The following is a 72,089-nucleotide window of genomic DNA, read 5'->3' as shown; positions in this document are numbered from 1 at the left end:
TGAGGCTAAGCCTGTTACTCACGTTGTGAAGCACTAGCTGTATTTCCCTCCATCCAAATCCCAAAGCACAATGAAAATGGATAATGATTGTCACCATACCAGAAGGGGGTGGAGTAAGTGTTTATTTGTCCAACAAGGTTTGAGACATCCTCACGCACTAACAATCTCCTACTGAATTTGCATGACATGGTATTTGTTACGCACATTGGAAATAAAGTCTCCTATGTCAATGGCCATAAGACCATAAGAGCATAAGACATAGGAGCGGAAGTAAGGCCATTCGGCCCATCGACTCCACTCCGCCATTCAATCATGGCTGATGGGCATTTCAATTCCACTTACCCGCATTCTCCCCGTAGCCCTTAATTCCTTGTGGCATCAAGAATTTATCAATTTCTGCCTTGAAGACATTTAGCGTTCCAGCCTCCACTGCACTCTGTGGCAATGAATTCCACAGGCCCACCACTCTCTGGCTGAAGAAATGTCTCCGCATTTCTGTTCTGAATTTACCCCCTCTAATTCTAAGGCTGTGTCCATGGGTCCTAGTCTCCTTGCCTAACGGAAACAATTTCCTAGCGTCCACCCTCTCCAAGCCATGTATTATCTTGTAAGTTTCTATTAGATCTCCCCTTAATCTTCTAAACTCCAATGAATACAATCCCAGGATCCTCAGCCATTCCCCATATGTTAGACCTACCATTCTAGGGATCATCCGTGTGAATCTCCGCTGGACACGCTCCAGTGCCAGTATGTCCTTCCTGAGGTGTGGGGACCAAAACTGGACACAGTACTCCAAATGGGGCCTAACCAGAGCTTTATAAAGTCTCAGTAGCACAACAGTGCTTTTATATTCCAACCCTCTTGAGATAATTGACAACATTCGCTTTCTTAATCACGGATTCAACCTGCATGTTTACCTTTAGAGAATCCTCAACTAGCACTCCCAGATCCCTCTGTACTTTGGCTTTACGAATTTTCTCACCGTTTAGAAAGTAGTCCATGCTTGTATTCTGGTGGAATGAGTGGAGACTGTCAAGCTCCTGGAAGTGGTCATCCACAACAAGATTTCTTGGACTTTTCATGTGGATGCACTAGTTACAAAGGCCCAACAATATCTCTTCTTCCTCAGGCAGCTGAGGAAATTTGGCATGATGGCAAATAATCCTTGCCATCAAGAGCCTTCTGTCTGGATGTACTACTACCTGGTACGGCAACTATACCATTCAAGATCGGAGACGGTTACAGAGAGTGGTGAACTCGGCCCGGACAATCACAAAGGCCAACCTCCCATCTATAGAATCCATCTACCAGGCCCACTGTCAAGGAAAGGCCGCCAGCATTCTCAAAGATCCATCCCACCCTGGTAATGTTTTTCTACAACCTCTACCAGAAGCCTGAACACACACACCAGCCGGTTTCAAAACAGTTTTTACCCTATTATTGTTAGACTCACAAACTCTTAACATTCACCTGCACCTGTGTTTTTGTTTTTGCCGGTGTTTACCTACTACTTACTTATCTATGCTACTTCACTCTGGGATCTGCCTGTATTGCTCACAAGACAAAGCTTTTCACTGTGCCTCGGTACATGTGACAATAAATTCAATTCAGTTCAGCTTCCCTGTCTCCTCAACACGACCTGTCCTCCACCTATCTTTGTGTCATTTGCAAACTTAGCAACACTGCCCTCAGTTCTTTTGTCTAGATCATTAATATATAAGATGAATAGTTGTCCAAACACTGACCCTTGCAGAACCATTAGTTACTGGCTCCAATCCCTTTATCCCCACTCTTTGCCTTGTGCCAGTCAGCCAAACCTTTATCCATGCAAGTGCCTTTGCCCCTAACACTTAGCTTATTCAGCAACTTCTGTGTCACACGTTGTCAAAATCCTTCTGGAAATCCAAATAGATCACTCAGTTTCTCTCCTTTGTCTAACTTGCTTGTAGCCTTCTCAAAGAATTCTAACAGACTTGTTAGGTCTGACCTTCCCGTGATGAAGCCATGCTGACATATTTTACCATGATCAGATCAAATTGTGTTGGTCTGAATGTAGTCCGGAGTCCATGAGGGATCAACTGGTTGCGCAGGCAGGCACTGATGAAGGAGATTTGGATGTGATAGCAAGTCTGCTTCAGGACGTGGCTAAAGAGCTTCAGGGCTGGGGAGCTGACCGGGGGGGGGGAGCAGTAAGAGAGAGACTCATTGAGATCGTTGGAGGGAGAGGAGGAGAACTTCTTCAAGGTAGGCATTCTTGGAAAAGGTTTTGCAGTAAGGTTAAAATAACTAGGAGTATGTGAGACCTGCAGATGCTGGAGATGAGAGTCGAGAATATGATGTTGGAAAAGCACAGCAGGTCAGGCAGCATCCGAGGAGTAGGAGAATCAACGTTTCGGGTGTAGCCCTTCAAAAGGAATTCTCCAAATTTTACCATGGACTTCCAACTACTCCACAATCTCATCCTTAATAATGGATTTTAAAATCTTAGCAACAAGCAAGGTCAGGTTAACTGGCCTGTAGTTTCCTGTCTTCTTAAACAGGGGTGTTACATTAAACATTTTCCTGTCCTCAGTGACCCTCCATGACTCCACTGATTTTGGAAAGATCACCAACAAAACATTTATTATCTCCTCAGCTATCTCCTTTAGAACTCTGGAGTGCAAGTCTGGGTGATTTATCTACCTTCGGATTTTTCAGCTTCCCCAGCGCCTTCTCTTTAGTGAGGCCACTACACGTGCCTCTGTCCCCTGACTCCGTTGAAGTTCTGGTATGATGCTGGTGTCTTCCAATGTGAAAACTGATGCAAAGTACATATTCCGTTCCACCACAACTTCTTTGTTCCCCAGTCAAGAAAATTCTTGCCCGCTTAATGATAAAGAGAATTAGACCACTGGCAGTCCTGAACATCTCAACTCAACAGGAGGGGAAAGAGGGACTGTCATCAGTCAGGCTGCCCACTACAGTCAGTCAGAGCAGAGTCTGATCTTAGACTGGAGCATTAGCATGGTCAGTTGCTTTGACCAGTCAGGGTCAGGGGTTCCATATGTTTACAGCCACAAATAGTCCTGCAGGTTCAGTGCAACCAGTCAGAGGAATAGCCGTGAGTCATTCTGCGAGTTGCACTGAGTTCAGGCAAGGGTCTGGTCACACATCAGTGGTGGCTGTCTTTCCAAGTGTGACAGTGGTGAGCCATGATCAGTCCAGGGAGCTTGTTCACTGAAAGTCAAGGGATAGATTATTAAAACGATGGGAAGCTGAGGAAGTCATATATGGAGATCGCTGGGATGCAGAGGGGACTATAATTGTAAAAGGGATTAATTCGCTGGAGATAAAGAGTGCCATAATATTCCTCAGCTCCGTCAGGTTCACATAGTGGTATGATTGTGGGGTTGTTCCAGTGTGGTATAGGCAGGGGACACGTGCTTAATCATTAGTTTTTATACTCCTGACAAATACAGAATGCAACAAAACAATGGGAACAATGAGGATCTCTGGGATCCCCAGCTTTGTACTGAGTAAGAAAATGGGGACATTCTTCAGACAGAATAGCACCTTCAGCTCTTTACAAATGAAGCAGCACTGGCCAAAGAAAAACAGAGAGGACTTCATTGTGAACCACATTCAATGGAACGGAGTTGCACGGTGTCATCTTTCACTGACTCCAAATGTTTTGTTATTATTGAGATCAGCAACCCCTGTATAATACCAACTGTAAATGCCACTTAACGCTTGGATCTTTCTATGCATTTTTGTTGTTAAATAAAAGTTAAGGCTACAAACATGTGGGACCTTTACAATGTCCAATGCTCTTTCATTCAGTCATGACAAAGTTTCATGCTAGAATGGGTATTATGGACAGTGTTAGAACATTGTGTCATTGTAAGGATGGATAATCTCTCTACTTTCATTTTTGTTATTTTGGCTACAGTGACAATCACTTGCAGAGCTGGTGATGTAAAAATTTGTTTAAAAATGTAACGATATGTTTAAAATGAAGTGTCACCCATGCCACCTGTGTGCCCTCAAAAGATTTTCCTTTCCCTCCCATTATGCTAAGATGCAGTCCCAGGGTCCACAGCTAGAATTGAGCGAGCCTGTTGGCTTTGGAGATTTAGGAGAGAGTGAGGACTGCAGATGCTGAGATCAGAGTCGGAAATATGGCTCTGGAAAAGCACAGCAGGTCAGGCAGCATCCACTCGAGCAGGAGAATCAATGTTTCGGGCCTAAGGCCTTCCATCAGAAATTTGGGGAGAGGGGAAGAGGGCTGGGAGATAAATAGGAGAGGTGGGGCCTGGGGGAAAGTAGCTGGGAAGGCAATAGGTAGATGCAGGTGGGGGGGTTGATGGTGATGGTCGGAGTGGAGGGTGGAGTGGATAGGTGGGAGGAAGATGGACAGGTAGGACAGTACAATGAATTGGAGGGTTGAATCTGGGATGAGGTGGGGGGAGAGAAGATGAGGAAACCATTGATGGTGTGTGCTGGGAGGGTCCCAAGGCAGAACATGAGGCGTTTTTCCTCCAGGCATTGGGTGGCTTGGTTTTGACAGTGGAGGAGGCCCAGGACTTGCATGTCCTTGGCGGAGTGAGAGGGGAAGTTGAAGTGGTTGGCCACAATGTGATGGGGTTGTTTAGTGCATGTGTCCCAGAGGTGTTCTCTGAAACGTTCTGAGTTGGCGTCTTTTCTTTCTACATAGAGGAGACCATATCAAGAGCAATGGAATCAGTAAATGAGGTTTAGGTCAACATGCCACAGATTTGGGATGGCCAGATGCTTCCATGGAGGTCTCTGATGCCAAGGAGGTGACTCTGGTGGAATTGGTCATTTCACCATGGAGGTGGTAGACATCCCACAGGTGGTACTTGCAAGGCACACGAGACGGAAGGTAGGCTCACAGCAAGTGGGCATCAATAGCAAGTGAATGGTCTGGAGATGCAGCTTGGTCTACTCCATGAACTTGGTGCATGTCCTGACTGCAGTGTAGCCTTGCTACATCATTACAATGATAGTTGCCATTGCAACAGAGTTGCAGCACTAAAATGCAGCAGTGTATTGAATTAGATCAGAGTTGTGCCGTGTGACCTCCTAGATGGTGGTGCACGTCAGGTGTCAATGTCCATGGACATAGGGCTCATGGCTGGTGCTTATAGAGTCTTCCTGAAATGTTGGTGCCTGGTGTCCAATATAGAGCTCACTGGAGCAAATGGTGAGTTGGAGTTGCCAAGTACCTGCCCTGTCTCCCTGGTCAAGAATTGTCAGCATCTCAGCAAACAGTGGGTGGTAAGATAGCAAGCTGCAAATTAGTGAGATGTGATGTGTAGTTAATAGTATCACTAACAAGCAAAGATCCCCTTATAGGCAACTGAACACCACCTAGCAAGAATCTTGGCTGAATACCAGGAACTTAGTTAAATGGTAAAGATAGGCTTCACTGGAGTTCTTGCTGCCATATTTCTCACTGTAGCTCATGTCGTTCAGGCCCCATGAGGTTCCCTGAAGTCACTACATTGACTTTATTGAACCCCTTCAAAACTGTAAAGATCTCTTTTAAGTTATCCCTTGACTTCCTCTTTTCTGGAGAAAAATGCCTGCGTCTGTTTACTCTTTCCTCATTGTTATAATCTCTATATTTTGGAATCACTCTTGTAAATCTATTTTGCAGCTTCTGCTAAACCATTGTAACCTATTGGTATTTTGAAGACCGTTATGTTCTAAGTGTGGTCTCGAAATAAGGTGAATATAACTTCTTTGCTTTTTATCATATTTCTCTAAAAAATAAACTCAGGTATTTATTGACAGTTTGCATCCCTATTAACACCCAATGCTATTGCAATATTAATTCACAAAGAAAGATGTCATATTTTTATTCTTCCTACCAAAATGCACAAGCTCATAAGAATATGCATTGAAATTTAGAAGCAAAGGTTTTCAACACTTGTAAGGCAAATGTGTTTACATTGCCCCTGAAAAGATTTGAGTGAAACTGTAATATATTGGCACAAAGACAGGGAAATAAAATGTTTCGTATTTTTGACAACTTTTTAAGCATCAGAATAATCAAATTCAGCACTTTAAATTTGGTTGATTGTAACCATGAAAATTTGTAATTTGTGATATATATTATTCAGATTTCACAGTTACAGCTGGCCTATTTTCAGCATTGTAGTGTCTTGATCAATTATTTGCTGAAAAAAATTGTGGGATTACATGTACCTAAAGAATGCTTTCCTATACAACTATTGTTTTGTATTTAATATTAAGAATGGATTATACAATAACTTTGCTCTTGGACTTGTCTGAATCTGTACTGGTGTTTTCACTGACATACTTGACCTGTAGTGCTTTTGTAAGGTATTCTTTCAAACAATTAATAGTTTTTGTAAGCTTGAGAAATAAGTTCTAAAATCCAAAATGAGTGAAGTTTGGCACGTAGTCACATACTAGAGCTTTGTTTAAGCCTACAACGCCTCAATCACTTTCCCCAGAGTCTGCCATGCTTCCTGTCGTACTGGCCACTCACAATCAGCTTCCATTGAACCATTAAACACCTGACATTTTTCAGACTTATTCAGCTTATTAGATAATATTCCATTTGAGTTTGCTTAAAGAAAGCACAGAAAACAAGACACAGCATGGCATGTGAAACAAATGCAAGTGGGTTGTGAATGGCTCCATCTGTTTTGAATTCAATTACAGCCCGACTGCTGACCAGTTTGGGATGGCACGGTGGCTCAGTGGTTAACACTGCTTCCTCACAGAGCCAGGGGCCCAGATCTGATTCTATCCTCGGGTGATCATCTGTATAGAGTTTGCACATTCTCCACATGCATGCGTGGGTTTTCCCTGGATGCTCCGGTTTCCTCCAACAGGCCAAATTTTGCAGGTTGGGTGAATTGGTCATGCTAAATTATCCCGTAGAGTCCAGGGATGTGTGGGCCAGGTGACTCTATCCTGTGTGCTCTACCTTCAAACGGACAGGTCACCCAGAGCTGTAATCAAGGCCCTTCTGAGGCAGCAGTGTTTGCCGCTGTGCCACCTTAAAGCTGAGGCAGTGCAAATCTGGGGAAGATGTTATATTAGTGTGCCTGCTTACTTCACAGTGTGGGCTGCGGCTCATAATGAAAATTACTGCCAATATCCTCTTTAACTGTGGGAAACTTGCTCCATCCAGCATCAGAAAGGAAGACACTTCTTGTTTTAACTGGAATAGTCTCCCTTGTAGTGAACAAGATGTAATTCATTATACTTTAGCGGCTACTTATAGGATACTTTGATGTGATAGACATTGTCACAGACTCTGAAACGGACTTTGAGAATTTCAAGTATTTCTATCTCTTTCTTTTTTTTTCAATTTCCACCACCAGGAAGATAGGTATTTCTATCTCTTTAGTACCTTACCTCAACTCACTGATAGGGTGTGTCCCATTCTCCCACAGACTGAATAGAAATTAATTGAGGTGAAAGTCAGAGTGGGTATCTAACGCCTCCTGCTCATTGCTTGCTCTGTTGGGCTCCACCTTGGCCAGCAATCCCCAATATCTCAGAGTATACTCCATGGCTGTACATAGCTTCAGTGCACTGTTCTTCATTCCACAGGAGTTTTACAATATTTATTTAAGATATGGTTTTGCATTTAGATTCGGCCCATACACATCATTAGTATGAGAACGCATGTACCTTCTTTCAATTCTTTCACTAACCTACTCCGTTAAATCTTAAATTAAGGAAGAAGATCAGTTTAAGATGATAAAAATTGTTTCCAAAGCAATTTCAAATCAAAATAACAGAAAGAGAAATATGATTTGATATATGAGTTGGTAAAACAATTCTCTGTTAGATTAAAGACAGCAACAACTTGAGTTATATAGAATTGTAATTAATATATTAATCATAAAATACAAAACCATAATGTGAGATAGTTGTCACTAATTTGAAGTTTAAGCATTTTTAATATTGCACGCTTATTATCCAAGTATTTCTGTTTCTCTGAATTATAACATCCAAATCTTTGTAATGTCTGTGTGGCACCATTTTTATCTAACATTTCTGTCAAAGTGCTTTGATTACTCAAGGAACGGAGTGATGATTATGAGGATATAAGATTGAAACTCTGTTTCGATAGACTGTCACGTATAATTAATCCATTTCCCAATATTTCAGTAGTTCTTGATAAGATACTAGATACTTCACAGTGTAATTGCAGTGATGGAAATGTAACAGACTTGTTACTTAAAAATGCTGAGTAAAAAATGTCTGCTGGATGATAGCCCTGTTGATGACATCTCCCATTACCTCACAAATGATCGGGAGTAGACTGATGGGGCAGTAATTGGCCAGGTTGGATTTGTCCTGCTTTTTGTGCACAGGACATAACTGGGCAATTTTCACATGGTCAGGTAGATGCCTGTGTTGTATCTGTACTGGAAGAGTTTGACGAGTGACAAGTTCTAGAGCACAGGTCTTTAGTACTATTGCTGGAATATTGTCAGGGCCCATAGCTTTTGCAGTATCCAGTGCCTCCAACCATTTCTTGATATCATGTGGAACGAATCAAATTCGCTGGAGACTGGGATGTTGATCTGTGATGCAGTGGCCACTGGAGGAGGCTGAGATTGATCATCACTTGCCACATCTGGCTGAATATTACTTCAGCCTTACCTTTTGCCCTGATGTGTTGGGCTGTTTCATCATTGAAGTTGGAGATATTGTGCAGTCTCTTCCTCCGGTGAGTCTTTTAATTGTCCACCACCATTCACGACTGGATGTTGCAGGACTGCAGAGCTTAGATCAGATCTGTTGGTTATGGGATCACTTAACTGTCTATCACTTGCTGCTTATGCTGTTGGCTTGCAAATAATCATGTTTTGTTGTTTCACCGGGTTGCTACCTCATCTTCAGGTATGCCTGGTGCTGCTCCTGGCATGCCCTCCTGCACTCCCCATTAAACCAGGGTTGATCCCCTGGTTTGGTGGTAATGGTTAAGTGGGGATATGCCAGGCCACAAGGTTACAGATTGTACTGGAGTACAGTTCTGCTGCTCTTGTTGGCCCATAGTGCCTCCTGAATGCCCAATCTTGAGTTACTAGATCTGTTCAAAGTCTGTCCCATTTAGCCCGGTGATAGTGCCACACAACATGATGGAGGTTATTTTCATTGCGAAAGCAGGATTGTGTCTCCACAGGGAATGTGTGGTGGTCACTGTACTGACACTGTCATGGACAGATATATCTGCAGCTTTTCATGCATCTAACCCAGCTACCGAGATACTTAACTCCGCCAAACTTCAAAATGTTTAGCTGGGAATTCTTCATACAAGAATTGCACCAAGCTAGTTTCCTAGAGAATGCTTTGTAAGTAATCACGGAGCCTATCAATCTGCACTTTGGCCTCTGTGTATACCAGTACACCTTTGGCAGTGTCAGTGTTGCACCCTTAATATAGATACCCCCAAAAAAGGAAAAAAAAAACAATGTAGATACCAATATAACTGCAAAGAAGTGAATGAGGCATAATTGAAAAAAACTGTTTTTATTTTCTGTAAGATAAATGGTGTAAAAAATATAGCAAGTGAAGTATTAGGAAAAAGCAGTGGGATTATACAAGTCCCATGATACATGCTGTGATGAGATTGGACAATAGGAATACACTTCTTTGGGCTAAATTGTTACTCCATTAATTACAAGGCTGTAACCTTTCAAAGTAGAACTTAAATAGTAGGAGGGCCACACATGCCACTCTCTCAGATGTTAAGGGACCATGTTGTGTGCGAAAATTGTTGGATTGGTTTAAAAGGGAGTGATTAATGTGAGAGAGAATTAGAAAACTACACAGAACCCAAGGGACATGCATAGTAATCAAATACTCAATGGGCAATATGTTCAATTTCGACAGAGATGGAAAGTGGTGGATCAACTACCCATTATATATTCCACAGGATTTCTTTTTGTGTAAGGTTTGCTATTGTTCATTTACTGCCAATGTTACAAGTGAAGATTACCCTCTGAGACTTTCACAATTTGTTAAATAAGCTTTCAGTTTCCATCAAATGTGCACAAGCACCTCATAGGCATTCTGATAATATTGCATACAACAGGATATTCCCCACTTGCCTGAGTGAGTACAGATGTATGTTAATAACTCGCCAAGGCACCTCTGACAGTACCTTCCAAATTACAAACTCTACCACTTAGAAAGACAAGAACAGCAAATGCACAGGGAGACCATCCATTTGCAAATTCCCTGCCAACTGTACACCATCCTGATTTGGAACCATGTGTTGAACTTTACCAAAAATCAGCCAAGAGTCAATTCTAGGAGGTTTTATGGAGGGTTTTTCTCTGCGGGCTCCAACAGGTTCCTTTACACAATTGTTCCATTATCTATTGGAATTGTGTATCATTTAATTCCTGTGTGGTTTGTTATTGCCAATATGCTCTTCAACATCCATCACATCGCAACATTTCCTGATCCAATTGTGCAGAGCGCAAATGCTGGGATTATGTGGCACACTGTGCCTGGAGTGTAGTCCATGGCCATCAACCACCACCTTCCAACCCCCAACCAACGATTGATCCAAAACTTCAGAACCTTGTCCTTAGGAAGCCTATTGCCTGCCCTATGACAGTCATGATGAAAGACTGGGCTGCATCATATCAACACTCAGCCTCAGTCGAGTCATCAGCCACAATAGCAGAGGGTAGCCCTTGTTTCTTAGCAGCCATCCTTGTCAGGTATCCAGCTTTTGAAATGAAGCAGGAACCTGAGAGTTATCGAAGATATAAAGATCATGGCAACTTCTGGAGTATCCGGTGCAAATCTGGAAGACCTACTGCCAGTGATCACTGATAACCCATTCACTGACTAAATGGAAGCCTGACTACATGCAGAGGCTGCTGTGGCCCCAGGCTCACTGGAGAATTTGTTCCTCCTCAATTTCTCCGTGCCTTCATTTTGCCAAACCAACAGTGACCATAACCCCTGCTGTAGCTGGATCCATTGGCCATGGTTCCAATGGACTTGTGTGGGGAATGCCAGTAAGGAAACAGCTCCTCGGTGATGTAACCAGTCAACCTTCACATCACACACAAATGAGAGTTTACCTTTGTCCCTCATTCATTGGGACTTGGAGGACTCTGACAAAGACACCATGAAGTGTCTGCTAGTCGAGGATTCTCTAAAGGTAAACATGCAGGTTGAATCCGTGATTAAGAAACCGAATGCAATGTTGTCAATTATCTCAAGAGGGTTGGAATATAAAAGCACTGGTGTGCTACTGAGACTTTATAAAGCTCTGGTTAGGCCCCATTTGGAGTACTGTGTCCAGTTTTGGTCCCCACACCTCAGGAAGGACATACTGGCACTGGAGCGTGTCCAGCGGAGATTCACATGGATGATCCCTAGAATGGTAGGTCTAACATATGAGGAACGGCTGAGGATCCTGGGATTGTATTCATTGGAGTTTAGAAGATTAAGGGGAGATCTAATAGAAACTTACAAGATAATACATGGCTTGGAGAGGGTGGACGCTAGGAAATTGCTTCCGTTAGGCGAGGAGACTAGGACCCGTGGACACAGCCTTAGAATTAGAGGGGGTAAATTCAGAACAGAAATGCAGAGACATTTCTTCAGCCAGAGAGTGGTGGGCCTGTGGAATTCATTGCCACAGAGTGCAGTGAAGGCTGGGAGGCTAAATGTCTTCAAGGCAGAAATTGATAAATTCTTGATGTCACAAGGAATTAAGGGCTACAGGGAGAATGCGGGTAAGTGGAATTGAAATGCCCATCAGCCATGATTGAATGGCGGAGTGGAGTCGATGGGCCGAATGGCCTTACTTCCGCTCCTATGTCTTATGCTCTTATGCTTATGCTCTTTGTGTTCTTAATATGTCGGGCGGCGTGAGTAGCATCCTGCCGAAAGTCAGTTCCGCCTGGAGAAGGATTGGACACGTTGGGAGAGAGGGCAAAGAAATGATAAATAGAATATAATGTGGAAAAGTGTGAGGTTATGCACTTTGGTAAGAAAAATAGAGCGCAGACTATTTTCTAAAAGGGGAAAGGCTTTGGAAATCTGAAGCACAAAGGGACTTGGGGTACTATTTCAGAGTTCTTTTAAGGTTAATATGCAGGTTCAGTTGGCAGTTAGGAAGACAAATGCAATATTAGCATTTACTTCAAGGAGGCTAGAATACAAGAGCAGGGGTGTACCTCTGGTCAGATTGCATTTGGACTATTGTGAGCAGTTTTGTCCCACGTATCTAAGGAAAGATGTGCTGACATTGGAAGGGATCAAACAAAGTTTACAAGAATGATCCTGGGGATGAAGGATTTGTAATATGAAGAGCTTTTGAGGGCTCTGGGCCTGTATTTGATAGATTTTAGAAGGATATTGGGAGATCTCCTTGAAACTTGCCAAATACTAAGAGGCCTGGATAGAATGGACATGAAGAAGATGCTTCCGCCAATAGGAGAGATTAGACTCCAGGGCACAGCCTCAGAGTGAAGGGACAACCCTTTAGAACTGAGATGAGGAGGAAGTTCTTCAATCAGAGGGTAGTAAATCTTTGGAACTCATTGCCACAGAGGACTGTGGAGGCCAAGTCATTGAGTGCATTTAAGATTGGTATGGGTACAAGGGTTACATGGAGAAGGCAGGGAAATGGGGTTGGAAACATATCAGATATGATCAAGTGGCAGAGCAGTCTCAATGGCAAAAAGTCCAAATTCTGCTCCAATGTCTTATGGTTTTATGGTCTGATGTAGTTATTTTTAAAACCCTTCAGCAAGTAGCCAATCTATTATTTCTCTAATTTAAAATCCAAGAACGAAAGTGTTTTGAATCACACATCTCTCATCACAAGATGGTAGATTTCAGTTATGTGGCTATCTTAGAAATGCTGGGGATATTCTTCTGAGAGAAGAAAAGTTCAAAAGGCAATTAGATAGAGATTTCCAAAATCATGAGGGATACTAGACTGAGTATGTCTGAGACTAAGAAACTGTTTGCAGTATAGAAGGGTTGAGAACCAGAAGCCAACAATTTAAAGTGATTGACAAATGAACCAAAGATGGCATGAAGAATAACTTCTTTATACAGCAAGTGGTTCGCATTGGGGAAACACTACCTAAAGGTGAGGCAAATTCAATCACGGTTTTCAATTACACACTTCAAGTATGGATTTCTTTGAAGGAGAATTAAATTGCATGACTGCTGGGAAAGGGTGGGTTCAAGTGGGGTGATGGTGGTGGTGGTGGTGATGGAGATGGTTGAAACTCATTACGTTTTGATTCTAAATATCCATGCAAAGTTGACACATACATATAAATATTTGAATTACCTATCATGAGGTATACTCTCGGATTTAATGGTAAAATCATTACCTTTCCAAAGAGAACCTACCCCTTGCTGAGATCCCATGTGATGGTTTTAAAAGCACTTATCATTGCAATCTTGTAAAAGAGTAACACAGAGTAATGGCAGTAACATACAATGATCCCTGATGAACATGTCTAATCTCTGCGCAGTTGCAAATTGTGATGTCCTATCTTACTTTCAATGAATGTGCACCCTTCTGTTCATCTAACTATTTCAAATATTAGGCACTTGTTCATGAGGAATAAAAAAGCATATTATTCTGCTTTCTCCAAAAAGGGTGATTTTTAAAAATTGAAATGTGTCACAATTAAAAAGAAATTGCAGGAAAGTGACATTTTCATCAGTAGTAACAGAAACAAAACAATCAAGCTGAAATTACAATTACAATCCTTTAATATGTCTCAAGCAGTAAAAAATCTGATTAAGCTAGTGTAATTGTTGAAAATTTTTCTAATGTCAATATGAAGGATCCAATATATCTGTGGAATAACACAATGAAGATTGAAGATAAGTACAATTGAGTAATTAAAAATAAGTGTGTTGTGTTTACCACTGTAATGGAATTATGTACAGGCCTTGCTGGGACATCCACTGAACCAATTACTTGATTAATTTAGATAAATGGCATTTCGGAAAATGACTTCCGACGGTGGAAATCTCTCAACAGGCAGATGTAGTGACAGTACCTCGGATTTCCATTGGGTGGCAGCATTCACTACCAAACTCACAGCGAACATCTTTGCTGCGAATAGGAATAAGTTTTCATTACAGGTTCAGTTTTTCTAAACAAAAAATCATAACAATATAAAACAACCTGGCACAAGACATTCAGAACCGAAATAGATAGTTCACTGGAGATAGTACTTTGACATGACAAAATGTGTTGGTTTCTGATTACCATTCACACTGACTTGTTGACTGTTTTCAAAAAGCCACTTCCTCTTAAGTCAGTTCTCCAATAGAAAAAATGTTCACAAGTGCATGAAAAAAATTACATGCAATGTTTCCCATGTTGGTTTCTCACAAACATCTCACAGATAGCCATCTGCATCTGCGTTAGAAATTGCAAGGGACAAACAAATGCCTTGTTTTAAGGTGAATCAAAAATGTCTATTGTCATCAAATATAGAACTAGTCATTAAAGTCAGTGAATATGAAACAAATGAATATTTGCACTTATGAATCGGCCAATCTAATGCAGCAGCCAATTACGTGACCACAACCAAGGCGGAAACAACAGTCAGAATGTTTGTACTTGGCTATGAATAACATCAAGGAGGAGAAAGTGAGGACTGCAGGTGCTGGAGATCAGAGCTTAAAAATGTGTTGCTGGAAGAGCGCAGCAGGTCAGGGAGCATCCAAGGAGCAGGAGAATCGACGTTTTGGGCATAAGCCCTTCTTCAGGAATGAGGAGGGTGTGCCAAGCAGGCTAAGATAAAAGGTAGGGAGGAGGGACTTGGGGGAGGGGCATCGGAAATGCGATAGGTGGAAGGAGGTTAAGGTGAGGGTGATAGGCCGGAGAGGGGGGTGGGGGCGGAGAGGTCAGGAAGAAGATTGCAGGTCAAGAAGGCAGTGCTGAGTCCAAGGACTGAGAAAAGGTGGGGGCAGGGGAAATGAGAAAGCTGGAGAAATCTGCATTCATCCCTTGTGGTTGGAGGGTTCCTAGGCGGAAGATGAGGCGCTCTTCCTCCAGGTGTTGTGTGGTCAGGGTCTGGAGATGGAGGAGGCCATGGACCTGCATGTCCTTGGCGGAGTGGGAGGGGAAGTTAAAGTGTTCAGCCACGGGGTGGTTGGGTTGGTTGGTGCGGGTGTCCCAGAGGTGTTCTCTGAAATGTTCCGCAAGTAGGCGGCCTGTCTCCCCAATGTAGAGGAGGCCACATCGGGTGCAGCGGATACAGTAAATGATGTGTGTGGAGGTGCAGGTGAATTTCTGATGGATATGGAAGGAAATCTTGGGGCCTTGGAGGGAAGTGAGGGTGGAGGTGTGGACGCAAGTTTTGCATTTCTTGCGGTTGCAGGGGAAGGTGCCGGGAGTGGAGGTTGGGTTGGTGGGGGGTGTGGATCTGACAAGGGAGTCGCAGAGGGAGTGGTCTTTCCAGAACGCTGATAGGGGTGGGGAGGGAAATATATCCTTGGTGGTGGGGTCTGTTTGGAGGTGGCAGAAATGACGAAGAATGATACGATGTATCTGGAGGTTGGTGAGGTGGTAGGGAGGATCAGTGGGGTTCTGTCCTGGTGGCGATTGGAGAGGCGGGGTTCAAGGGCGGAGGAGCGAGAAGTGGATGAGATGCGGTGGAGAGCATCATCAACCACGTCTGAGGGGAAATTGCGGTCTTTGAAGAAGGAGGCCATCTGGGTTGTTCGGTATTGGAAACAGTCCTCCTGGGAGCAGATGCGGCGAAGGCAAAGGAATTGGGAATATGGGATGACGTTTTTACAGGGGGCAGGGTGGGAAGAGGTGTAATCTAGGTAGCTGTGCGAATCAGTCGGTTTATAGTAAACGTCCGTGTTGAGTTGGTCGTCCGAGATAGAAATGGAGAGGTCTAGGAAGGGGAGGGAGGAGTCTGAGACGGTCCAGGTAAATTTAAGGTCGGGGTGGAAGGTGTTAGTAAAGTGGATGAACTGTTCAACCTCCTCGTGGGAGCACGAGGTAGCACCGATACAGTCATCGATGAAGCGGAGGAAAAGGTGGGGTGTGGTGCCAGTGTAGCTGTGGAAGGTGGACTGTTCCACAGATCCAACGAAGAGGCAGGCATAGCTGGGGCCCATGCGGGTGCCCATGGTAACTCCCTTGGTTTGGAGGAAGTGGGAGGATTGGAAAGAGAAGTTGTTCAGAGTGAGGACCAGTTCAGTCAGTCGAAGGAGGGTGTCAGTGGAAGGGTACTGGTTGGTTCGGCGGGAAAGGAAGAAGCGGAGGGCTTTGAGGCCTTTGTGATGGGGGATGGAGGTGTATAGGGACTGGATGTCCATGGTGAAGATAAGGCGTTGGGGGCCAGGGAAGCGAAAATCATGGAGGAGCTGGAGGGTGTGGGTGGTGTCCTGAACATAGGGAGGGAGTTCTTGGACCTCCACTCCCAGCACCTTCCCCTGCAACCGCAAGAAATGCAAAACGTGCACCCACACCTCCCCCCTTACTTCCACACACATCATTTACTGCATCCACTACACCCGATGTGGCCTCCTATACTTTGGGGAGACAGGCCGCCTACTTGCGGAACATTTCAGAGAACTCCTCTGGGACACCAGCACCAACGAACCCAACCGCCCCGTGGCTGAAAACTTTAACTCCCCCGCCTCATCTTCTGCCTAGGAGCCCTCCAACCACAAGGGATGAATGCAGATTTCTCCAGCTTCCTCATTTCCCGTCCCCCCCACCTTTTCTCAGTCCCAACCCTCAGACTCAGCACCGTCTTCTTGACCTGCAATCTTCTTCCCGACCTCTCCGCCCCCACCTCCCTCTCCGGCCTACCACCCTCACCTTAACCTCCTTGCATCTATCGTATTCCCAACGCCCCTCCCCCAAGTCCCTCCTCCCTACCTTTTATCTTAGCCTGCTTGGCACACCTTCCTCATTCCTAAAGAAGGGCTTATGCCCAAAACGTCGATTCTACTGTTCCTTGAATGCTGCCTGACCTGCTGCATTTTTCCAGCAGCACATTTTTCAGCTATGAATAACATCAGCATATCTCCCTCAGCAAAAGAAAATAAAGCTTTCACCAACATTGATAAAATTTACATCAATACATTCCGGTGCTTTGAATTGGTAGGAAGTCACAGATGGAGTAAAGGGAAGGCCTTTTAGAACGGAGAAAAAGAGGAACGTCTTTAACCAGGGAGTGGTGAATCTATGGAATTGATTGCCACAGAAGGCTGTGGAGGCCAGGCCATTGCGTATATTTAAGATGGATATAGATAGGTTCTTGATTGTCAAGAGGATCAAGGATTATAGGGAGAAAGCGGGAGAATTGTGTTGAGAAACGTATCAGCCATGTTTGAACGACAGAGCAGATTCGATACGTTGAATGGCCTAATTTCTGCCCCGATGTCTTATGGTCATATGGTTTTATAGATAAAGTATATTGTTCAATGGTTTTCCCACTTCTCTATTACACTTTGTTATTACTAAATCAGACTTGCTATTTGTAGGCATTTTGGAATTCATTCTTAAATGGGAGCACCACACAAAATATTTTCTCCTTTTACTTTTTCATGCGATGTGGGTGTCACTGGCTTGGCAAACATTTAATGCCAATTTGTAATTGTCAGACAGCAGTTCAGCTTTAACCACATTGCTGTGGGTTCAATAAAATTCAACAAAATCTGCAATGGAAAAATAAGTCAGTCTAATGGTGACTATGTAATCATTGTCGAGAGTAGGGTGCTGGAAAAGCACAGCAGCTCAGGCAGCATCTGAGGAACAGGAGAATCGACTTTTCAGGCTGTTGCCTGACCTGCTGTGCTTTTCCAGCACTCCACTCTCAACTCTGATCTCCAGCATCTGCAGTCCTCACTTTCTCCTACTATATAATCATTGTCAATTATTATGAAATTCATCTGGTTCACTAATGCCCTTTTGTGAACATGATCTACTGGCCTGACCTTCACGTGATTCTGCAGCAGAATGATTTTTTAAAATTGCAGACTTTTATTAAATTTAAATTCCACCAGTTTCCATGGTAAAATTTGAACCAATGTTTCCAGAACATTAAAATGAATGTTCTGAAGAAGAGTCATTGGATCCAAAATGTTACATCTGATTTCTCTCCCTAGACGCTGCCAGGCCTGATGAGCTTTTCCAGCAACTTCTGTTTTTGTTTGTGACATTAAAATGAGGCTTTGGATTACTGGTCCAGTGATATTAGCACAATGTCATTGCCTCCCTGCCCTTGAGAATGTGGTGCATATCACAAAATATTTACGGGCAATTTGTGAATGAACTATGTAAGATTTTATCACTGCAATCAGAATTGAAGGACAAAGATTTGCATGTGCCCTTATGTAACTTCAAGTTTTCCAATAATTAAAACAAATGGGTAGAAAAGCAGGCATACTGCAAACTGAACAGATTTATTCCTGCAATGTGTTCCCATTGAAAAATCTATGTAATAGGAATCAAGTCTTACAAAAGGGACCTGTGGTGCATGTGGAGGAGGAGGGAGCTGAACTTTGAGCAAGGGCTGGGCAGAGGCCAAAAGAAAACTTGCTTTGTACCAATTTGGGGGCAGAAGTTTCTATTTTCCACAACTGCTCACCTGTTAGATAGGGTTTGTGGGGCTATCTACTTAGTTTCCTGTCTGAAGTCTTGTTTCCAAAGCACTCCCCCACCACCCCTACCTCATGTTTCCCACTCACACACACACACACACCTTTGTTCTGTCTCACTTCTGAAATATTATGAACATATTTATCTAACTAGGACAGAATGGTGTGACTGAATCAAATGCAAATACACTATTTATTGATGATGGATTAAAATTAAATCAAACCAATAACAAGTAAGCATCAGATTTGGGTGATTAATGTCTTTTTTAATTCCTACAGTAATAGTCTTTTACAGTCTGATAAAAGATGACCTCCAGAGCTGGAACTGAATACTATGCAAGTTGAACTACAAAGTTTGGCATGCCTAAGTGACACTTTAAAATACAGTATATGATCTGTAATCCAGTAAGAATGCTAATATGATCTTTCCCACATCATTCTTCCATTATTTAGCTGTGATTCCCAGTGAACCTTTGTCCCCTAAGCTTAGATTGTAGGAAAACAGAAATAAATCATTTGCTTTCAAAAAGAACACTGCAGTACATTTTAAGCAAATTTGACTAGCCTATCCACGTTCCTTATGGAAATATATTTTACAGATGAAATATCATTTAATGAAAACCTCATGGAAAAACTAAAATGTAATAGCTTAGGTTTTGTGGTGAGCAGCGAAATGATGGTGTTCCCCACTGAACTGACTGAAAAGTGTCAACAAGATTCTCGTGACCTCTGTGGGACGGACATTAATTTTATTCTTATATACGCAATAGCAATTTTTCTGCATCCAAAAACAATGATGTGTTCAACAACATTAAGCAACCAGTCACATTGAAGGAATCTAATAGACAGCAAACCAGGAAGCATTATATTTTACGTATACACGTAGGAAGAAGCTGAAATAACATGAAATAATTAAAGAAAGATGAAAAATCTATGCAATTTTGATCAAAATGCAGGAATTTAGCATTCCACAAACACCCAATCAGTTTTTGCAGAGCCATAGTGCTTATTCTGAAGTAATTATAGCTTTGAATGCTGAAAAATACAATGTTACACTTTAATGATTTTGACAGTGATACTGAAAATATAAAAAGTAGGAGTTCTCCAAAACTTGAGTGTAGTTTTTTTAACAATGCACTCTGTGGTAGGGCAAGGAATCACTGCCATTAAACTTTGGGTTTCTCCATATAACTGCACGTGGATGACCGATAGAAGTTGCTGTCAGTTGGACAGTTGCAATGAAAACAAATGGCTGACAGTTTTTCAATGATTACAAAGCAAAATCTGAAATCTGGAAAATGAAATTTCTTTCTCACCTCATTTAATTTCCTCCCACAGTCCCACATTCCTAAAGACTAAATAAATATTGGCAGAGAATGACCACATGGGATGCAAATGAACACTTGGATTTAGCTGAAACTTGTATTCACAGGCAAGGATCTGCCAACTAGTTAAATGTGAGTGTTGTCAACCACATCACTTGCTCAAAATAGAGTTTGTTTAGAGAGAGAGAGAGAGGGGAGGAATAAGTGGGAAGAGATATTAATGTAATGAGCTCCTTTAGACAAATTGCGTAGAATTGACTATCATTTTTTTCATGACTTTAGCACTTAAAAGGAGGACTCTTCTATTTCTTGAAATGCCAAAAACCGTGAACAATATGGTTTAATGGGTTTATAATTTGAGACAATAAGACAAAGTCCAAATAGGGTAGATCTTATTTTTCCAATGCTCATTTTTTCTCACATTACATGGTTTTAGGCTTCCTCTCTTTGTTATTCGTAGCTTTCTTTCTGAAATACATCTTGCTTTCGGCTGACAAAAGTAATCCACTTTACCTTTGAATCACTGAATAAATGCAATACTATAGTTCTTTTTTTTGAGAAGGAAAATCTGTTATTTAGGTCAATTACATTCCACAGAATTGGCTAATCTCAATTCTCGCCCGTTCAGATTATTTGATGGTTTTGCCAAAAGTTGCAACACATTTTCAGTTAGGCCAGGAAATTGTTGTCTATCACTTGATGCCCAGTTCCATAAATCTAACCACAAGAAAAAAGTTTAATTCCTTGTAGAATTGTAAATCTCTCGAGTTGTGTATAATCATATCCAGCAGTTCTGCAAGTCAAGGCAACTATTTGTCTCGTATGGTCTTAAGAACTTGTTAGGCTGGTTATCATACCTCCGTCAGTGAGCACAGGGTTAGAACAAAAATGCACTACACCTGTTCATCAGATATACCTTGGGCCACTGTTTGATGCTTTTTATAAAGTTACAATAATCCCTGCTTGTGTGTAAAGCATTATGGACTAGACTTTGACACCTCGAGGAGCCAATCTTTGGCACAGTTATCCTGTTATTTGGCAGGAAAAAATCCATTGCAGACACCTTTATTTTTCCAAATGACACTGTTTTAATAACTGCTACAGTATGTGGAAAATACTAAAGGAAAGAAAATAAATGACTCTACTCACTGAGACCTTGATAAAAAATCTTTGATTGTAATTATTTGACAGCAATTGGATGAAAGTTGAACATGTCCTTTTAAGAGTGAGCAATCAGCCCTGGAATATTATTGTCCAGGTGATAAACTTGAGAAGTATGCATATCATTTGAAGCATAAGTGTAAAAGCTTTGTTACTCATGTTTAGGTATTTAATCTTTACCATACTCTGACTTTTGTAGCTCTCAGAAATTGGTTAATGTTTTCTGTACTATGCATTCTAACACACCTCCTTTCTTAACAAACTAAAATTAGCAGGAAACATGTACTTGCCTTTATTATATCGAGGCTTGAATTCTAACTCTGTTCAAATTGACATATTCCTTTCAAGCAAATAAAATCAAATTACTTAAGACATTTGAGCTGAATAAAATGGAGCTGTTCAAATGAATTAGCCTTCAAGTGCCAAGAACAAGAAATAAATCCTATAATCCTTTCATAGCTATTTTGTAATATTTCTTTAATTATATTTTAGATCTGACAATCTTCTCATGTTCTTTGTTTACTTTCCAGGTCCTGTCTCTGGCCTTTATTTGCAAGACAAAATTGGATGGAAAATTATGTGAATAACTACAGAGAAAAGGGAAGTTTCCAAAATAAATTTTTAAGTATCTGTTAAAGTTTAAAAAAATCTTTTGAATAGATGTATCGCTTAGTGTGAATAATTTAAAGATACTTGAAGGGCAACTGAAGCCTAATTGTGTTTGAAGTTACAAAGAATATTTCCATGGTTAGAAACAGTTTGAAATTTACCTGCAGTTTAAGAGCCTAGCATAATAACAGCACATTCACTTCTGAGAAGGTCATTTGCTTTTGACAGACTTATTAAAGTAGAATTCCCTGGTAACATTATTGGTAATACTTCTTGCCAATTTCCACATATCTTGAAGCTGTGCTATTTTAATTAAAACAGTACTTCACTTTTTTTAAAAGGAAAGCAAAATTTCTGGTATTTCTTGAAGAAATATTTTTGTCTCAGTTTGTGTCTCTTCTCTCTGCCAGTGAGGGAGGATGGTCAAGGGGTCACAAGCTTCTTTCAGTTCTCCTCAGTATTGATTTTCTAACACCAGGAGAGATTCTCAAAGGGAAAGTCATAGAGAGTTTTTTTTTTCCATTCTGCCTTTTCATTGGCTTACCTGAAAACTAGTGTAAGCTCTATGACTGAATGTTTCAATACTAAAGAGCTTGGAGATTAAGGGTCAGATCTTGGCATGGTATCAAGCAGGAGGAAATTTGATAACTGGAGTATGGATTTAACATCCTGCTCCCAATTCTCCCTTTCACTACCTTCAGCAGAGCAAGAAAGGTGGAAGTTTGGGAACCCCATTCCCTCCTATAAGAAAGTTGCCAGTGCCATTCTGGAAGCAGAGATTTCAGAACTTTGACAATTTTCAGCGAGGTCACCATATTTTAGAGGCTTTCATAACTTACATCTGATGAATGGAAATGTTAGGGATGAGAATTGGAAAGAGTCTGAAAGATAAGTCAAAAAAGTGTTTCCCATTTTACAATTCATCATGAAATACAGTAGCCAGGGTTATATCTCTGTTTGGTAAAGCAAGTGATGACAGGACCATGGCTGGCAAAGGCAAGTGACCATTAAGTAATGAGGTTGTCAGACTGTTCCAAGTGACAACTGACAAGATGTCTGTGAAAGGACAGCATTGTAAGAGTAGCAAAATCTTTGGATGCATTACGATAGATCATCCACTGAATTAAGTACTATTTCACAAAGTGCAATGTGGAAAACATAGCTGAATATGAGATCAATGGTTACGTTCTAACACAGTACCCATGGTTTTACAAAACAATTTTGTTTGCTGTTTGAAAACGTAGAAAGATATTTGAGGTATTAGCTGTCTTCAAATGTGCTAATGGATTGTGAATGCATGGCTTGTTTATGTAGCTGTCCTGGGGAGTGTACAGTTGTTTATTTTGAAAAGTTTATAATTCCTAAGAAGATGCTCATTTTTCTAATGCCTGAGGAAGTGATGGTTTTCATTTTGACAGATTTATTGGCATTCATATGTCATAATAGGTTCATGAGTTATGTTTATAAAGTGGATATTGGATGAATGGTCTCAGGTAAGGGGGTTTGGAGTTGGAGGGGTTAAGGGGTGTTGAAAGGTGATGAAACAGGGAAAACGGTTGAGGAGTGAGAGGCTGAAAGGGGATATGAGAATCTGTGCAAGGTGAGGAGGAGTGAAGGATTTGAGGCACTTGGGGAGGTGAGGGCATGAAAGGATGGAGCAAACAGATGGAGGCTTAAGGGAGTGAGTGGATTTGAAGTGAGAATGACCATAGTAAGGGGCCATGACGTGATGGGATTTGATACTGATCTGTACAAACTGGGTTGATATTTCTTCAGATGAAGTGGGAGTCTTGCAGATCTGATTCCAGGTTATATTTGTAACTTGTGGGTAAAAATACCACCAGCCAGCAAGATCATGAAGTCAGGAAATTTCTAAACTTCCAATTCCACCTTCTGATGACAAGCATGCCCTAAAGTCCAGTACTATAACCCATTCTGACTTTTGTTGAAAGACAAGAATAGCAAATGCAGGGGAATGCCAGCATCTCCAAATTCCTCTCTGACTTGGAATATAATGAAGCTCCTTCACTGTCACTGGGTCACAATCCTGGAATGAGCACTATACATCCCAAAGACTGCAGCAGTTTAAGAAAACACTCAAGTCCACCTTACTCAGGACAAACAGGGATGGATAATGAATGCTGGCTAGGCAGACAGCATATTCCATACAAATACCTTTGGAAAATATTGGTCTCTCATTTTGTGATATCAAAGCAAAAGGGGATAAATACCTTTATTTGAACATTATATATATGCAGTGCATTACATTGTAATAGTATTGCACTGTATGTCTGATATTGTAATCTCTAAAGTGCAAAGCAGAGCTGCTAAAGTTTGCATTGTATTGTGGACTGTGACTTGGAGCTCATCCGCCAGAAAAAAAATGAAAACATGTATGTAGTTGCAGCACGCACAAAGTTTCACTCCCCCAGCAACAGTTTAGGCTATCAGCCCAGACTAGAAAGCACCAACTAACTTCTAAAAATTATTGGGAGCTATCTTTCTGAAAGGGTTGAGCATATTTTACCATCTGGCTTTTCACTGAACTTGAATTTAGAAGAGTGAGGAGTGATATATGTGACCCTGAATCATCTTGACAAGATGGATGCAGAAAAGACCAATCCTTTTGTGGGTTTGTCCAGTACTAGGGAACACTGTTTTAAAATGAAGAATCACATTTTTAGAATAGAACTGCAGACAAATATTTTTGCTGAGGATTGTGAAACTTTGGAACTCTGCCTCAGAATGTAATGCACGCAGGACCATTGAAATTTTTAAGGCAGAAGTAGATAGATTATTGTTAGGCAATGGAATCAATAGGTTTTGTAGGTAACTGGGAATATGAAATTTGAAAGACAACCACACCAGCCATATTCTAACTGAATGGCAAAGTTGGCTATAGGAGTTGAATAATCCACTTCTGTTCCTATTTCATGTGCTCACATATGCACATCCTAAGATACCTTTTACATTGTCTGCAAAGTGAAGATAGCTGCACACCACCTACAGATTCATTTTCAGGCCAATGCTCACTACTGAAATGGCCCCTGTTGCTGCGGATCTTGTGTCTCTGCAGGCTGGACCACAGCCTGTTCCTGCTGTTGTTGCGCTTGCTGCTGCCTTCTTCTGTACTGGGTCTTCCACAAGTACAAGAGAGTCAGGTGAAAGGCAAGGTGCTGTTTGCCACTGTGCTTTCAGTTTCAGGAGATTTGTGAAGACAGTTCATTGATGCATACAGTCATCATTCTCTTTGAGGTTTGCCAATCCAACCTTCCTCACGAGCTCTTGGTAGGTTCCTCATCTGGCCTCCTCCTGAAACAGCATGCTCACCATGGTAAGACGCAGTCTGCTCAGTGCCAGTGGACAGCACTTTGCAACTAAACATTTATTTGCATGAAGTTGTTACACATTTATCATACATGGAAAGCACGTCAATATACCTTCTGGTGCACAATCGACAGCTGCTCTTCAGGGAGGTTGCAACAGGACAGTTTTAAGCTGGCATAATAAAGTTGCTAACAACGAAGATGGTGTGATTTACGTAAGTTGTTCAAACAGATGTACTTGACTCCCCTTGTCACCTACCAAGATCCTACCATTCTTTTATTTCCAGATTCCCTGTTGTCCTGTTTATCTTTAAACATTCCCCAGCCAGCACCCACACTTTCTGCCAATCCCATAGATGTTTATGTTGGCTTTCCACCTTTGCCCCTGGAAACCCAATCATCCAGGTCTTAGTGTCACTCCTTACCCAGAACTTTGCATCCTCAAAACTGCCTGCACCATGACCTATCTTAAAGTCCCAACCCCCACCTATGAAACTGTACTCTTCTCAACCATGATCTCCTATCTCTCACCCTACCACAGCCCATTCTGACTGTCAGCATACCCTCTGTGACCTAGAACCACCAGCAACATCCCCAGACGTGAGCCATGCCCTAGACACCAACTCCCTGTGTCTTTTTTGTCAGGAGTCACCCTACAATTATTCAAGGTCCATTTTTTTCACCCTCTGGGTGGACTGTGCTCCGTTCTTTCCCCACAGAACCTCCTTCCCTTTTGCTACTTTTCAGATAGTTTATAAAGACAATGTGTTACAAGGATGGATGTGTTGGCTGACTAATGGCTGGAGTGTGGGGGCAAATCATCATGATCTCTCCAAGAATACATTTAGTCATAGCTGGCAACCCTATTCTGGTGTAAATAGTCTTAGCATCTTCTCCAGTGTCTCTGTATCCTTTGTCTGATATGAGCAGAACTATGCACAATGCTCTAAATGTCTACTTTGTTTCTCTTCAATCACTTTTTTGTTATCATTTCTTGATGCTTAAATATCTTGTGATTTCATCTTCCAATTTAATCACTACACGTTGAGTATTCAGGACTAACAGATTCCAATACCATAATAGCCATCTGAAATCCCACTCCAAATGTGGAAGGACATAACACCCGTGTTTCAGATGCAACTTTGATTTGGGGTTGCAAAAGGCAGCAGATACATGCAGCATCGCATAATTGTTCTACCCACGTAATTTGTTCTATTACAAGGTTACATTGTGGCAATGCAAATTTGAGGGATTTAATCAGTTCTTCCAATGTTACAATATGTTGTGGCTACATTGTGCAATTCATAACATATTTTGTCAAAATGACATCATCAAAATGTGTGCAACCTTACATTGATACTGTTCAAAGGGAATGTCCGTTCATTCACAGCTGCTTTCATTGGCCATGAATGCTACGCAGTAGCTTAAATAAAACAGTACAAAGCAGGTTCAATATGATTCACCTCCTCCGGTACACCTCATTAAACCATAGGATATTTTATCATTGAACAGGGTAGTTTTGACCACTTCTCCATGTTAGCTGTCTGCTCTAGAAAGCTAAGAGAAACATTACTTAAATTAAACATTGGCCCATTGAGAAATACTACCCTTTTTTTACCATTCTCCTTTCAAAATGATATTGTATTTGTGTTCTTATTGTTTCAAATAAGGTAGCCTCTTAGAATGTTTGCAGCTAATCCAGCAATCTTGCTCCATTTTAATTTTGATCATGAAATTGGCCATGTAGTGTATATGAGGAGCCCTCCTGAAGAAGGGCTCATGCCCGAATCGTCAATTTCCTGAAGAAGGGCTCATGCCCAAAACGTCGATTTTCCTGCTCCTTGGATGCTGCCTGACCTGCTGCGCCTTTCCAGCAACACATTTTCAGCCATGTAGTGTATATGATCTGTTTTCAATTTTTTTTTGACTTATGTAAATCTGGGCTGAAAGCAATTAGTTTTAGCTTGCATAAATCAAGGTTATGAAATGCATTTCTCATGCTGAAACCTTCAGTTCCTGAACTGAAAAATTGAAAAAGTGGAAAGTTGTTCGCAAAAATGATAGTCCGTGCCATAAAATTAATATCAAGCCACAGTATCTACTGTTATTTATTAATTTATTTTTAAAACAGAATACTGATAGCTTGTTTTTGTTGCAAGTGTTAGATAAATAAATTGATATAAATTATTCATCAACCAATAAATGACACGCTTTTCATGATATAAACAATCTGACCAAGAGAAAGGAACTGAAAGTGTTTCTATTTAAAAAAATAATGTCCAAATAGAAACAAAATTACAGCTGCTCTTTAAAACCTCCAACATTTATTTAAGGTTCAGTTAAGCCTTTGGCAAAACTACAATACAAACTACAGCTGTGACAGTAAGTGAGATTCACTATTAATTCTATTAAACTCCTGCATCGTTTATTCTGGAAACTACAAACACAAAATGTTTTGTTTGCTTGCAGCCAGAACAAAATAGAAAAAAAAATGATTGGAGTTGTATAAACATTTGTATTTCCACACTAATAATAAATACCGTGTCAAGAGTTACAGGGATAAGGCAGGAAAATGGGATTGCGAAACTTATCAGCCAGGATTGAGTGGCAAAGCTGACTCAATGGGGAAAAATCCTCTAATTCTGCTCCTACATCTTATCGTCTTAGAGTCTAATGGTCTAAATAGCCCTCAAAAGAAGAAAGCCACATCTGAGAAATTCTTTAGTGCTGCATCTATTTCACAGACATGAACTCAATTCCCAAGTATTGAGTATGGTAGTTGACAGTCATGTATAATATGCTTGAAGTGAATGTTTCATCTTCTGGTTGGTGCAGTAGGGACTTTTGTTGTCTGTCAAATGTTTAGGTACATTTTAATAACAACTGCTTATTTACATACTAACATTGTATACAGTTATTGATCTACACTAGCTCAGAGTCTCTCCTCCATGAGATCTTTCCCTCTTAGGAGAAAGTGAGGTCTGCAGATGCTGGAGATCAGAACAACACATTTCCAGCATCTTTCCCTCTTAGTCATATAATGTTACATCATCATTACACCACAATTTCATAGGCTCATGCTGTTAAACCATGTTAGACCACACTACATTTCACCCTTCCCCATTCTTATTTCTTGTTATTTTCAATATGGTCCCAGAAGATTCAAAGAGACAGTTTAATAGCTTTCACCAATCTGATTTATATTGGCATCTGAGGTTCATGGTCTGTTGCACTCCTCCTTAACTCTGTTTGAGTGGCTCTTCCTTGGGCTTGCGTGGAGCTTTCAGAGATTCCTCTGTCTTCTTCAGGATCAAAGTAGTTTGACCCTGTTTGTACTGTTCTCTCTTAGGACAGTTTCTCCTTACATCATCTGATGATGATTTCATCAATGATCTTGGCTATTCCATCTCCTTAACAGCAATTCCTTATTTGCCGTAGGTCTTGGATTCTACTGCTTTTCTGGCTGAAGAATTGATACTTCTCTTGCTTGACGGCAATGATGGAAGTTCCTGGTGTTTCACTCTTTGAACTTCTTCTTGTCTCACTTTATCATGGCCTTCCTCGGTAATATGAGGTTTTGATTTCTTGGACAATGTTCCAAACTGCACTTGTGGACTTCTCCCCATTAATAATTCTTCTGGCAATAATTGATCTTGCAATGGTGACAATCTATGACTCAATAGAGCCAATTATTCTTCTTCAGAAATTTTACTATGGGTCTGACTCCTCCTTTTGCTTCACCATTTGGTTGTGGGTAATTTGCTGAAATTATTATGTGCCTGCATCTATGTTCCCACGGAAATTCTGTAAATAGCTCATTTGTGAATTGTTGTTCATTGTCAGATACCCCCATGTCAGGACTATTGTGAGTCACTCACTCACCAGACCAGAAATGAAGAAAAGTCAACTCCAAGGGTGAGTCAACAGAATTTTATTACCAACTACACCAAAAAAAATTGTAGGATGTTAAAATAAATATACATCAGTCATAAGTAAGGAACTTACAAAAGGAGGGGTGGGATGAAGATGTTTTGGGTAAAGACAGGAAGACAATTATTTTTGCACTGGAGTAGACAAAGTTAAAAATTATACAACACCAGGTTATAGTCCAACAGGTTTATTTGAAAATACTATATTTGGAGCGCTGCTCCTTTATCAGGTAGTTGTGGTGCAGGATCATAAGACACAGAATTTATAGCAAAAGATCACAGTGTCCTGCATGCAACCGATCCGATACATTGAACAAACCTAGATTTCTGTTAAGTCTTTCAACTTTTAGAATGGGTTGCAGGTTTCAGCTCATTAATATGTAAATCCCAGAACTTCTTTCAAATTACATTCTCAAGATAACTTAAGGTTTTATATATAAAAAAAGACACCTTAGCTCAGACAATGCATTAAAAGTGTGATGTTAGAGTCTGTCTGCATCTCAAACTTGAGTTAGACTGGTTCTGTTTCCAAAATAGGAATTTATAAAATGTTACATGGATTAACTGCCTACATTGACTGCCTACAGATTGTATGCTTTTTGTAATTGCAGATACATTCTATTTTGTTCAAAAAGCACACAATCTGCAGGCAGTTAATCCATGTAACATTTTATAAATTCCTACTTTGAAAATAGAACCAGTCTGACTCAAGATTGAGTATTGACTCAAGATGTAGATGATGCATTCAGTCCTATTATTGTTGGTAATGGTGGGCTGTAATGTGCTAGTATCTTTGAGGAAGTTAAAACATAGTTAATGTTTTCAAAATAATTTATTCGATCAACTTTCCAGCACCACTGTTGGGCTTGTCTCAACAGCTCATTGATTGCTGGGGGTGGGGGAAGAATTAATTTTGCTGCTTGATTGATCATTCCTGACAATCTTTGCATCTCTGCCATTTTCTTTGTTTGAGGAGATTCTCTGATCACATTCATTTTCCATGTATCAAACCTTATGCTTATAGTTTACAATATATGATCTAATAATTTAATTATGTGTTTCACAAATTCACACTTGTCATTTAGTATTGAGCCTGTTTTCTCTAATGTTTTCAGAACGTCTCTAACTCTAAAATTGTGTTTTTGCTGAACCATGTATGAGGAGATCATCCATATGGCACACTATTCCTTCCTACCTTGGATTGTATTAGACTTGCTCTTCTGAGTATATTAGGTGCTGTTGCTATTCCAAATGGCAGTGAAATAAAACAATACCTCCTGAATAATGTTATAAGAGTGGTTAACAATCTTGACTTCTGGTCTAATGATTCTTGTTAGAATTCATGGCTTGTATCTGATTTGGTGAACAGTATGCTCTTTGTCAATGTTGCTAAGCTGAAGTTGTAAGAAGATCTGTGCAGATTCAGACATTCCTATTTGGCTGAGGAACAGTGACCATACCTGAGAACAACTTAGTGTGTACTGCGATTGCTGAAATTACCATTTGTTGCTGTACTCTTTCAATTCCTTCACATAATCCACTTGTAGATATGGCTGCCACGTAATGTGGTACTAATTTTTCAGATTATTCAGTCCTGAAAGTAAATGAGGAAATTATTTTTTAAACTCTGTATTGCTATCACCTTTAGCAACTCAGTCTTTTCAATGATCACCCTTAATCTTGAGCATGCTGATGGGCGAGAAGTGAATCTTTAGGATTCTGTAAAATATAAATTCTGATTCTGAGGTGATTCTGTTATTTTTGTGCATTTACACTTTAATCTTGCCATGAGTTCACTTTTGACTTTCAAACTTGTTCTTCCTGCAACTTGCTACTTGATTGAAGAAAGTTTAACTTGATCTGTTTTAACCATTTCAACTGATCAGATAAGGTACCACACCTTGCACAGTGTCTAATTTATATCAAGACTTTTTTTTTTCTTTAATAACTCCGTGGGGAGGTATGGTGGCTCAGTGGTTAGCACTGCTGCCTCACAGTGCCAGGAACCCAGGTTCAATTCCAGCCTTGGGTGACCATCTGTGTGGAGTTTGCACATTCTCTCTCTGTCTACATGGGTTTCCTCCAACAGTCCAAAGATATGCAGGTCAGGTGAATTGATCATTCTAAAATTGCCCATAGTGTTGGGTGCATTAGTCAGAGGGAAATGGGTCTGGGTGGGTTACTCTTTGGAGGGTTGGTGTGGACTTGTTGGGCCGAAGGGCCCACTTCCATACTGTAGGGAATCTAAAAAAAATTTACTGTCTGAGTCATTGATCTCTCCCAGGATGTCCAATGTTTCTTGTTTTGATTCTCCTACTTGTTGGAACTTATTTTAAATTTGGCTATTGTTTATTTTTGTCACTTGCAGATTTAGAATGATAGCATCTCTTAAAATGACCACATTTATCTGAATTGTGGCATTCAGTTCACTCTTCTGTTGTGTAGGAGGAGAAAGTGAGGTCTGCAGATGCTGGAGATCAAAGTTGAAACTTTATTGCTGGAACAGCACAGCAGGTCAGGCAGCATCCAGGGAACAGGAGATTTGACGTTTCGGGCACAGGCCCTTCTGTTGTGTCTCAGTTCTGCTTTCTTCCCACAGGTGCTGCCAGACCTGCTGAGTTTTGCCAGCCGTTTCTGTTTTTGGTTCAGGTCTCCAGCATCTGCAGTTCCTTGTTTTAATTTTATGTAAAGCTTGAAGTTAGGTTGTATTGTCAAAGCAGATGAAAGGATTTGCTTTCTTCTGTAACTAATTAAGATGCTAACAGAATGCAATAAAACGTGAAAATTAATATCTTACTTAGCAATTCTATGTTATAAACACCAAAGTCATTTTAAAAAAGCATTAAACATTTTGGAATAAAAATAGATGCCACATTTAGTGTAGTATTCACAAATAGCAATGTGTCGCCTCAATATCCAGTCTCCTTTTCAGTCGAAATGGGAGGATGATTACACTTTTATCTCAGGTGGAATTTGAACTCAGTGCTGCAGCAAGCAATGGTATGTACAAGATGGAAGTATTTTCTATGCCAGCCACAAAGGCCGCTGAAGAATTATGTGCAGGAATGCTTTGTTCAGATTTAATGGTTCAGCCAGTGCTTCACATGCCGTCTTTATGTTGCAAAGTTGATGCTGGGTTTACAGACGTAAATTTATAATGTAAAAGCAGAAGAACACATTGTCTGTTGTGAATAGCTCTTAATGAGTTATTAGTCACTCTTAAACCTTTACTGTTGTGGAGGTTGAAATGCTAACAAATTCAGGGCATTGAACCTTTCAAGGATGCAGCATTAGTTTGTAACAATTGCAAATATGACTAAAACGGGGAACTGCATCACTATGCTCCTGAGAAGATAAACAGGGCTGATATGTGCGAGCGGTGCTGAGGAAGGGTTGATGTGCCATCTCCTGGAGAGTCAAAGTCATTTGGCAGAATGCCTCATCACCAGAACTTTCAATAAAGCACTAAGACATGGCTTGGCTGGTGGTGAGAAGAGCTCTGCCGGTGAGATCCTTTCCGCATGCCCGGACTCTCAGCTCCACAGCACGCTGCCCTCGAAGCAGCTATGGAGGGGATGAGAGTGTCACACACCTCCTTCTGGAATGTGCCTATGCAAAAAAAAGCCTGGAGAAGTGTTTGTCAAGGTTCATCCGAGCAGCTCTGTGACGCGGGACTCCGTGCTCTACAGTCTGTTCCCTGGGACGCACACCGAGACGAATATCAACTGTGCCTGGAGGATCATCAACTTGGTGAAAGATGGTCTTTGGTCTGTCCGAAACCTGTTGATCTTCCAGCTGAAGGAGTTGACCCCGATTGAGTGTTACGGACTGGCACATTCCAAGGTGCAGGACGATGTGCTGAGGGACAAGCTGAAGCTTGGGGCAACTGCCGCCAAGACACGGTGGGGAAAGACCACCGTGTAACGTCTACCTGCCTAGGAAGAACAGGGGGCCCACCCAGTAGTTGGGCTCCACTGACGCCTCAGCAGAATATCTGGATAGTCAATGTACAGACTTGTATACACAAATGATTAATTCCGATCTCTGTATGTAAAGAAATGGAATGTATATGTATGTATGACTTCACCAATTGTATAGATATAAAAATAATTTTTATGAATGAAGTATATTTTTGAAATATAAAAAAAATCTCTTGAGAGAGTTGTTAGACTGAGGCCTTGACTGTCTGATCAGCTGGGCATAAAAGATCTTGTGCTTTCTTCAAAGTATATGCTTGTCTCAACCATCACAACCAAAAAATAGTCTACTGCTCAACCACACTGTTTGCTCTTTGTTGGGCCTCACTTTCTGTAAAAGTGGCTGTCACTATTACTAATACAAAATGATAAACTCCTTGGCTGTGAAGTGTTTTGGGACATCTTGACAACAATATGCTACTGCAAAATTCCAGTTCTTCTTCCAGAAAAATTCTATACATGCCTGAGAGCAAGGCTCCTCTTCTGTCACAGGCTGAGACAGATTCTCTTCATCATTTGTTTGATAACACAGAACTCATTGCAGGGTAAGGCTACATATGACAAGCAGCAGATACTTACATTATTTTACACAGCTGTTATTTCTTCAGAACCTAGCAGTAGAGTCTGGAATGCCTAATCACATAACCCCAATGCATAAATGACACTTGGGATGCATCTATAAGAGGTTGTGCACAGCTTTCTGTGCAGAAACTCAACAGCACTTTGAAAGAAATGTTGAAATAACTGACTCGACATTTGTTTGATGAATTACAATGCAGGAGCCAGGATCAACATAGCTGAATAGTCCAATAACCCAGCGCCCTTATTTACTGCTACAGCCAAGTTCAAAAGGAAGGAATTAAATCCTTTTCCCTCCACCATGAGGTCGGTTACAAACAGTTTGACTTCTGTTATAAAAAGATAGGACTTTTTCCGATTCATTATGAACTAGACGATGCAAAGCTATGATGAAACAAGTCAGCCATATCTTAGAATAACAAAAATGAGGAGTTATTTTTAATTGTAAAACCCTACTCATGTAAATTATTAGGATTATTAGAAAGATAAAACAAATCCCACATCCATGATATGCACATACATGCTAGCATGCAAAACCAGAACACGTTAGAAGCAGGAGCTAGGAAAATAAAGGGTAAAGTTCACAGGTAAAAAGAATTATATGTTTTGATTAATTCAGAGACGTTAAAGTTCTGGTGGTGTTGTGGTGTGTGCCATGGAGTTAATGGTTAGCACTGCTGCCTCACAGCACTAGGGACCCGGGTTCCATTCCACTCTTGGATGACTGTCCGTGTGGAGTTTACACATTCTCCCTGTGTCTGCGTGGGTTTCCTCTGGGTATTCCAGTTTCCTCCCACAGTCCAAAGATGTGTAGGTTAGGTCATGCTAAATTTCCCATAATGTCTAGAGATGCATAGGACGTGCTTGGTTAGCCAAGGGGCAGGGTAGACTGGTGGGTTTGGGTGCGATAGTCCTTGGAGTATCTGTGTAGATTTGAAGGGCCAAATAGCATGTTTCTACACTATGGGGATTCTATGAAAAGAAAAGTAAGGAGTTTTTCTGAAACTGCACTCGATCCCTTTTCATCTTGGATACCATGGCACTCAAAGTTTCTATCCTTCCAAAATGCAATAGAGATAGGGTATCAGACTTGATTTCCAGAATGAAAGAGAGATGTTGTTATATTATCTGCAGTCACTCCTAGATGTTCCTATCTAAAAAACAGCTTTCCTGTTGTTTTCAAAATTTGTCAGAAAAGTGACTTTCGTCATGTGATTGGCATGCAAACTGAATGGTAGAAGTTCCATCAGGTAGTAGGAGTCTCAGTTACCTGTTGTTAGAAGCTCTACAGTTAAACGGTTGTCTTCACCAGTGACAGTCAATGAATCCCTTGTGTCCAGTGACCTGTCGTGACAGCCAAAGGTGATTGATTATTAGTGTTTCAGTCCTTTAATGATCTGTCCTCCATCAAGGCAGGAAGAGATTATGCACACCTCGAGAAGGTTATTAACTAAACTCAGTGCTTTGACAGAGTATCTTCAGCCCTATTAGCAATGTTCTTTTTACTTCCATTTTGCAATTCCCTGTGGAATTGAGTCAATTTACAGGTTAGGTGGCTTCCGCTGCCATTTTGAAACAAAGGCTCCTTGCTATATAAGGTTGTTTTCTTTCAAATGGAAGTCCCAGGCATTAAGTTAGTCTATGCAATTATCATGACATGGACCAGAATCTTCCAGTGCATCTGTACATATTGAATTTTCAATTATAATGTGGGCATTATATAAAGAAATATAGAAACTAGGAATGGGAGGGAGTTATTAGGACCTTTGAGCCTGTTCTACCTTTCAATGTGCTCAGGGTTGACCTCTATCTCCATGTCATATCCCCATTTTCTCTACTGAATGCTTTTGATTTCTAAAACAAAAAATCTCCTTCTTCAATATAATCAGTTAATTCTGCCTTTTGTGGCAGCAAATTCCACAGATTGATCACTCCGAGTGAAGAAATGCTTTCACTTTCTGTTCTAAATGATTTTGCACATATCTTGAGACTGTGGCCCCTGGTTCAAGACTCTGTCTTAGTTTCTAGTCTGTCCTGCCCAGTTAGGATTTTATATATTTCAGTTGGATCCCCTCTCATCCTTCTAAGCTTTACTGAATACAGGCCTGATTGAACGAATCTTCCGTTTTAGGACGATGCTGCCAATTCTGGTATTAGCCTAGTGAACATTCACTGCACTCACTCTATAGCAAGTTTATCACCAATTAGATACTCCAAGTCTGATCTTATCAAAGCCTTGTATAACTGCAGTAAGTCATCTGTACATCTGAACTGAAATCTTCATACATTGAAGGCCAACAAACCATTTGCGTTCTTAATTAGTGGTTGCACCTATCTGTCAACTTTCGCTGATTAGCATACAATGACATCCAAATCCTTTTGTATTCCACATTTCCCAATACAGTACTACTTAAATGATACTCTGTCTTTCTCTTTTTCACATTGAAGTGTATAACTTCACATTTATCAACACAAATTGCATTTGCCATGTGTTTGCCCACATATTTAATTTGTCTAGATTGCCCTAAAATGCATCCTCCTCATAACTCTCAATCCCACCTAGTTTTGTGGCATCAGCAAACTTCCAAACATTGCATTTGGTTCCCTCATCCAAATCACATTATAGATATTGTAAATAGTCAGGCTCAGTACTCCACTAGTCACTGCCTCTCATCTGGTATTTATTCCTATTCTGTTTCTATACGTCACTGCTTGAGGACATACAGCCAAAAGATGACAGTGGATATAAATTCAATGGATATAGAACAGTACAGCACAGTATTGGCCCTTTGGCCCTTGATATCTGAAGAAGAATCCTTGATATCTGAAGAGACCCAAGGAACTTCAAACAGCAACCTTTCAAAGTGAAAGGAACAAGTCAAAAGTGACCTGGACTGTGATCTCCTGTGACTGTAATGTTAATAAGGTGCTGACTACCTCCCCTTAATTCAACAGAAAACTGTCTGCTGCAGACATGTTGTGTTTTGTCTTTCCTGGAATATATGAAACAGTAGTTAATAACCAACTGTAATCCTTCATTTATTTGCATGAGTGGATTGAAGTGCTGTGAAGGACACTGTTTGAGGATAGCCATTAAACGTCTCTAATCTGCAGGTATAAAAGAAAAGACATGCTTCTACTCTGACTGCAGCAAAATCTTTCCATTTACTTTTCACAAAACTGAGACACAGACTTTTATATATTTTTAAAACATTCACCTTCATTTCTAACTCATTTCTAGTTTCTAATGTATGCACAATGTCTTATTATATCTTCTCATGTTTAGAAACTAGTAAACTCATTCATTTGTTGACCCAAGAAAGCCTAATTACATTGGCTCATTTTAAAACGTAAATTAATTTGCTCTTGTTGTGACCAACCAAGGGACAGATCAACAAAGATGGGAAGGCAGTTCATCTGTGCTCACCTGGGATAATAACAATTTGGAATATCATGTCTGGAACTGGAATATACTGAGGAATCCAATTGGGGATTGGTCATAACAGAATTAAATACTCCAGATGTTACAACATCTTGGATTCCAAAGATTCTGGCACTATATTGTGGGACAAGGATCTCATTAACATTCATATACTTAACAAACATAAGATATGCTTTGTGCAGCAGGGCATAAATCCTTCCTCACCAATACCATGCAACTCATTCATGACCAATCTCAGACCTGCTGATGTGGAATGCCCATGCCACTATGTATAAGCATGATGGACACTGAATACTTACCATTGGCCCCGAATAGTGTAATCCCAAACTCAGCCAGAGCTCTTGCACTTCCCCTACTTTGAAATTACAAGCTGCTGAATTGTAACCACAAGGAATGGTAGAGAAACTCAGCAGAATTGGCAGCATCTGTGGAGAGAGAAACAGAATTAACTTTTTGAGATTTATATGACCGTTTTTCAGAACCATACCATTGAGAGTCAAACAGGTATACCATTGATTCTTTGAGCACAGATGTTTTCACCAGCAGTCTCTCTGCTGGTCTCAGGTTTCCAGCAATCACAGTATTTTGCCTTTATTGAATTGTAACCACATTCATTTCAACTAAGGAACTTTGTTGACAGTAGAGTAAAAAGGAAGTATAGCCTGGCATCAAATTCAGATTCCTGAGCACTGGAATATGGGATCAGGAGATAGCCTTTCAGTCCCTCAATTGTTTTTATGTATATTTAATGAGTAAATGATCTATATCCCACCCCTATTTATTGCCTTAGGTTTCAAGAAGACTTAATATGTTTTCTGACAAAAATCTATCAATGTCAATTGTAAAATTTTCAAGGTGGTATCAGAAAGAACATGGGTATTGGCAGTAATAATGGAAATGGACCAGGATTTCAGGAGAGAACAGATACTCCTCCATTCAGAGACAGAAGGCAGTCTGGTGATTCACACTGGAGGCAACATTGTTTTTGTTTGAACAGTTTACAGGTTCTCCTTCTTTAAGAATAACCTTGCTCTGCAGAACTCTAAAATTTCTGTACAGATATTGATGATGTTTCTGCTTCTTTCATATCCTAAGGGAATGATCAACATCCCATAAAAATGTATTACACATTTGTTGGACAATAATATTATAATTCACACCAGAAACAGGTACCTTAGAAATTAATATTACCAAAATCTCCCTTTCAGTCTTTTTGGAATGGTATTTAAATAGCTTTTTAAAAAAAAGTTATAATCATAATGGGTAGAGAAAATACTTGGTCCAAACAGCAGGGAACAGTACAGTTTTTTAACCCCATTAGCATGCAGGATGCCAGGTTAATGAGGTTGTCAGTCAAAATGAGGCAAAGTAATTAGCAAGGCCAAAATAATGTACCTGTTGTTCGAGAAGTCATGAGCAATTGGTATCCCTTCAGAATTACGGCACCAAACTCGTATCTATTCATCTCAGGCAAGGGAAAAAATGTCATGCAAAAAATAGAGAAAGAGTGATATCATTGTTTGCTGTTTTCCTTAAAGAAATCAAATAATGGTGTGTACGATAGAACAGACTATGGATACCAAATCAATTTTAGTTGTGCAAACATTTTCAAGTTTTGTTGAAATAATTTATGCCAGTAACAGTAAGTTTGCTCCCTAGGGAGTGACAAAAACACATCTCCGAAATCTCATTCCCCTTCTTGCTATTCAGTATACAAACCCTCAGTCCCCCATCCCCCTCAAAAAACCTGGTTAGTCATACCTTCACATGCAGTAGTCTTATGTGGCAATTTTCTGTATGAACCTGTGAATACTCTAAACTGATGTCTGAGTCAGGATTGGGTGTAATTTTTCTTCCTGCCTGGGCATAAACATTGGCTTTTCATACCAAAGCAACCCTCCTAGAGCAAAATGAGTTGGTATTAATGCAGTTAAATGCTGTTGTTCTTCAAAGGTTGGCTTCTTTGTAGACCTGCTGAAGATAATGCAAAACTGTTCAGAACAAGATCTTAAATAAGGATTTGATCTGATGTGGAAATGTTTTAATATTTTATTTCTTATTGCACCATGGGCAATTTAAGGATCTGTTGTATCTTTAAAAAGCCAAAGAGTTGACATGTAGGCACTTAAAGTATTAAAACTGGTATTTTAACCTTCGAAAGATAATTAACCTATATTAAATTTTGTATAATCTTGTTCAATCATACATTCTCTCTATATAGAGCAGTGTCAACATCACCATGAGACATTCTATCACAATAATGTTGTGATAAAAATTGAAGTTGCTGACTAAAAAAGTTGGTTGTGTCACCTAAAAATGTGATGTTTGCTGATAAAACTTGGTTTAATTTTTCACATAGAAGTGTACTCAAGAATTTAAGCTGAAATCTCATGGAATGAGTGAATTATGAATTGATATAGACTCACTGTCCTCTCTCCACCAACTTATATGTTAAGTGTTTTCATAAATGCTGCATCTAAAATGATGGAATTTGCAATCATCGAGATAGAAAGCTCTTACTATGTTTGTTTAAGGATCCCAATGTATATTCACAATCCTTTTCCAAGGTGATGATGGAAGAACCTAATTACAGGATTTTCCAACAAAAGCTACAAAATGGATCCTAGTAATCTGTTGTATCCGAGAAGTGAATTTGAGAAAGGAGTGTCAAATAATATGCCACCTACAAATGAGGAAGAAGAACGTGGATATTGCAAAGACAGAAACAGATGTTTCTCAAATAGCAAGGCCAGGAATCAATACTCTATTGGGTCTGTCAAGAGATATTGGCAGCAAACAGCTTCATGGCATCCTCTAAATATGTCTTAAATAAACTTCCCTTTGTGGTTGGAGGATCAAGTGTTGCATTGCAGTTCTAACATCACAACTGAGATCTTCCCAAACCTTGGAATAGGAGCCTAGAGGGCAGAAGGATTAAATATTAAATTATTTTCAACACCATTGACTCCTGCGGCAGTTCCAGTCATTTACACATTTGGCAGCTAGAGGGCAGAATAGGAAAGCCAATAAAAGTCTACTTCACCCACATACTGGAGATCTATGCTATACCAGATAGACTGTTCTCAGGTAGATTACAAGTCATTCAGTCAAGTTGGCTGTTTGACTTGTGATTTGTACACAATGCTAGGTTTGCAAGAGTGACTGTATCTGAAATACCGCAAAATACACACTGCATATTTTAAAAACAAAATCAAATTCTCAAGTTTCCTCAATATTCACAATAGCCACAAGTCAGAAGAACATAAATGTGACTAACAATAATCCTTGGCATAGACTTTCTCTCAGTCTCAAATTTTCAATCACTGCCTGACAAGCAAGGTCTATTTAAATCAATTTATCACCCCTTTCCTCATCAGCTGCCTTCTTTACTTATCTTCCTTAAATTAATTTTAATTGATCAAGTAATCCCTAATTTTTAAGTTCTCAGCTCAATTTCCATTTTGGTCTCCCAATTTTGGGAGACAGTTGCCTTGTGATCTTGCCGCATTGTTTTTGTTCCCTCTGAATACTTCATGGGTATAGGAATATTATGCCGTTATTACACTGTGAGATGAAGAGCTCTCAACCTCACTGACAGCTGACTGTAATTTTTCCTGGATGCAAACAATTTCATTAATTTGACACAGCAGTGATATATAGTTTGATGAAGCAATGACTGTTTTCTAATGAGTTCCTTCAGGCCTTTTAGAAATTAATCCTTTTCCCTTAATTAAATCAATCGAAATATTAGGATTGATGCTTTGCTCTCATGCTAAAGAAGTTAAACTTGTGCAGCTGGACCTAATTAGCTATTTACACCAAAATTTTAATTATTTCTCTCTCAGAGGATATCAGGGTCCTAATTATACTACAGCAAGTCTTTGAATAAATAGTAGCCCCCTTCATCTGACTGGCACTTGTTGCATTGTATTGTCTTTTACTGTGCTTGTGACGTGACTTAATGCAGCAATGAGTGAGGGAGAAGGGGTGGTCATCAATGATGTTCAGTCCAGCACAGCTGTTGATGTTTTGCTGTTGGAAGCTGCAATTTCGAATACAATACCAGAAGGTCTCATCATGGTGACAGCAAATATTTTAAGTTTTCCAGCTGAGTAAGCGAGGAAATGGGACTAAGTGAGGTACAGCTGCTAAGTGTGACCAATAGGTCAACTATCTTAATGAGATAGATCATTTCTAATTCTTATATAAAACACAAGCAGCTATTAAAAAGCTCTCCCAAGGAAAGTGATTGATTTTAGTCTTAATATTTGTTTAGACAAGGATTCTCTTGGTCCAGAAAAGAGCTCAGACTACTTCATATTATCTTGGAAGGGTATCTCAATAGTTTGAGTAACAGGTAAGCAGATGCTTCATGTTATGCTGTTGTATCAACATGAGGATTTTTGCTACTAACAATTGTTGCTGACAAGCCAAAAAGCCAATTTTGGTGGAATCTTACAGTGGGCCAAATTGAGATTTGTGCCAGAACTAGGTGAGAAGTCCTGTGAGGCTTATCTCAATGTTGGGACAAACTTGCTGCAACTGAGACCATTCCAGGCAGTATGATGAGATTCTTGTGAAAGTGGTGAGTTGCATATTTTGTGTGTGGAATTACAGTATGTGAATAATCTTATTAGGTACACATCTCACCACCAAAATATAGCTTCCCGTTCTGCAACCCAGCATGAGCAACCTTGATACTGATGCTCTCAGCATGGAAGCCAGAGTGATCTCCTAATAACTTCAACTTGTAGGCTGTTGGATGGTTACTGGCAGTGACTATGACTGGTCTCCAAGGGGAGCACAGAGAGAGGGGAGGACAGTTGGAGAGAACTTTCAATGTTATGGGGCCCCACTTGGGGAGGGATAGAGGAGTGGTGGAAATACACTTTCCGGGTAGTATCAGTTGAAAAGGGTCATTAGGGGATCTCTTGGCAACCAGGTGGAGCTCAGTCAGTGCTGAAGGTGCCCACCACGAACTACATTTCCTGCCATCACTTGCCATTCACTAGATGCTGACTGCAACTGGAAAACATCTGGGCCAATGCCTAGAGTGGGCAGAGTCAGTGTCCACTTGATGGTGAAAGTGCAGATTCCTTCTTTACTGGATGTTGAAGGGGTAAATACGTGAAGCATGCATTTGCAATGTGCAGCTACATTTAATTTGCAATCCCTTCTTCATCCATTTGCAATGCAGACAGAGGCAATTAATACCATGCTATTGGTCCCTGCAAATCGACCGTTGGTGTATCAATGACATTAAACTTGAAAGTAATGACTTATAAAGAGGCCAATAATGGCCAAAGACAACTTTCCAGAGTGCAGAGGGAGGTGGAGACCATCATGTTATCCTCTGTCATTAATTATTTAAATGAACTCCACTGAATGCAATGAAAGGTTAAACAATTGATGTGGGTCCGGGAATGGAAGGAAGCTAAAGTGCAGACATTCCCTTTTTTTAAATGTAATGTGTTGGTTAGTTAGCTGGTACTGCACCTTCACCACTTAATGTACATGCTGAGACTCAGCTGAATGAAGGATAGTGACACTGCCTGAGGTTTCGGAGTACTGTATGTCTCACTACGTGTATAAAGTTAAAAATCACACCACACCAGATTATATTCTGACAGGTTTAATTGGAAGCACTAGCTTTCAAAGCGCCTGATGAAGGAGCATCCATTTAAACATTTGCTTCCAATTAAACCTGTTGGACTGTAACCTGGTGTTGTGATTTTTAACTTTCTACACTCCAGTCCAACACTGGCATCTCCAAATCATCACTGTGTAGCCCTCACTGGCAAGAATTGCCACCATTGCCTGCTCTTGCAGCAAAGAATCTGTTCTGCTCCTTATGTTGCCAACAGTGCTCACTTTCAGCAAGGGTCCTGCACCCAGCTGCTCATGGAATGTTAATTGCTGTGGCAGCCTTCCTGAGAAGACTAAAGCAGTTGTAGGAGAGCAAGGCTGATGGCAATCCCAGGAGCAGCAGCAGAGGCTGAGGATCACCCTATTTAGGGAGAAATCACAGCCTCAGGGGCCCCTTTGGGCATGTCAGTCCGTGGGAGGATCAGAGGTCTTTGCTCCGACTCCATTCCCTGAGGATGAGAATGGGGTGGGACAGTGTAGGCACAGGCTCCATATGACCCAAGACACTGTGACCAAGCTGTGCCAAATGTGTGAGAATGACCTGAGGGCTACAGGAATGGGAGGCCATCCTCTCCTGTTGGCTGTGTAGGTGGAAACCACTTTGGACTTCAATGAGACTGGCTCATTCCAGGGAGTGGCAGGACCTATGTGAGATCTCTCAGTTGGGCAGTCACAATGCATGAGGACAGTGATAAACACCATGTGGGCAAGGCCACACTGGTTCATTTTGTGCCCTGAGAGAAGGTCAGTGCTGATGTCCAGGCAGTAGGTTCCTGGAACATAGCTGGGTTCCCCAGGCATAAGGTGCCATTGACTTCACACACTTCAGTGAGAGGTTTGTATCACAACACTACAGAATTCATCAACAACAAGGGGTTCATTTGATTTAATGTTGAAATGATCTATGATCACCTGCTACCATTACCTATGTGTCCATTGTGCCCAATACCCTGGCAGTTACTATAACTCCTATATCCTGAAGCACTCATGGACCTTGCAATGCTGACTACTGGGAAATAAGGATTACCCACAGTGACCAACAACTGAGGACATATTGCACAACCCCCTAACGTATGCGGAGAGCAGAAGTTGTCTGTTCTTCAATGAGGAATATGTTGGAGCAGCTGCTGAAGATGCATTTCTATTGTTTTGGATCAGTCTTGGTGGGGGTGGGGGGAGCCTGCAGAATTTGCTACATCATCCTGTATTGCCCTCTGTACAACTGAAGCTGGCAACAAGGCCATGTGATAGGCACTGAGGACGGGCGAGTGGGAGCAGACTTCTGAGGAAGAGAATGAGAATGTTGGGGAGTAGGAAGCTCTCCTTGTGTATGACAGAGTCAAGTGCATCAAGCACTACGAGGCAAACAGGACCTAACAAACAGCCGTTTCCAGAGGACAAGAGCTGGGTGCAATGGACCATCATGGAATGTTAAATAGCACTTGGTCATAATGTCACCAACTGGTTGACATTGTCAGAGTGAATTTCAGCTTTTACTTATTTTGTTTGCATCCACTTGTGCTGTCTGAATAAAAGCTCACCTTGGATGTATCTAATTAGTTGTCTGAATATAACATTCCCCATTGGATGCTGACAAGCTGCAGGTCCCCATTGGACATTGGGGAATTTGTAGTGCTAACTTGGAGAGGGTACCCAGACTGGATAGACCATAAGATGTAGGAACAGAATTAGACCATTTGACTTGTCAAGTCTGCTCTATTCTCCTGCCTTTTCCCTATAACCCTTGATACCCTTACTAATCAAGAACCTCTCTCTTTGTCTTAAATACACTCAATGACTTGGCCATCTTATGGCTGAAGAGATTCCTCCTTATCTCAGTTCTAAAGTATCGTCCCTTGCCTCTGGGGCTGTGCCCTCTGGTTCTAACCTCTAATATTAGAGGAAACATGATTTGGACATGCCGGTGTTGGACTGGGATGTACAAAAGTAAAAATCACACAATACCATGTCCTCAACCACCTGATGAAGGAGCAGCACTCTGAAAGCTAGTGCTTGCAATTAAACCTGTTGGACTCTAACCTGGCATTGTGATTTTTAACTAGAGGAAACATGTTCCCCATGTCCATTCTATCTGGCCTCTCTGTATTCTAAGTTTCAATCTGCTTCCCCACCCCCACCCCCCCATCCTCCTTAACTCTAAGTACAGATGCAAAGTCCTCAACCATTCCTCATTTGCCAAGTCCTTAATTCCCAGGATCATTCTTGTAAAATTCTTTGGACTCTTTCCAACACCAGCACATATTTTGCTATGGGGAACATAAATGCTCACGATGTTCCAAATGCAGTCTGACCAGAGCCTTCTACATTTCAGCAGTACACCCCTATTCTTGTATTCTAGTCCACTTGAAATTAATACAAAAATTGCATTTGCCTTCCTCTCTGACAACTACATCTGCATGTTAACCTGAACAGAACCCTAAACTAGGACTAAGTCCTTTTGTGCTTCAGATTTCCAAAGCCTTTCCCTGTTTATGAAATAGCCTTCACCTCTAATCTTCTGACCAAAGTGCATCACCTCACACTTTCCCACATTGTATCCCATCTGCTGCCACTTTGCCCACTCTTCTAACCTGTCACAAATCCTTCTCAGCCTCTCTACTTCTACACTACCTGCCCCACCATCTATTTTTATATAATTTGCAATCTGAGCAACAAGGATCACTGGAGAACTCCATTAGTCACTGGCTGCCATCAGGAAGAAGGCCCCTTTATCCCACTCTCTGCCTTCTGCCAGTCAGCCAATCCTCTCTCCATGCCAATACCTGACCCTATCACCATGGTCTTGCTAATATTATTTAGCTGCCTGTGTGGCACCTTGTCAAAGACTTTCTGGCTCTCCTTTGTCTAACTTGTTTATTACCACCTCAAAGAATTTTGACAGATTTGTCAAACCTCCCCTTGATAAAGCCGTATGCTGACTCAGCCCTATTTTACCATGCATTTCCAAATACTCTACAATCTAATCCTCAATGGACTCTAAAATCTTACAAATGATTGAGGTCAGGCTAATCAGACTATAGTTTCCAGTCTTCTGCCTCCCTCCCTTGTTAAAAACAGAGATCAGCCATTTTCCAGTCCTCTGGAATTCTCCCTGACTCCAATGATTCCTAAAAGGTGACCACCGATGCCTCTACAAACTCCTCAGCTATTTCCTTCAATATTCTGCAGTGTAGCCCATCTGATCTAGGTGATATACCCACCTGCAGGCCTTTCAGCTTCCCCAGCACCTTCTCCTCCGTGATTGCTACTACACCCACCTCTGCCCCCTGACTCTGAAGTTCTTGCATGCTGCTGGTGTCTGCCAAGTACATATTCAGTTCCTCTGCCATTTCTTTGTTCCATATTACTACATCACCAGCCTCATTTTCTAGAGTTCTAATGTCCACTCTTGCCTCTTACCTTTTCCGACATCTTAAAAATTTTGCAAACTTCTTTTTATATTACTAATTAGTTTATTCTCACCTTTATATTCTTCTGCACTTCCATTTTTTAAGTTATTCTCTGCTGATTTTTAAAGGCTTTCCCATCCTCTGCTTCCCAACAAAGTTCACCATAGTGTATGCTTTTTGTTTTGGTTTTATGCTGTCCCTGACTTCCCTTGCCATCCATGGTTGCCTCATCCTCCTCTTGGTATGAACATCTGCTGTGCCTCTCTTTACATAATCGTAATGCTATTTTCTCTGAATCCAGCTTCTCCATCTCAAACTGCAGGGTGAATTCTATCACGTTATGTTCACTGCAACCTAGAACCTAGGGGTTCCTTTACCTTTTTGTCTCCCTAATCGAGTCTGCTTCATTACACGCTAGCAAATCCAGAACTGCTTACTCCTTAGTGGCCTCTATCAGAAGCAGCTCCAAATAACCATCTTGTAGACATTCCATGAATTTCTTTTCCTGAGATCTTCTGCTCAATTGATTGTTTTCAGTCCGCCTGCATATTGAAGACCCCATGATTATTGTTACAGTGCCTTTCTACATGCCTTTTCTCCTTTTGATTTATTTTCTTCCCCACATCTTGACTACTGCTAGGAGACCTGTACGTAACTCCCATCAGGGTCTTTGTTTTTTCCTGTGTATCATCAACTCCACCCACAAAGATTCTATGCCTTCTGACTCTATCACTTCTTGGTAATAATTTATTTTCAATTCTTACTAACAAGACAACCCCCACCCTGCACCCATGGGCCTGTTCTGTCGCTAGGACATGTATCCTTGGATATTAAGTCCCGAGCCCTGATTCCTCTGTCATGTTCTTTGAGAATATTTGACAAAAAGTCAATTCTACCTATTGCTCCTGTGTAAATGATCAAAGTATCTTCCTACACATTGGTCGTGTTTGCATTTCCATGTCTGCCATGTGGTTTGTTTGGTAGCACTTGTGGAGTCATAAGGTTGGAAGTTTTCCTTCCAGAAACTAATTCACAAAACAAAAAAAATCAAACCTGACACTTCAGTGCATCACTGAGGGTGAGGCAGTAAATCAAAGTCCTATCTCTGCCTCCCACTCCACCCCCTCAGGTAGAGAATTCCACATCACTGTTTTGAAGAAGAGTATGTCCCTCCAATCCTGGCTAAATTTGTCTCAATCAATAAAACAGATTATTTGCCATTGATTTTTGTGCGAGCTTACTGTGTGTGAATTGGATGTGGCATTCCTTACAGTACAACAGGAGACTATGCTTCAAAAGTACCTTATCAGTTGGAAAATACTTTGTAATATCTGGTAGTTGTGAAAGGCACTATGCAAATGCAAATTTTTCATTTTCCTTGTTTCTGTGATTAGAACAACGACCAAGAAAAAAAACAGATGTACTAAGTTGTATTTCATTCCCCAAAGAAAAAGCAGTGTGTACTTTTCAGAAAAGATGTGAGTATTCTCAACATCCTCAGTGATTTAATTTGAGCCCTAAATAAAGGTTAATGCTGCTTATTGCAAACTTAATCTGACTTGACAAAGTTAAAGAAAAATGTACGTGTACAGGTTAGCAAGCATAGTTGTGATCCAGAGGTACCATTCAACAGCTGCCATTACAGGAAGTAAACTCTGCTATTATTTTGACTTACACCCTCAAACATATAAAATTTTCTTTTGTCTTTGCTGCCTGGAGTTTTGTTTTTCCAGTTTTTTTTCTTTCTCACCTAGCTTTCTTCAAGCTGCAAGCAACAAAATTGGAACTCGTGTCCACAAGTAAAATGTGCAATTAAGACCATTACTGGAGGCTAACCTCCCATGCTCAAGCAACCATGGATTCACAGAGAATGCCATATTTGCTTGGCTCACACTCCACACAGAGTTTCACTTAGAGATTCATGGAGCTAATCTCACTGTTTAAAAATTTAAAACTAAATTGCAATGTACTTTGGATTTTATTTTAATTGCTGACCTATGCTTACTCATTTATAATGTGTTTTAATGTCTGTATGAATATAGTTTCTCATTAATTTTATTCAGCCCACATCAATAATCTATATGACACCAAGCAGCGTGAACATTTTTTAAAAAAAGACAAAAGAACTGTGGGTACTGGAAATCAGAAGCAAAAGCGGAGGTTGCTGGAACAGTTGAGCAGAGCTGATAGCATCTGTGGAGGGAAATCTGTTAATGTTTTGAGTCTGAACTGGTTCTGAGGAAGGGTCGCTAGACCTGAAATATTAACTCTGATTTCTCTCCACAGGTGTTGCCAGACCTGCTGACTTTTCCCAGCAATTTCTGTCTTTGTTAAACATTTGAATTATTGATTTTCTACTCCCAGAATGTGAAAGAAAGTTAGATAACCCCTAAATTACAATATGAGCAAAGGAAGAGGTGTAGCCAGCTGCAGTCCAGGTGTACCTGAGATGGAAACTGTTGCTGAACTTTGTAAGGTTAACCTCTCATTCTCATTAAGTTCCTTTTCAGGGAGCCTATTAAAACACTGCTGCTTTCCCTTAAGGGGCAGTGCATTTCTGAATGTGGTGAAATGATTTTGTCGGCTACAGCCAATAGTTCTTGTACAGTTTTCATAAGTGTGTCATAGGAAGATTTACGGTAGGAGAGTTGGGAAGACTAAATTATTGACTGATAACACCAGGAGCTCCTGCTGGATGATGTGCAACAAAGAGGAAAAGGGGCAGGCCATAGAGCAGAGAGCAGCCTCATGGAAAAGCAGAGGATGTAAGCTGCACAGATGGAGAAGGCTTAGGAGGTGAAAATATGAGAACAAGTAAGGAAAACACTTACGTAGCTGAAAGAATGTAAGTATGTTTACCTGTGTTTTCAATGCATTCATCTTGAAGCATCACAACACATTCAACATAAACCAAGAATGTAAATTCATTCTGGACTTTAATAATGTATGGAAACAATGCCTTTATTAAAAATTAAGGGGAAAAAAACCCCAACACTCCGCAATCTTTGTGGAGCACATATTCCAGGCAGGTATCAGAAGTTCCCAGAAGCTATACTTATCTGCTCAGTTGTATACTTACAATTTGAATGTAAACTGGCTAACATTCTACATCCTATGTATTTGGAAACCCTGGTACCCAATGCAAATGTTGTGCCATGACCAGAGTGTCCTTTCCATAGTAATGATCTTCAAATCCCTACTGTGTGGAAACAGGCCCTTTGGCCCAACAAGTCCACACCAACCCTCTGAAGAGTATCCCACCCAAACCCATTCCCCATTACTCTACATCTTTACCCCTAACCTACACATCTCTAGATGTGTAGACTTTATGGGCAACTTAGCAAGGAATTCACATAACCTGCACATCTTTGGACTGAGAGGAAACAGGAGAGCCTGAGGAAACCTACACTGACATGGGGAGAATGTGCAAACTCTACACAGTCGCCCAAGGCTGGAATTGAACCCAGGTCCCTGGCAGTGGGGCAGCAGTGCTAACCACTGAGCCACCGTGCCATGATATTCACAGTAATATTTGGGAGACTAATCTTTAATCCCTGGAGATGCCAGAACTATTTGTATTGTTAGTCACTGTTGGATTTGTACCTTGCCTTGAAGAGAGGTCCTCTTTAAGGACTCCATGTGCTACATACATACAACGTTGTAACTCTCTGCCTGGTAGTTAGTCTGCTGTGGGGCTGCATGCATAAAAATCAGTTGGTTGTTGTAATGTCTGCTTCATAACTTATAGTTTAGCTTGTTTTAAACAGTAAAACACATGGAGTCAATCAATTGATTTCTGATTTTATTTTGAAACTATTGTCATTTAATATGGTGACAAACCATAAAAAATGCTAAATTTGCAGACCCACTTCACTTGAAGTGTAAATAAATTAATCTACAGGTTACATATCGGTTTAGCTCAATTGGTTGGATGGCTGATTTGCAATGTCAAGTGATGTTAACTGTGTGTTCAATTCCTACACTGGCTAAAGTAATTATGAAGGGCTCTTCTCAACCTCTCCCCACACCTGACATGTGATGTCCCTCCAGTTATACCATCAGTCATGCTTCTCTAATGAGAGAACAGCCTTATGGTCTGGTGAGACTGACAACTTTATCTTTTTAATCCACAGGTGAAACAAAGTTAACAGTCTTTTAAAATCATGCTAAAGTCCAGAAAACACTGGTCAATAACTTTATTTGTTACAGCGTCATAGCTTGCTCATAAGTAAACAAATCTAGAGTGAATGGCCAGTCAACTCCTTTGAAAAAGGCAATTGATTGGGGTTTGTGATGCCTTGTTAGCAGGCAAGGAAAAATGAAAGGCAAGATTGTCAAAATGTCCACAAAACAGTCTCAGTTACATTGGAACACAGCAGATCGCCTAACAAAATAATTCAAAATATATAAACTTCATTCAGAGCAATGGTTTCTTCAATTGTGTATGTCCAATAAAGAAAAGGAAACTATTAAGCTATACTTAGTAAGTAAATGGAGGTCTGCACAGACTCCATACATCAGGATTAACAGCTCAAGATCTAAGTGATCCCGTAGCTAAAAGATAGAGACCACTTTTGACGACCAATACAGAATCAGATGAAACTTTTATGTTTATCAATTAGAATTCATGTCACTTAGTGTATAGAATCCATAGATTACTTTGTAAACAGATGCAGAGAAAGCATTGTTTTTTTTTTCTCAGATGGGGAATTTGAAAACAGAACTGTTAAGCTAATAATTACATCCACCCAAATGGAAGCATTCCTGAATGAGAAGACATTGAATAACTACCAGAGGATGGATGTACAAGTGATTTAAAGGTGAAGTGAATAAATTATTTGTAGCCTTTTTTGATTATGTCCTGAATTAGAATTGATGGACTTCAAAGAGATTGGATTGAGATGAGTATCATGATTGCTTTGATTCCTGTTTGGTTCCATTACTGGTTAGAGCATGCTTAGAGAAGAAATCTACTGAACAAGCCAACTTATGTGTGATATAATTTAACACTCAATTGAAATCTTAGTCAAAATTAGACTGTTCCTTCTTTGCTAACACATGCTTAATATATAAAAGTAGAGGAAGTGGTGGAGGCTGGTACAATTGCAACATTTAAGAGGCATTGGGATGGGTATATGAATAGGAAGGGTTTGGAGGGATATGGGCCGAGTGCTGGCAGGTCGGACTAGATTAGGTTGGGATATCTGGTCGGCATAGACGGGTTGGACCAAAGGGCGTATTTCCATGCTGTACATCTCTATGACTCTAAATTCTATGGAAAGTTCTTCAATATGATTTGACTGTGAAAGTAATGAGTCCACAACCATATATCAGTTGAATTTCTGAAGGTATGATGTAAGATAATTTTGAAGTGCAATGTTTGGTATAAAAAGTCCTGTTGATAGCTGGAAAGAAAAGTTTGAAAGATTTCAGGACCTTTAACTGACTCAGTATTTGCAACATACTTCCAGACTTGAACATCAACCTTTGCAAGATTCAAGCTCAGGCCTACCACCTAATAAACTGTCAGGCCAAAACAAAACCTCAAATAGTAGGATCAGACATCCCTTGAGTACTATAAGTATCTGGTGTTCCTTGTGCTCTCATTAGACCAATCAATAATGTTAAAAGAGCCCGTCAAGAAGCTGTTAAAGGAACTGAATCCTATCAACTCAGTACAGTACAAAGGGGCCAAAACACAATGGGAAGCTGAAGCCAAAATATTCTGGGCAGTCACTTTTACAACATGTGCTTTCTATATAGTTTGTCACCAGTGTGGCAGAATTATTTCCATACAAAGGAGAAATAAAAGCAGATGGACAATTCTCAACATCAACTAATTAGCCACATTTCACTACTCAAGTGGCTGAAGCCCAATAGAGTTTGGTTTTAAAAACTCCTTATCCTGAAATAACATTCTGGAAGGCTATATTTTGTAGTATAAGGGGTAATTGTAACTGGTACCATGCTGCAGTGATGTCATGCAATATCACATGATCTTGCTTTCTTGTAGACTCTCTTGGCAAGATAAAGCCACATTCAGATGTTTCTTGCTAAAGTTAGTCTTTTCCTCAAATAATCTGTATTAGCACACTTAAACTAATAATATTACATGGTGTCAACACATGACAGAAAATGAGAATTTCTCTATCATTACAGAAAAGCTTCCAGTTTGTCCCAAGTCCCAATCAAGCAGAAATCTGGTGGATTGATGCTGAAGATTTATCCAATATTGCACTGCATTGGGCGGCCTTACTGTGAAGTTGACAAGTAAGCAGGTCTGTACAGTATTGTATGGAATGGGTGCCTATACAGATGGTATGATCGCCAGAGAGGGGGTCCACAATAAAAGCATCATGCATAATGAAGTAATAAAAACATTTGATGCCATCTTCAACTTTCAAAAGTATACAATTGCTGAGCTGACTAAATTTAACATGTAGATTCAACTGCAATGGGAAATCATTGATAGATTTATAAATAAACTGTATGGACGTGTGGAGTGAATATGGCTGCTTAATAAATAATTAATCCTGTTAATAAAACTTTTTACCTGAGCTTTGACACTTTGTTACATTTGTAATTGAGAGATGATTTAAATCTAATAAAGGCATTTCAACTAAGTAAACCAGCTGAGGCCAGGTAGCAAAAATCAATGTGATTCAGGAAACTGGGAGACCCATATCCCTGAACTAAATGACTGAACATACTCCATTCAATTTAAAAGCAAAAGAAGGGGAGACAGGATAAGTACCCATAATCCAACCCAGCTAACTGTAATTGGTGTGGTGGGATAACACAAGCACAAACATTGCTCTCTCAAACAGGCCAAATAGCACTTTTACAAAAAGAATGATCATTTCCAAGCTGTGTGCCACAGCAAGTGGCCTTTACAGAATAACTGAAGAGATAGTCTTTCATTTGTAGCAAAATCCATTAATTAGATGTCAATGACACTGAGGCGTCATTTCTTGGAGTGAAACTAGAACCAAATGGAAGTGACTGAAAAGCTAAGATTATAATAGAGGAACAAGACATACTTTCAGTTAGACAAGATGCAGCAGCTTGGATTCTTTCTGATTGACACCAAAAGGAAGCCAGACATTTTGGCAATAAAATTTCTCAAGATCACTTAGCTGCCCTCAACCTGATCAGATCTCACCCACTGGGATATATATCATCACCTCTACTGGGAAATTAATTGGTATGTTAAAGCAAATCTAGTATTAAGGTAGCTCCCATCTAATCTCTGCAGTTCACACTGACACTTAGCTATACAAAGCCGATCTGAAATTTGAAATCTGGATCTTTTAAATCCTTTCTTTCACTTCAAGTTACAGTGATGGTCCTGTGCTGTTCACCTCTTCCTACATTTATAAATATGACAGTAGCAACATTGGCAAAATTGGCTGATTAATAGGAAATAGTAATGGTTATGTTATTTTTCATGCTGGAGACTACGTTTATAGTGAGGTTCACCAGAAGTCAGTGCTGAGACTCTTGCTTGTCCTAGTATATAATCATAGAGAATCTGGCACTCTTCTTGGAAAAGAGAAGGCTGAGATGAGATCTGACTGAAGTATTCAAAATCATGGTCTAGATTTTAGGATACAGGGCTCAGTATAAAAATTTGTGGATGATACAAAACTTGGAAGCATCGTGAGAAGAATAAGGTAGAACTCCAAAATAATGCAAACCAGTTTTGACTTGTGGGTTGATCAGTGGTAGATAATGATCAGTGTAGAGAAGCATGAGGTGATCCATTTTGTCAGGAAGGTACAGAGAGACAATGAGATATAAGGTACAATTCTAAATGGAGTGTAGAAGCAGAAGGACTTCAATGTAATTGTACATAAGTCGTTAAGGATGGAAGGACAAGTTGAGAGCAGTCATTAAAACACAGTCTCCTGGGCTTTCTTAATAGGGCTATAGTGTTCAAGAACATGCAGGCTATGATGAACAAGACATTACTTTTATAAGACACCAGTTCAGCATTAACTATAGTATTGCATCCACTTCTGGGTGTTACACTTTCTGTAATGTCTTCCCATCTTTCATAGAATGCAGAAGAGTTTTATAAGAATGCTTCCAAGGATAAGGAATTTCAAATATGAAATTGGATTAGGGACTTTTCTTCCTAGAAAAGAGAAGGCTAAGATGAGATCTGACTGAAGTTCTCAAAAACATGAGAGATCTTGAAATAACAAATAAGGAAAATATGCTTCTACTTATGAAAGAGTGGAGGATGAGAGGGCATGGAGTTAAAGTAATTCATAAAGGAAGGAATATGAGGAAAAGTTTTTACATGCAGCAAGTGGTTAGGGTCTGGAATGTACTGCCTGAGAAGCTGGTCGAAGTAGGCTCAATCGAGGTGTTCAAAAGAGAATTAGAAGGTTGAAAAGGGATAATGTGCAATGTTACAGAGCGAAGGCAGGAGAATGGCACTTAGTGAGATTCTCATCGGTAGAAAGGAGAAGACTCACTGGGTCAAATGGCCTTCATTTGCACTATAGACAATTCTCTGATTCTATTTGTCCAACAGTACAAACTAACTGACAGGTTTCCTACATTACACCAGCGACTTCATTTCAAAAGTACTTCAGTAGCTGTAAAGAGTTTTGTAACATTTTGAGTTCATGAAAGGCACTATATACATTCAAGTTTCTTTTTCTCTTCACTTTGGCTGCTTCTGCAAACATAATTGCACATCATTCTTATTTCTTCCAGTGCTCTACCCTAAAGAAAAAAAAACTGGCTATTAGTTCAGACAAAGGGCTGCAATCCAAAACATTAACCATCTTCTTTAATTCCAGTGCTGGTTAATTTGCTGTATATTTCTTGCATTTTTTTCTTCATGTGAAAGAAAATGATCATTTTCTACTTTGCAACATAATATACACAATTGTAACTGCAATCTATGCATTTTGTCTAGCGGTCAATTCCTCACATGATCACTTAAATGTTTGTTGACTTTTAAATAAAAGCAGGTTTTTAATAAGTGGATGAGATCAAATAGTTTCTAATTTAAAATTTCAAACCAGCACTGACAGCCAAGTTCCTCGGGCAAAGGCATAGATGCCACTGACCATTCCCACAAGATGAATTACTCATTACCCTCTGTTTATCTGCTTATAAAAGGTTCCTGCTCCAAGCAACTGAAACTTCTAATTTACAAAGATTGATCATTTTGCTCGCAGGCTGTTATTTACCAAGTGTCTTGGCTTATCTTTTCCTTTTGTAATTTTATCTTCAGCTAATTTGGGGTATTTCTGCAATTAGGTGGCCAAGTGATGTTCAGCCTGCCACAATCCTTTTTAGTCAGATCATGCCATTAAGTGTTTTGTGTCAAATGTTGATTGAAATTTGGCTTATTTCTAAGAAAAACCGACCACACTGATAAGCAAATGACATAAAGAAACATCCACAGATGTGTGACAGATGAGTGTAAACCCTCACTAACTAGATGGCCCTGAGACACTAACTCAGCTGCACAGATGCAGCAACAGGAGTCAACCATATATCTATTATCTTTGTACTTGAGAAAGTGTTCACTGGTTTGTTTGGCAAACACTAAAAGGGCAAAATACTGGCATCACAATCTTGAAAGCTTTAAAATGTACTATAATCGCTAAAACATGCAGTCATAAATTATTCTTTCAAACCTTTGAAGTGCTGCATACACATCAAATATTATAAACCATATAATAGTTCATAACTGTAATCTCCAGTTCCTATTTACTTTCTATCTTCATTTCAGAAGAATTAAATCTGAACGGATAATGCAGCTGGATTTGCAGTTTACTGATAAGCTGAAGTTGCAGGGCACAGCAGTGGAGGGCTCCTCTGAGCTTTCCACTTTAGCCTGTATCTTGAGAGATATCCATACTTCACAGAATTATTAAGGTGCAGAAGGAAGCCATTCAGCCTATTGTCAGTAATGGCTAACAGGGCATTTTAGCTTAGTGCTTGTCATTTCCCCATAACCCTATACATTAGTTACATAGAAACAATTATCCAGTTTCCCCTTTGAATGCCTCAACTGATGCTGACTCTTCCACACTTCCAGTAAGGAAGTTGTGAAACATGAAAGGGCTCATAAGATTTGCAAGGACATTGCCAGGGTTGGAGGATTTGAACTGTAGGGAGAGGCTGACTAATCTTGGGCTGTTTTCCCTGGAGCGTCAGAGGCTGAGGGGTGACCTTATAGAGGTTTATAAAACCATGAGGGGCATGGATAGGATAAATAGACAAAGTCTTTTCCCTGGGGTGGGAGAGTCCAGAACTAGAGGGCATAGGTTTTATGTCAGAGGGGAAAGATATAAAAGGGACCTAAGGGGCAACTTTTTCACACTGAGGGTGGTTCATGTATGGAATGAGCTGCCAGAGGAAGTGGTGAAGGCTGGTACAATTACAACATTTAAAAATCTGAATGGGTATACAAATAGGAAAGGGTTAGTGGGATATGGGCCAAGTATTGGCAAATGGGTCTAGATTAGGTTGGGCTATCTGGTCAGGATGGACGAGTTGGATCGAAGCATCTGTCTCTGTGCTGTACATCTCTATGATTCTAACTATTTACTGTGAGATGGAAAAGAAACCTTTCAAACATATTTGCATCTTTTGCAAAATGTTTCTAACCTGTGCCTGCTTTTTTTAAATCCTTTTCCAATTGGGGACAGTTTTTCACTATTTACTGTGTCCCAATGCCTTAGGATTTTGAAAACTTCTATCAAATCTTCTCTTAGCTTTCCCTTCTCCAACGTAAATTGTCCCAAATATAGACAATAGAAAATGATAACAGAAGTAGGCCATTCGTCCAACAAGCCCACTCCACCACTCAACACAATCTTGGCCGATCTTTGATCTACCCCAAAAGATTAAACTGTATTGAAACAGAATTCAAGTCCACATTTTTAGTGTAAGAGTTTTTACTTCAATTATCCATGCTTCCAAAAACTCTCACACTGATTACTAGTTTCCCTTTTTCTGTATTCACTGGGATTTGGGCATCATTGGGTGAGCTTGAATTTATTGCCCATTCCCAATTAAAAGTCAACCACATTGTGATGGGTTTGGGGTGTAGTGTTTAAGCCAGACTGGATAAGGATGGCAGATTTTTTTCCTATAAAGGAAACAAGTTGATTTTTTTTGTTGTTGTTGTTCTATAACACTTGAAATTGGTTAACTCAGTGGATGAGATTTGTTTTTATACTGAATTCAAATTTCACTATCTGCCCTGGTGGGATTTGGACCCATACCCCCAAGAACATCAGCCTTGGGTTTGGGATTATTAGTCCAATTATGACACGGCCTCCTCTCACAGATCTATAGAAACAATTCACACCCAATTAACACTTTAATACATCCATCATTTAATCCCTCATTCCATTACGTCTCAGACATTCATTCTGATCCTATTAGATGATAACAGGCTCATCTTTCTCTTTTTGTTAAAGATAAAACTATTCAATGACAGCAGGTTATATTCCTATATCCTGCTTTACACATTGCATTTCCAAGCATTTCCAACAGTTTCAGGGAACTTGCTGTTTCACAAACAAAGCAATCAAATAGTTGCCTGCTGCGATCCATCCATTTCAATTTGGAGATTTATCCATTCTCCATCTGTTTTAAAACAGAAATATTGAATCTCAGTCTCTTCTCTTTCACACATTTCACTGACGGTATGTTATTCCATAGGCACTTACAATTAGTGTAGCACTCGGATAATGCTGCTGAATCCCTTTACAGAATTTCTTCCAACATTTTCACTGAGAAAAATACCCTTTCTACCACCTCACTAAGAACGAGAATCTCCAGCAGTGTGGTACTTTTTACTACTCTTTTTAGCTTCCCAAGCTAATAATAAATTTGCCTCAATTTTGCATAAGAACATTTATAAATCCTTTTCAACTTCAGAACACAGGTTTGCATAAACAGCATCACAAAAAACAATTTTCACGTTCCTGGCATCTAACAGTTTCAAAACTATGTTCCAGTTTTAAGTTTTCAATACTTTGTATGCCCAAATAATATTTTCCAACTTGGGTTTTCTTGTACTGGTACTAAAGTCCAATAATTCACAGCTGGCATCTGGTCTTGTTTGTCAACTCAGCCAATTCAGCTGTCCAACTAGATTTCACAATTCCTTCATCTCAGTTTTGGAGATTGCATCTTTTTGTGAGGCTCTACTTTGACTAATAGTAATGAGGTTAATAGTTTTCAAATAAGATTGCTGATTTAAAGTGACACTTGATCCGTGAATGAATAAATTATTTTATTGTCACCTATATCTTAAAGATACAGTGTTGTCTTTTGTTGGCACAATCCGGCACTATTTTGAACTACAAAATCAATAAAAAGAAATTATTTAAGTAAGAGTTCATCTTCTGTTCATGTTGGGTTTCAAGCACTACTTTGGGGCATCTGCAAGTTCTCTGGAAGGTGTTGCAATTCTCGGAGTCTCGCTCCAGGAACAGCACTGACAATGCTGATGCTCCAGGAGATGCTGGCTGTACTGCTGCCTGACATTGCCAAGAGTCCAGGCTCCGGGCCTACCACCACCAGGAGTCTCCACTCCAGGTATCTCATTCTTCCTGATTTCTCTTCCAACGTAAAGAAACTTGACTTCCGATTTTGAATTCTGCTTTAAGCCTATATGTAACAATGTCTTCAAATTCACTGCTTCCACCTTATTAAAAAAAATTACATGCATCATAAAGATGCCTAAAATCTGTGCCTTTATAATGCCAGTAAAATGTGGCAGAGTCTGCTTTTAATATTAATATAGCCTAACTTTTTTAAAACAAACCTTACTGAGAAGTACAAAGCTCTAGAGGCATCCTTAAGGTCATAAACATATTTATTTAATTTCAGAGTGTATTTGGTGCCTCTTTTAGAGAACACAAAAATTTCTTCACTTTGTCAATTCCCATCACATGGGCTTCTGCTCCTGGTGGTAATCTTGGTTTATACTATATTTCTAGTCCTTGTTGTATTGCACCCTCTGTCTTGTCTTCCATCTCTATCTGACTGTGACTATTTGACCTCCCCTCCTATTAATAGAATTTCTTTCAGTGGTTTGTGATCTCTTTCTCGGGGCATGTTTGCTTCTGGATCTGCTGTTTGAGGTTATACTGCATTTTCTTGCCTTTTGTCTTTGTACTGCAATTCATGGCCCAAAGTTTCTGTCCCTCATTCAGTACATTTCTTAATCTTTTATTTTCCATTGGCCTTCCCTGCTTTACTTATAATTTCTCCATGACTATCTTGTTCTGACAAAGAATTGACATTGGAGCCCACTTTTGGCGGTTGCCCTTTGTGACTAATATTCTCATGTTGACTGTCAGAACTGAGCTGTCCATTATTGGGCAAACTGTTAATTATAAGTTTAGTACAACGATTACATTTAGCCAAACATATTTGCTTCTTTTCTAAAACATTATAAATTAAAACAAAGCTAATGTTGTACATACCTGTTAAGTTTTTCCCTCCTTTCATGCAGTAAAATTCATTCTAGCTTTGTTTTATTGATAACACCAGACCCTTCTGATAAGGATTCAAGGAGATAGGATGATATATGCTCAATTAACCTCAAAAGTTGGGAATTCTTACAATGTAGCTCTGCGAATTCCCATGGTGCATTTCCCAATTGAAGCTAAGCAGAGTCACATGATATTAAATTCGTAAAGTCCACATAAGCAGAATAATATAATGTTGGGTTAATTAAATAATATACTTCGACATTTTGTGCTTAGTCATAATAACACAATCTCCCTCTTGTCCTACATAACTTCCCTTCTCTAATAGTCAATTCTGATTCAATGAGGAATGTGTAAGGGTATGTCAGGAATAGCTCTACCCATACCTAAAAAGAAAGTGTCAACTTGATAAATGTGCAAGATAGGGCTGCTTGCACACTAAACAATTGAAGCAGCAAGCTATAGAGTTGAGCAAGCTCACAACAAACATTGCCCAGAAATGTCCTATGCACATTAGAAAGGCAGGACAAATCCAACCTGCACTATTACCATCTGATTACCAGCAAAGTTATGAAAGCCACCATCAGCATAGCACTATCAAGCAGCACTTGCTTAGCAATAACTTGTTCACTAATGCTCAGAGTGGGTTCTACCAGCTCTACTCAGCTCTTGACCTCATAATAACCTTGATCTTAATATGGACTAAAACGTTGAACTCCAGAGGCAAGGTGAGAATGACTGTCCTTGATATCACAGCTGCATTTGACTGAATATGTCATCAAGGAGCCTTGGAGAAATTGGAGTCAATGGCAATCAGGTTGGAATCATACCTGGCACCTAGGAAGATGGTTTTGGTTGTTGGAGGTAAATGATCTCAGCCTGAGACATCTCTGCAGGAGTTCCTCAGGATAGTGTCCTAGGCCCAACCATCTGCAGCTGCCTTATCAATGACCTTCCCTCCATCATAAGGTCTGAAGTGGGAATGTTCACCGATGATTGCATAAAGTTCAGCAGTGCTTGCAATACCTCAGATACTGAAACAGCTTGTTTTCATAGGCAGCAAGACCTGGACAGAATCCAGACGTGTGCTGAGCATACATGGTAAGTATATTTGTGCATCAGAAATGCCAGGCAATGACCATCATGAACAGAGAGAGAATTGAACTATTACCATTGCTGAATCGTCCACTATCAATATACTCGCTGTTACGATTGATGAGAAACTGAACTGAACCAGCCGTACAAATATAATGACAACAAAAGCAAGTCAGAGGATAGGAATGTTGTAGTCAGTAACTTACCTCCTGATTCTCTAAAACTTGTCACCGACAATGCACAAGTCAGCAGTGTGATGGAATATTCTGCATTTCCTCAATGGATAAAGCTCCAATACATTGAAGAACTTGACACATTCCAGGACAAAGAGCCAACCTGATAAACACCCAATCCCTCAGTTTAAACATACTGTCCCTTCACAACAGATCCACAATGGCAGCAGTGTGTACCATCTACATGAAGCCCTGCATCAACTCACCCAGACTCCTCTGACAGCACTTTCCAAGTGACAATGGCAGCAGATGAATGGGAATGCCACCATCTGTGTGACACTCTCTAGGCCATACACATGCCTGACTTAGAACCATATTGCCATTCCTTCACTGTTGCTGAGACAAATTCTTGGAACTACCTCACTAATGGCAATGTGGTACCACCTGTACTATATGGACTGCAGCAATTCAAGGAGGCAGCTCACCACCACCTTCTCCATGCAATTAGAGATGGGAAATTAATGCTATTTCCTTCATTCCATGAGTGAATGAATAATAAAATAAATTAGTAATGACAGTATCAGGACTGCGCGGGAGTTCCTCATGGAAATATTTAAGGTTCAACATTTTTCATCAATGGCCTGACCACAAAAGATGTTTGTTAATTATTGCATAGCATTCAACACCAATTGCAACTCTGCAGGTAGTGAAGTAGAATATACTTGCATGCAACATGATCTGCTTAACATTAATGCTTGGGCAGATAAATGACAAGTAACACTTGCAATACACAAGAACTCTTCCAACAAGAAAGAAACTAACCATTGCCTCTTGTTAATTAATGGCACAGCCATCACTGAATCCCCTGGATTATCGACATCTGCCAGTTACAACTGATTGGAAACTTAACTGGACTAGCCCTATAAAGTCTGTGGCTAGAAGAGCAGGAAATTCAGAGACCGCGAATACTCCAGCAACTTATCCACTCCTAACTCCCTAGTTCCTGCCCATCATCGACAAGGCACAAGTCAAGAGAATGACAGAATATTCTCCACCTATCTGGGTAAGAGCAGCTCCAATAGCATTCAAGAAATTCAAAATCATCACAATAAAGGAGCTCACTTAATCAGTATTCCATGTTCCACCTTAGACATTTATTCCCTCTATCGCTGGCTCACATCAGCAGCAGTTGTACTAGATGTAAGATGCACTGTCGCAATTCGCCAAATCTCCTTGGGGGAAACCTATCAAATGCTGAGCTCTACCACCTAGAAAGGGCAGCAGATGCACGGAAATACCAAGGGTTCTCCTCCAAGCTACATATAATCCTGACTTGGAACTATATTGCCATTCCTTCACTGCCACTGAGTCAAAAGGTGGAACTCTTCTTAATAGCATGGTGACTGCATCTTATAGACCAAAGCAGTTCAAGATAGTGACTCAACATTGTTTATTCAAGGGCATTTAGGAATGGACAAGCAAAGCTGGCCTTGCCGACAATTCCACATCACACGAACAGCAGATAGTGTAGAGTAATGGGATCTGATGGATTTGATGATGTAACAGTGCCAGCAGCAGTCATGCTTTGCAATCTGAGAAAAGAGAATGAAAAGCCTGTACCGGAGAGAGAGAGAGATATTTACCCTACAGTGTAGGCTGTCTGACAGTGTAAATAAAGGAGTTTGCAGAAATCTACCATAGTCAGATCTTAGTTACTCTTTGGTAGAGAGAGGCCACAAAAGACCTAACAGATATCTAAGTATTATAAGAGGAAGAATCAAACCACAAACTAGTGAATATGTGGAATATTAAAGTTATGATACATAAGGCTATTTCTGCAACAGAAAGAAGTTGAGATTTCTATTGGTCGAAACACAAGGATGGATTAAGTTGAAATGTGCAACAGTGGAAGAACATTGGGTTCCAAGAATAGAAATTTAAGTTGGGGTAAACAAGCAGAGCCACATCAGCTGCCTGGTGTAAATAAAGTAGGATATTTGGTTCCATAGGTTTTAATGAAACTGAATATTGGACACAAAGTACATATGGTGTCTCATTTTGTATTAACGCCCTTGCCCAATGTATCTCCTATGTTATACATAGAGGAATCTTGATTATCTGAACAGCACGGGCAGAGATTATTTTATTCGGATAATTGAATGTTTGGATAATCGAAATCCGGATAATACAGTTTAGCCAAGCATCCTGACCATGCGATCTTGTCTGTATAATCTGAAATTCAGAAAATCAAATGCCGGATAATTCAAATTCTTCTATAATAGTTTTTTTTCAATCGAGAATGAATATTTTCAAACACTTGATGGAATATTTTACAAAAGTAATACTGTAATAACCATAGTTAGAACTGAAATATGTAAACCGATAGAACAGATTTGTTACAGTAATGCAAAGCTGCATAGAATTATTGTTGAGGCGGGGTATCAGGCTCATTCTACATAAAGCTAAATAAAGCAATTATAAGATTTGGATTTGCTTCTGTGAATTGTTGCCATGAATTAGCCATGTGTTTTCCACAGACCCTATCTATTGAAAGGTTTTTGACTTACCAGGCAGTAATGTTCAAATCACACTGCTGGCCCTGAAATATTAGATAGTTTGGCTTTTGTACAAGGAATACATTTGCTAACTTGGTAAGCTGTTTAATAAATATTGAACCCAAACGAGAGAATGATGGTTCAGATGCCAGTTGCTGTTCCTTGCTTTCATTACATGCAGACAGACAACAAAGTAATTTGCACAGACCAAACAGCTATTTTTTTGCAGTTAAGGCTATAGTTCCTCAATTGAATGTGTTGACTTAACAAGAAGGTCCACTTTGGAAGATTTTATTTAATAATGTTGGTACCTAATTTGTTCTCAAATATGGGAAGATTGATTTCTTGATGCTATTCATACAACTTGGAAAAGCACATTTATGTATTCCTGTTCCATCAGAATAGTTTATGCATTGCCCAATCTTTGTTCAAGTTTTGAGTAATGGAGCAATGATTTTCATATCACCAAATGTTCACAGACTAGTAGAAATATAGAGGATGCAACTTGTTAAATAATTTTTTAAAAATGTTACTTTTCATTGTATTTTTCCTTCACCAGCAAAATATGAATCACTTTTCATTTTGAAGAATTAGAATCCCTACAGTGTGGAAACAGGCCCTTCAGCCCAACAAGTCCACACCAACCCTCTGAAGAGTGACCCACTCGGACCCTTCCCCATACCTTATATTTACCCCTGACTAATGCACTTAATCTACACATCCCTGATCACAATGGGCAATTTAGCATGGCCAATTCAACTAACCTGCATATCTTTGGACGGTGGGAGGAAACCAGAGCACCCAGAAGAAACCCACACAGACACGGGGAGAATGTGCAAACTCCATGGTATCGAACCCGGGTCTGTGGTACTGTGAGGCAGCAGTGCTAACCACTGAGCCACTGTGCCAACTGTGAAATAGCCTCAGTAAAAAGAAAGTCTTTTGCTAAGTACTCGAGTGTTAATTCCAAGATTGCTTTCTGGCAGAAAAGCTATGTAAATTTGTTTAAAGTAATGGTTGACCTTCCAGATGTTTTAAGATGGAGAGAAAGGTTCTTGTTATTTTCAAGGATGTAGAATGAATCATTTGAACTTTTATCTATATGTGATCTAGTTCACATTGTATAGGCCTAATGCAAGTAGTATTTGATATTTTCACTGTATATTTATTTCATTCAGTACCTTGTGAGACTTTCGAAACAGCAGTATCAGAACTACAAAGTTTCTTCCTAACTTGTGGTACAAGAAAATAACTTGTACTTTTAAATCAGCAAACCTGCTAAATGACTCATTTGGCTTAACTTGAATGCATTGATGAATCCTATTTTACAACTGTGAGATTTGAAACTGTTTTTCAAGACTCTAATATGATTTACTGAATTATATCACCTTAAATATAAATCCATTTATTATGAGGCCTGTTTTGTTGAAATCTGACTTGGCCATCTAAGTAGAGACAAGAGTAAGGAGATCACTTCTAGCTAGTGAAACCATTCTCCTTCTTTGTTAAACTGCTTATAAATAATGTATGGGTATCTAATAAGCACTCAACCCATTTGCAAAGGTCATGCTGAACAGACATAGAATCTAATTGTACTAGTCTTCTCATATATTAGATCAGAGTCAAAATTTAATCTACTTACCATATTTACACTGAACTCGTTCCCCCATTGAGGTTCTGATGCAGTTTCAAACCACTGAGGACATTCGCACATCATGGGATATAATAAAAAAGATCATGCGATGCATTATGACATATAAAAAATAATGTTCTCTGTTTGGCAGTCAAGCATTTGTGTGATTTTGTGCCAGACTTAACATCATAGATTCACATCACATTACTCGAACATTTGCAGCCAACTTTAATAAAAACAACATGAAGCATTGTTTCTTAAAGAAATGCCAGCATCTGAAACACAAAAGCAGAACCAGCTGGGACAAGCAATGTGAAGATTCTGGAACTTCAGATGCTCAAGCTGAAAGTTAAATTATTAAGAGGAATTTTCATTGTACCAATATTTTCCCTACTTAATATCTTGGATGAAAAACTGCAAACGATCAGTTTAGTCCACTACAAAGCAAAACTATCTGTTCTTAAAACTGGGCATAGTCATTGATTAAACTACTGAAGTACTAAAAAAACTTCTAAATTTATGCAGTAGCAAGTTTATTGGTACTAGGACTAGAAATGAGTGACACTTGTTTGGGCAGGCAGAATGGCTGGCCACATGTGATCACAAAATAACAAAACAAAGCAAAGAGAGCAGTGAATCACGTGGTGGGGGCAGGCAAGTAATTGTCACCCTTATCTTTACCTCACACGTTGTAAGTCTACATTTCCTGAAAGTCTAGGACTTCAGTCTGGCAGTTGTTCTGGAGATAGTGACAAAATTTCAGCACCATGGAAAACCTACTTCTGCTTCCAACATCAACCATGTCTCAGAGTGGACAACGACCAGCCCATTAGCACAGTGGTTACTCACTGCAGGTTCTCCTCCAGGCTATTGGGGAAATCTGAAAAGTAATATTTCCTAGAATGGCAGCAGAAAGTCTCTCATCTGTCCAATGCAGCCTGAGCAGATGTGTAAATGAGGGTCAGTACATGAGATATCCTCCTCATAACATAGGAGCAGTGCAGGAAGAGGATGAATAATCTACCACAACGTGACAATGGCAATTGAAACTGTGTAATTACTGCAAAATGATTGTGTAAGTGTGTGTGTGCGGAGGAACTTCAATACAGTTCCAAGTCAGGATGGTATATGGTTTTGAGGGGAATTTGTGGGTGGTGTTGCTCCCAAGCATCTGCTGCCTTTGTTTCTTGGTTGCAGGTTTCGTAGGTGTTGAAGGTCTGTCTAAGAAGCCTTTGTAAGTTATTACATTGCACCTTACATTTCATATACACTGTTGCCACTGTGTGTCAATGGTGGAGGGATGAAGTATTCAAGTTAGTGGACAGGGTGAGGATCAAGTGGACTGTTCTGTCTTGTTCTATGTTGAGCTTCTTGAGTGTTGTTGGAGCTGAACCCATCCAGACAAGTGAGGAGTACTCCATAATCATCCTGACTTGTGCCTTGTAGCTGGCAGACAGACTTTGGAGAGATAGGAGGTGAGTTATTTTCCTCAGAATTCCCAACTTTAGACCTCCCCCTGTAGCCATAGTATTTGTATGGCTGTGGCAGTTAAATATCTGATCAATGGGAATTCCCAGTATACATGATTCGGAGATGCCGGTGTTGGACTTGGGTGTACAAAGTTAAAAATCACACAACACCAGGTTATAGTCCATTTTTAACTTTGTACACCCCAGTATAGGGATTGTTGGGCATTCAGCAAGTGTAATATCATTGAATGTGAAATGAGAGGTTGTGAGATTATTTCTCACTGATGATGGTCATTGGCTGCTCCTTTAGTGGTGCCAATGTTACCTATCATTCACCAATCCAATCTTGAATGTTGTCCAGATCCGACTGCAATACAAACACTCTTTTGGAGTCACGCATGGTGCTGAATGCAGTCTAATCATCAGCAAACATGCTCATCGTTGACTTTAGCTGTGACCACCCGTCAGAAACCTGAAGCAGAGTGGGTATTTTTTAACTTGTAGTTTTAAAATGTGTTTTTTTTAAAAAAGCTGACTCATTCAGACATGGCTGCAGATGTAAATTAAGTGGATGCCTCGAGAGAGAGAGAGAGAGTGCAATGGAATTTCACACCGATGATGTCAAGTGAACTATAAACAACAACACTTCAAAGGGTAGATAATGTATGTCAAAACAAACTGGACTATGATCTCTTGTGATTGCAAAACTAATTTTGGACTGATGTCTCCTGCTGAAAGCAAGCCACCTGCACTTTTTCCTTCCTTCAAAGAATACACAAGGATGGGGTTAAAAAGCCAGTTTCAATTCTGCTGGAGTGTACGAATAGTACTGAATGGTCTCATGGATATCAGGCTGGATTTAAGGGTCAGTGTGCTGTGAAAGTCACAGTCAAAGAACTACCATCTAGTAAACTGTGTTTCAGGTAAAGACACTCTCTTACACTGAATGAAGAAAACTGATTAAAATGGAAATAAGCCAACACTAGGGCTTTCTGTCGGCCTGAATACTGGAACTCAATGATGATCGAAATGAACCAGAAGCACAGAAACTCAATCAGTCTGCAAAACGAGGGCGCTTGAAGTCAGTCATTCAACTATCAAAACCATTGCAAATGGTAACCTGTACCATAACAGCTGCAAAGTTTACCTATATATACTTTGCAAACAATTCAAAGACTGATCCGTATATCTTTCTTTCTCAACTTTTACACTTTCACACCCACACTTATTTCTACCCTCTGTGAAGGTGTGTTGCATAATTCGCACATTTTAGTAATTAACAAACTCACTGTCTTTGTTAATTCGTTGGTTAAATGGGATCCTTTTAAAACATAAGTCCACTGGAGTCTGGGAGGAAGGTATCACAAGAAAAGGATCCAGTTTTGAACTAATCTTGTTGTGAACCATAGAGAGGCCATGGGAACAATGAAGGGGGGGGGGTGGGGCACATCATCACTGCTCATCTGGAAGCTTAATGGTTTGGAGTAGTCCATCTGGAACAGTTTGGAGAACCCCATTTCGAGTCTAGTTTTAACTCGCCATGCTGAAAGGATGATTATTAATGATGTCATTGTAGATAGTTGGGCAAAAGATACTCTCCTGCCTTACGTTAACCACTACTTCTTGTTACAGAATGATGTGGGGCTCAGTAAAGATTTTTCAATATGATTGGCTCAGGACATTTGCAATTGCAGCACTGCCAGAAAATAACGTTTAATGATCTTGATGAGAGACGGAAAATAACTGTGAACTTCTACCCACATGTAAACTTTTCTTTGACCCAATGGCTACTTGATAATGTTTCCTGTTACGCAGTGTTCAGAAAATAATCTTTTAATGAACCCCACGCAGGTTTAATCTCAAATTGATGCTTGAGAGACTTACAGTGCAGAATATTTGGCTCACTTACCTGTGCTGACTCTTAAAAAACACAGTTCCTTTTAATTTCACTAATCTGCATTTTTCGTCATAACTCTTAAGGTTTTGATCTTTCAGAACCTGTTAAATTCCCTTTTAAAATTATTCATGAAATCAGCTCCATTCAGTTGGAATATTCCAAATCCAGACATTTTGCATTAAAAGAAATCTCCTCAGATCCTCTCTATAACTTGAGTCAATGATTTTAAATGGATAGCCTTTCATTATTGATCCATTCTTCACTGGGACTAGTTTCCTCAGTCAAACATTCTCATCTCCTTGCACTGGTCACCTCTTAAACTTCTCTCTTCTAAGGAGAACAGTCATAACTTTTCCAAATTGTGCTCATAGCTGAAATCCCTCATTGTCGAAACATTTGGTAAACTTCCTGTGTATCTGTTCTAAGGTCATCACAATTCTTAAAATGTGGTGTCGAGAAAGATAGAGAAACCTCGATTATCCGAATACCAATTATTCGAAAATCGGATTATCCGAAGGAGATCTGGAGGTCCCGATACAAACATTACATCAAAGATGTGTTTCCAACAGTGATCGTGTCTTTTCTTTATTGTGATTAAACAGGCACCGTCTCCAAATGACTGACCTCCTGCCCTCTCTCTCCCCACAGTTTCCCTGGAGTTCTACAGAGGGGTGTACCCTAACCTCCTTTCCCCAGATAATCTCTCCAACATTGTTCTGTACAGAGGTAGAACCTGTTGAAAAGGTGCAGTAAAAAACTGTATGTGCGTGCATGTGGTATTTGGAGACTTACCCCACAAAGACAGCAGCAGCAGCAGTCTTGTTGTTGGTGTACAGTCTGGCTGCCCCAGATAGGGGGAAGGGGTGGACGGGGACAGGGTGAGGTGTTGGACAGTGCTGGGGTGGGGTGGTTTTGGGGAGTGGGGAGCGATGTCGGATGGGGTTGGGGACAGGGACGGTGTCAAGGGGCGGTGTTAGACAGGTTTGCGAGAGGGGCAGTCTTGGGGAATGGGGGATGTGTTGGACAGGGCAGGGGGGCGGTGTCAGGGGTGGTGTTGGACGGGTTTGAGGGTGGGGGCAGTCTTGGGGAGCAGGGGTTTGGGGGGGCGTGTTGGATGGGGCGGGGGGTGGTGTCAGGGGCCGGTGTTGGATGGATTTGAGGGCTGGGGGCAGTCTCGGGGTTGGGAGGGCGGTGGGTGGTGTTGGGGCAGGGTCTCACACCCTGTGTGTTGCTGCGTTGTCTCCTGAATGAGGAGCAGACTTTAAAATCTCCGAGCCCCAGAGGAAAGGCATTTAATCAATTAACCGAATAATCAATTACCCGAACGAAATCGTGCCTGCCCATCACATTCGGATAATTGAGGTTCCCCTGTAACTGCAATGTTTCACATGAGCCTAAATCCATGATAAATGAAGTTCTCAGATGATCATCTCTAGAATTTTAGCTTATGGTTCCTCTATTTACAAAATCAAGTAACCCAAATCACTTTTCAGAGACAGTATGTTCCTGTTAGGGTGAAGAACAAGGCTGGTAGGTATTGGAATGCTGGATGACTAGAGAAATTGAGGTTTTGCTCAAAAAATAAGGAGGCTGTATATGTCAGATATAGAGATCAGAGATCGAGTAAATCCCTAGAAGTGTGTACAGGCAGTAGGAGTATGCTTATGAAGGAAATCAATAGGGCAAAAAGGGGACATGAAATAGCTTTGGCAAATGGAGTTATGGAAAATCCAAAGGGATTCTACAAAAACGTTAAGGTTAATACAGTAACTAGGGAGAAGATAGGGCTCCTTCAAGATCTGCTTATGTGTGGAACCACACGAGATGGGGCAGATACTAAATGGGTATTTTATATCAGTGTTTACTTAGTGAGATTTGAGAAGATTTTTGGCTCAGGTTGAGGTTCTGGATGTAGGTTTGCTCGCTGAGCTGGAAGGTTCATTTCCAGATGTTTCATCACCCTACTAGGTAACATCTTCAGTGGGTCTCCGGACAAAGCACTGTTGGTAATTCCTGTTTTCTATTTATATGTTTGGGTTTCTTTGGTTGGTAATGTCATTTCATGTGGTGACACCATTCTCTGTGGTGATGTCATTTCCTGTTCTTTTTCTCGGGGATGGTAGTTCGGGTCTAAATCAATGTGTTTGTTGATAGAGGTCCGGTTGGAATGACATGCTTCTAGGAATTCTCGTATGTGTCTCTGTTTGGCTTGTCCTAGGATGGATGTGTTGTCCCAGTCGAAGTAGTGTCCTTCCTCATCTGTATGTAAGGATACTACTGAGAGAGGGTCATGTCGTTTTGCTGGCTAGTTGATGTTCCCGTATTCTGGTGGCTAGTTTTCTGCCTGTTTGTCCAATGCAATGTTTGTTACAGTCCTTGCACGGTATTTTGTAAATGACATTAGTTTTGCTTTTTGTCTGTGTCATCAATAATACCCTTACTGGCATAAAATTCACTGAAGAGGAGGAAAACAACAACAAATTGCCATTCTTAGATGTCATGGTAAAGTGAACAGGCAATGGGGAGCTTAAAACCAGCGTCTACAGGAAAACAATATATACAGACCAAATATTGAGCTACAGAAGCAATTACCCCAACATCCACAAACGAAGCTGCACCAGAACATTATTCCAATGAGCCACCACACACTGCAGCACAGAGGAACTACGCAGAGTAGAGGAAAATCACCTGTACAATGTATTCAAAAAGAACGGGTACTCAATGAACACAGTCCGCAGATTTCTCAGCAACAAACCCAAACAAGCAGACAAGACGTGTCCAGAAGCCTTAGCCACTCTCCCCTAGATCAAAGACATCTTGGAAATGGCTGCCAGACTACTCAGACCCTTGAGCATCATGGCAGCCCACAAACCCACTAACACACAAAAGCAGCAGCTAATGAACTTGAAAAACCCTATACAGACAACATCCATCAGTGTTTACTGTGAAGTAGGATATGGAAGATAGAGAACATGGGGAAATAAATAGTGACAACTTGAAAAAATGTCACATTACAGAGGAGGAAGAGCTGGACGTTTTAAAATACTTAAAGGTGGATAACTCTCCCCAACCTAGTCAAATGTACCCTGGAACTCTGTAGGAAGCTCGTGGAGTGATTGTTGGGCCCCTTGATGAGATAGTTGTATCATCAATAGCCACAGGTGAGCTGATGGAAGACTGGATGTTGGCTAATGTAGAAAAATGGTAAGGAAAAGCCAGGGAACTCTCTACCAATGAGACTGACATTAATTGTGAGTAAGTTGTTGGAGAGAATCCCAAGGGACAGGATTTACATGTATTTGGAAAATCAAGGACTAATTACAGATAGTCAACATGCTTTGTGTATGGGAAATTGTATCTCACTGTCTTGATTGAATTTTTTGAAGAAGTAACAAAGAGGATTAATGAGGACCGAGCAGTGGACATGATCTATATGAACTTCAGTAAAGTGTTCAACAAGGTTCCTCATGGGAGACTGGTTAGCAGGGTTAGATGACATGGAATAGAGAGAAAACAACTATTTGGATACAGAACTGGCTCGAAGGTAAAAGACAGAGGGTGGTGGTGGAGGGTTGCCTTTCAGACTGGAGGCCTGTGACCATTGGAGTGCCACAAGGATCGGTGCTAGGTCCACTACTATTCGTCATTTTTATGAATGATTTGGATGCGAACTAAGGAGGTATAAATAGTACGTTTGCAGATGACACCAAAATTAGAGGTGAAGTGGACAGCAAAGAAGATTACCTCAGATT

At 40.3% G+C, this 72,089-nt stretch overlaps 2 long non-coding RNA genes across 3 annotated transcripts; one reads left to right on the top strand and one right to left on the bottom strand.

The window, feature by feature from the left end:
• The first annotated feature begins 25,760 nt into the window (after positions 1–25,760).
• On the top strand, positions 25,761–52,635 carry LOC122558439 (uncharacterized). Its single transcript, XR_006314142.2, has 3 exons — positions 25,761–28,966; positions 50,737–50,854; positions 52,194–52,635. It is a non-coding gene; the product is annotated as an uncharacterized LOC122558439 (long non-coding RNA).
• LOC148147341 (uncharacterized) lies at positions 30,234–39,886 on the bottom strand. Of its 2 annotated transcripts, XR_015759960.1 has the most exons (5): positions 38,740–39,886; positions 38,374–38,435; positions 37,278–37,403; positions 34,807–34,880; positions 30,234–30,574 (listed from the first exon to the last, which is right to left on the bottom strand). It is a non-coding gene; the product is annotated as an uncharacterized LOC148147341 (long non-coding RNA). The 2 variants fall into 2 exon arrangements; XR_015759959.1 differs by having other exon boundaries at positions 38,374–39,886.
• Positions 52,636–72,089: the final 19,454 nt, after the last annotated feature.

The sequence above is a fragment of the Chiloscyllium plagiosum genome, unplaced genomic scaffold (genome assembly GCF_037043375.1).
Source record: "Chiloscyllium plagiosum isolate Xiang-an unplaced genomic scaffold, Cpla_swu_hap1 HiC_scaffold_17, whole genome shotgun sequence".
In the NCBI taxonomy this organism is placed as follows: Eukaryota; Metazoa; Chordata; class Chondrichthyes; order Orectolobiformes; family Hemiscylliidae; genus Chiloscyllium; species Chiloscyllium plagiosum.
The sequence above is the reverse complement of the archived record's forward strand: the minus strand, read 5'-3'. Positions and strand labels throughout refer to the sequence as shown.